Source organism: Bufo gargarizans, chromosome 4, assembly GCF_014858855.1.
Source record: "Bufo gargarizans isolate SCDJY-AF-19 chromosome 4, ASM1485885v1, whole genome shotgun sequence".
In the NCBI taxonomy this organism is placed as follows: Eukaryota; Metazoa; Chordata; class Amphibia; order Anura; family Bufonidae; genus Bufo; species Bufo gargarizans.
Genome location: NC_058083.1, coordinates 481,289,896 through 481,350,843, shown reverse-complemented (window position 1 = coordinate 481,350,843; position 60,948 = coordinate 481,289,896). Strand labels below are relative to the sequence as shown.

At 44.2% G+C, this 60,948-nt stretch overlaps 1 protein-coding gene across 1 annotated transcript; it reads left to right on the top strand.

The window, feature by feature from the left end:
- Positions 1 to 310: 310 nt before the first annotated feature.
- Positions 311 to 20,510, top strand: MDH1 (malate dehydrogenase 1). The gene is made up of 9 exons (XM_044288808.1): positions 311 to 460; positions 12,295 to 12,393; positions 12,477 to 12,573; positions 15,013 to 15,188; positions 16,006 to 16,128; positions 17,793 to 17,969; positions 19,207 to 19,320; positions 20,004 to 20,093; positions 20,191 to 20,510. Exons 1-9 carry the CDS (start codon positions 458 to 460, stop codon positions 20,314 to 20,316), a joined length of 1,005 nt encoding a protein of 334 aa, XP_044144743.1. The 5' UTR covers positions 311 to 457; the 3' UTR covers positions 20,317 to 20,510.
- The last annotated feature ends 40,438 nt before the right edge of the window (positions 20,511 to 60,948 follow it).

The window sequence follows — 60,948 nt, the reverse complement described above, 5'->3', positions numbered from 1 at the left end:
CGTTTTTAATGATCATTCAAAACTGCAAGAAATTGGATGCAAAAATGTCCATGAAATGCTAACAGCGTGTCCGTTTTTCTTGGCCATGGCCCACACCCCCTCCCTTTCGTGTGAATGTAGCCTTATACTCCGCTTTGTGACTGACATTCACGTTTTATAACGCGAGAATCCCCTATCGACCCCCTCCAACTATGGAAGCGGAATGATCTGTCGCGCCACCTTGAAGCATGCCGGGTAATGTAGTCCTACAGGCGCGCTTTGAACCTTGAAATAGTGAGAAGGCGGCGGGAGAAAAGACTACAGAGCCCCGTCACATCGGGAGGGAAAAAAGGCCAAACTAGCAGGGGGTGTGTCAGTCACGTGTGCGCGGCTGTAAGACTGCCTGGTAAAGGTGACCTGCTCTCAGTGTGACAGAAGCTGCTGAGCAAGGAACGTCTCCCTCCGCCTGTCAAGCATCATGGTGTGTATGATCCCTCCGCCCGTACATGAGTGTGACCCTGTGCCGGGTACATAAAGCTGCTGCTGCCGCCTCCATTGTATAGTACAGCAGCCGCCTTCTTGTCCCTGGTCCTGCTAGCAATGCTGCGGTACAGGCCTGGGCTGGAGAATTGTGGCATGTTGCCAGGAGACTAGTGCTGCAGTCAGTAACCTTGTGTGCTCCATAGCAGCTTAGTGCAGCCTTAGAGAGAATTCATGTTTTGCAATCGGTAACCTTTGCAATGAATTTTCTGCTGTAGACTTTTTGCCGTTTAGAACTTTTTTTTTTTTTCCCCTTGACCTTGTGCATAAAGGAGTCAGATTTGTGCAGAGAGGAGTTGTAATTACCAGTGCTGCTGGTTGCTATACTGCGCCGACTTCATGGTCTAAAATTAGGTGATGAAGTCTGACAAACCAGATCTGCTGCTGCAAGGATAGAAATGGCTGCTGTCCACAGCGATGTACAATATAGGGGATTAAAGTCCCTCCACGGCACCTACACTCCCAATAACTGCTACTGGGTGGGTGTTCTGTATGTGTCATACCCTGACGTGTCTGTTTTTAGTAGTGAATTGCATCCCCATGTAATAACAATTTTGTGTGTTTGCGTGGGTTTTCTCCGGGTACTCTGGTTTCCTGCCACACACCAAAGACATACGGATAGGGACCTTAGATTGTGAGCCCCATTGGGGACAGTGTGATGCCAATGTCTGTAAAGCGCTGCGGAATATAGTAGTGCTATATAAGTGCATAAAATAAATAATATATTCTTAGGACTCTTATGTTGTACTATTCCTCGATTTATTCCTACTGGAAGTTTATGAATAAAGTACAACTGCATATAACCGGAGGGGGGGGGGGGGAGTGTTGTCCCCCCCCCCCCCCCCCCCACCACCAGTCTGGCACTATCCAGTTAGTGCTGCCAGTGTCAGACCGTGCAGGGACACACCCCCTAACTAGTAACATCCAGTTGTACCTCTTTTATTTGTAAATGTCTAGCAGGAATAATAGAGGAATGGCACAACATAGTCATAAGAATAAATGCTCCCATGTTGTATGAACAATTGTTGGATGACACAGACACGTCAGGAGTGCTGGCCGGTCTGATATCAAGATGTTCCGCAGAAGAAAAACATGTTTACAGCTCCGGTTGCTTTAGGCCAAAGTGCATACGTAAGTCCTTCTTGACCACTCAATGGAAACATTGTGTAATCCCTTTTTAAAGTGTGGTGTTTTTTTTGGGGTGTTTAATATTGATAGTCTTCAGGACAGGTCATCAATATCAGATTGGTGGGGTATTTGGACCTCTGTTCGGAGAGACCACGACCTCCTCGCTTTTTTCCAAGAAAAGCGCCATACATAGTATAGCGGTGATTGGTATTGCAGCTCAGCTCCATTCACGTCTATGGGACTGAGCTGCTCTTAGGCCATGTGACCGATAAATGTTACATCACTGGCCTAGGTTGAGGCGGCGGGGGTCCCGGTAGTCGGACCACCACTGATCATATGAGGATAGACTATCAATATTAGACTTCTGGAAAACCCCCTTTAGTTAGAAACCGTACAGCTTGTAGCCTTCTTGTTAGTGTGCAGGTGGCTGGGAAATTGCTTGGGTAACAATTCCCTGCATTATGGTCATACCGTTCTGCTGTGATAAGAAAACTTAACAGAATGATCCTTAACGTTCCTAATCGCAGAATGACTCAAACAAATGTATCCCCAAAGCAGTGCTGGTGCCGTGGTAGCTATCAGCTTCACCCACCGCGGATTTTGTTACATCAACTTTTGCAACTGCAGTTCGGTCGGATTCACGTGAGCGGAGTTGTTTCGGCCGTAAGCCCAGTCACATGAGTGGAACAGATTTTTCAGTCAGAAATCCTAGTAACAAAATCTGCCGCGTGTGACTGCACCCTTAAAAGCACCACAAGCGTACCCTTTAAGTTACTCTTTAGAAGACATAGTGGAGGGGATCACCCACTTTGCTGCTACTGTAAAGATGCTATGGACTTTCCACCAACAAACATCCGTCTGGAGAATCCACAGCGCATCCGCCTTGTGTTAATGCTGCAGTCATGCGACCGTATGTACTTTGCATTTGGAGGCGTAAAGCACACGGAAAGTATGTCCGTTCAGCAAAAGAACGAGCATGTCCTATACTTGGCCGCAAAATACTGTTCACGGATTGAGCAAACAGATGTAACACAGACCAGAAAGCACATACGGTTGTGTGAATGCGCAGTAAAGATGGCACGTACAGCTTCAGGGCAGCGTCTTCTGTCCTTCATGGATTTGACCTGGATTTGTACTGTTAAAGGGGTTGTCCGGTTTCAGCTCTGGATCCCTCCATTTTCACCCTGGCAGCATTCCTGACAGGAGCATCGGAGCAGTTCATGCTCCGATGCTGTCCTTTGCCCTGCGCTAAATCGCGCAGGGCAAAGGTATTTATTTTTATTTTTATTTTTTTAGATCCGGTGACGTACCGGGGCTGTCAGGAAGCCTGGTGACGTCACCGGCACTGATGGGCGGGATTTAGTGTTGCCCTAGCCAGTAAAACGGCTAGGGCAGCGCTAAAGCCCGTCCGTCAGTGCCGGTGACGTCACCAAACACACTGCTCCGATGCTAGCCTCAGGGGGGCTGCCTGGGTGAAAATAAGGGTATGTCCGGGTTCAGCTCTGAACCTGGACAACCCCTTTAAGTTATCCCCTTAACTATAAGGGTACTTTCACACTTGCGGCAGAGTATTCCGGCAGACAATTCAGTCGCCGGAACTGCCTGCCGGATCGGGCAATTCAGATGCAAACAGATGGCATTTGTCAGACTGATCCGGATGCGGATAAGTCTGACAAATGCATTGAAATACCGGATCCGTCTCTCCGGTGTCATTCGTAAAAAACCGGATCCGGTATTTATTCTTTTGCAGCTTTAACGGTCTGAGCAGGATTTCGAATCAAAGAAATAAACCCTAGTGATAATTGATGAGCTCCAAATGTGTTTCCCCCGCCCCCTTCCCCTCTCTTCTGGATCTTTGGGGCTCGCTATGACATTAGAGCATACCAGAGGATCTTCTGGTGGCCAGTTTGACCCTGTCTGTTATTCAGGTGTAAGTAGGAAACGTGAGAATTAAAGGGGTTATCCCATGATAATATAACAAATGAAAATCATAATCTAGTACATGACAATCTCTAACAAAGCTAGAACCAGCCCTGTACCTCACTTGGATCCAGAGATCTCCACAATTTATTGCTCTGCTAGATTTCTTTTGAGCTGGCAGCTTACAGGGCATGTCCTTTCTGCAGCAGCTGGTGGCAGTTGAAGGAACTGAGCACGTGCTTCCATCTCAGTGAGTAGGGCAGAGAAATTAGAAATGGAGGAAACAGCAGGTGGCGCTATACAGATAATTACCCAGCTATAATACATTTTTAATTACATGCATTTACAGTAGTGTTCAGATCCAGGTGCTGGTTTTAAAACTAGAATATTTTTCGTGGGACAAACCCCTTTATTTACTAGCTGCTTTATTCCTGTTATGTTCACCTGCTGTAACCTTAGGAGCGGTCCTTCTCCAAATTGCACTACATTTTCCATTGTTTTTCCTGGTGTTTGTTTGTGAAATGTTGTTACAGCAATGTGGCCAGTGAATAGCAAAGTATTGAGTAGTCAACCCAGTTTATGTACACTATAGAGAAAGGACTTTTAAGGCTACTTTCACACCAGCATTTTTACTGGATCCGGCAGGGTTCAGCAAAAAACGCTTCCATTACTGATAATACAACCATCTGCATCCGTTATGAACGGATCCGGTTGTGTTATCTGTAACATAGCCAAGACGGATCCGTCATGAACAGTTTTTGATTGTCAGAGAAAACTGATCCGTCCCCATTGACTTAAATTGTGGGTCATGACAGATCCGTCTTGCTCTGCTTCCCAGGGCGGAAAGCAAACTGCAGCATGCTGCGGTTCTCTCTGGTATGAGAACGGAACACCATTTGGAGCATTCCATTCTGTTCAGTTATGTTTTGTCCCCGTTAATTGAATGGGGACAAAACGGAAGATATATATATTTAACGCTAGTGAGAAAGTAGCCTTAGGGGACTTGAAGATGCAATGCTCATTGCTTCTAGGTGTATATATACTGGCTACCTGTCAAGCTGTGCAGCTGGTAGGGGTTAATAGGCAGCATACAGACAGGCCTGGGTGCCCCCACTATGGCCTAGGCTGTCATAGTAACCTATTGGAGCCATGGGGCCTCCAATTAGATTTGCATGCATTTCAGGGGTGAGAAAAAAAATTGCCTGTTTTTCCCATAGACTTCCATGCAGAATTGGAAGATGGCATTTTTGACTAAAAAACTATTTTTGACCCCAACCTTGCTCCTTTATTCCATACTTGTTGCCAACCTACATTCCCTGGATGCTGGGATGGTATCCAGAGCAGCATTACTAAACTTTCCAGCACCGACGCAGACGCCTGGCTCTGGTAATAGGAGAACCCTGTTATGTGGCGGCAGAGGTGACATTCCCAATGTCTGCCGTTCTTCTAGAGACCTGTGAGTTTTGCTCTGCAGTGACGTGTTTAGCAGATGGTGACCAATGATTTGTCGGGAGGAGATTCCTGCTTTACAGGACATAGATTAAGGGCTCTTTCACATGAGCAGATCCCGTGCGTGGCATCCGCTGCCTGATAGAGAGCCAAGCCCCTTTCCGGACAGCAGAGACACGGAGCATTAACATGATAATGCTCCGTGCCTCTCTGTGATCTTTTTACTACAAAATCACAGTGAGATAAAGTTGTCACCTGTGATTTTGTAGCAAAAGGTTCACAGATGCACGGAGCGTTATCAGTCATGTTAAGCATACATTCACACTTGCGGCAGATTAATCCGGATTTAAACTGATGAGATTTGTCAGACGGATCCATCGGACAAATGCATTGAAATACCGGATCAATCTCTCCGGTGTCCTCTGGAAAGGCTGATCCGGTATAAGGCATTTTTAAAGGTCTCCGTCTGGCAAGTGATCAGTATTTTTGGCTGGAGATAAAACTGCAGCATGCTGCAGTATTTTCTCTGTCCAAAAAACGTAAGGGGGACTGAACTGATGCATCCTGAATGGTGAGCCTTCCATTCAGGGTGCATTAGGATAAAACTGATCAGTTTTTCTCCGGTATTGAGCTTCTGTGACGGAACTCGATACCGGGGAAACAAAACCGCTGGTGTGAAAGTGCCCTAATGCTCCGTGTCTCTGCTGTCCAGAGTGGGGCTTGGCTGTCTTTCACGCAGTGGGTTCCACGCACGGCATCCGCTCGTGTGAAAGAGCCCTAAAGCTAGTGCCTTTTGGGATGGAAATCGGTAGTTAGTCTTACCGGTAACGTTCTTTCCAGGAGTCCAACATGACAGCACATGGGAGGATGTCCAATCCAATCACTGTTGGGACAGGAAGTGAAACAGATTAAAAGCCCCCCCCATCCCTCCAATCTCCAGTGTCTTCTAAATTACTACACCGGATGGATGCAACACAATTTTATTACTAATATGATAAGCAATGTTAACATCACACTGAATCACATAATAGGGAGGGAATTAGTAGTGCTGTCATGTTGGACTCCTGGAAAGAACGTTACCGGTAAGACTAACTACCGATTTCCAGGACGTCCCCCATGACAGCACATGGGAGAGTTACCAACTTAGCCATCAGGGAGGGACCACAGCCTGTAGAACCTTACGCCCAAAGGAAAGCTGGCGATTGGACGGTAGGTTCAACCTGTAATGTTTACAAAAGGTGTTATAACTTGTCCAGGTGGCTGCCTGACAAATCTGATCTATAGAGGCGTTCGCCTTCTCCGCCCAGGAAGCTGCGACTGCCCTAGTAGAATGTGCTCTGATAGAGATAGGACAGGGACTATCCAGAAGACGATATGCTTCCACAATTGTTGACTTGATCCACTGTGTCAGAGTCCTTCTAGTCACTTTCTTCCCTCTTCCTGCTCTACCAAATTGTACAAAGAGGTTTGAGTCCTTCCTATCAGGATCCGTTCGGCGAAGGTATTCAAGGACTGCCCGACGGACGTCCAGGCAATGGAACTTCTCCTCTTCCGGATCTCTAGGAGAGGCGTAAAAGGAAGGTAAGAATATTTCTTGCTCCCTATGGAAAGTAGAGACGACTTTAGGGAGGAACGCTGGGTCTAACTGAAGAATTATTCGATCCGAGCAGACTCTTAAGAAAGGTTCCTTCATGGATAAGGCCTGAAGTTCACCAATTCTGCGTGCTGAAGTGATGGCTACCAAGAAGGCCGTCTTCCAGGAGAGCAATTTTAATGGAATGGTGTCCAAGGGTTCAAAGGGCATCTTACAGAGGGCATCTAGAACTATAGATAAGTCCCAAGGAGGAACAGTCTGTCTCAGAGTGGGTTTTAGTCTGGATATAGCCTTTACGAACCTCTTTATCCAACGATGTTCTGCTAGTGGGTAGTCCAGGAAGGATGATAAGGCAGATATCTGCACCTTGATCGTGCTAGGGCGTAGCCCTAGGTCAAAGCCTCTCTGTAGGAAGTCAAGAATCTGCGCGATGGAAGGAGTTGATCTGGATGGATGTATATCAGCCAACCAGGAATTAAATCTGTTCCAGATTTTCCTATATATAGCGTTTGTAACTGGTTTCCTACTTTTTTGTAGTGTGGAGATTACAGCATGTGACAAGCCCTGCCTGCTCAGCATTCTCCTTTCAGGATCCAGGCTTTCAGATTCCACTTTTCCAGATCCGGGTGGAGAAGGGACCCCTGAGTGAGAAGGTCCGGCTGCAGAGGGAGGGATATTGGTTCTTCTACCTTTAGCCTGTCTAACAGGGGATACCAGCTCCTCTTCGGCCAGGCTGGGCCTATGAAAATGAACTTCCCCGAGCTCTCGCTGATCTTCCTCAAAGTGGCCGGGATAAGCGGGATTGGCGGGAAGGCGTAAGCTAGATCCATGTCCCATGATTTTGACATGGCATCTATCCCCAGAGGATCCCCGCTGGGATCTAGGGAAAAGAACTGAGACGCCTGGGCGTTTTCCTTGGAAGCTAGGAGATCCACCTGGGGGTACCCCCATTTCCTGCAGATCTGGTGAAAGACTTGCCTGTTCAGCATCCATTCTCCCGGATGGAATCTTCTTCTGCTCAGGTAGTCTGCTGTAACATTGTCCTTCCCTCTGATATGGAGGGCTGAGATAGATAGGATATTTTCCTGCGCCCAAAGGAAGATTTTTTCTGCGACCTCCTGAAGGCCTGGGTTCTGAGTTCCCCCTTGATGCCTTATATAGCAGACTGTAGTTATATTGTCTGACAGAACTTGAACGTGGTTCCCCTTTAAGAGAAGTTCTGCTGCTTGGAGAGACCTTAGTACCGCCATTAATTCTCTTATGTTTGAGGAGCGCTGACTCTCTGCCAGGGACCATGAACCCTGAAAGAGATGATCTTCTATGTGTGAACCCCAGCCGGTCATGCTGGCATCGGTCACCACCGTCAAACAAGGTCTTCTCAACCAGTGAACCCCTCTCTGTAGGTTGTCGGGAGTTATCCACCAGTTCAAGGACTCCTTTATGGACATTGGGATCCTGATCTTCTTGTCTAGAGACCTCTGGTCTTTGTCCCACTTGGTGAGGACTAGACCCTGAAGTGGCCTTGAGTGGATCTGGGCCCACTGGACCATCTGTATACAGGATGTCATCAGGCCTAGTATCCGCATAGCCTTCCTGATGGAGCAGAGGTTTTTCCTTTGGAAGGAGGATATTTCTTCTATGAAAGCGTCGCGTTTTGAACCTGGAAGGAAGGACATCTGTCTCTGGGAGTCCAGAAGGGTGCCAAGAAAGATCTTCCTTTCGCTCATGCAAAGATCTGATTTCTCTAGGTTGATAATCCAGCCTAAGTCCTGTAGAACCCGTAACGTCGTCTGCAGATGGTTCCGCAGAAGGACCTCTGAGGATGCTGTCAGGAGGAAGTCGTCTAAGTATGGGACTATTGTTATTCCCTGTTGTCTCAGGAACGCCATTATCTCTACTATTAGTTTCGTAAAGATGCGTGGGGCACTTGAAATCCCAAATGGAAGACATTGGAACTGGAAGTGATGCACTATGCCATCTAACGTCACCGCGAACCTGAGGAACTGATGATGGCTTGGATGAATGGGGACATGATAGTAGGCATCTTTGAGATCGATGGTGCACATCAATGCCCCTGCTGGAATCAGTGGAACCGTTGAACGTATTGACTCCATCTTGAATCTGAAATATTGGATCCAATTGTTCAGGAACTTCAGGTTTATGATAGTTCTTAGTGTACCGTCTGTTTTTTTTACCCAGAACAGTTTGGAGTAGTGGCCTCTGCCCTGTTGGGGTCCTGGAACGGGAACTATTGCTTCCATTGCGCAAAGTTTCTCCAAGTCCTGAACCATCTGGTTCTTTAGAGACGGAGACTGGGGAGTGGTAACACAGAATCTTTGAGGGGGAGGACGACGGAACTCTATCTTGTACCCCTCTCGAACCGTCTGCAGTACCCAGGGGTTCTGAGTTACTAAAGGCCACTGATGACTGAAGAACCGAAGTCTCCCCCCCCCCACAGGTCTGGCGTCATTTACTCTGGTAAGAGGAAGTGTTGGGTTTGAGAAGGAACCCCCTCCCCTTCCCACCTTTGGGGTAGCTCCACCTGCCCGATTTGCCTTTCCCTCTACCAGGAAAATTCTGTGACTGACCCTGGCCTGAATCCCTCCGAAAGGACTGAGTCTTCTTAGACCTCTCTTCCGGAAAGCCCTTTTTTCTGTCCGCGGCACTCTCAAGGATTGTATCTAGGACAGGGCCAAACACATGTGAACCTGAGAAAGGGATTGAACAAAGTTTATTCTTTGATGCTACGTCCCCTGACCAACTTCTTAGCCAAAGGGCCCTTCTTGCCGAATTCGCCAGGGTGCTGTTTCTAGCTGAAATCCTGATGGATTCGGCCGAGGAGTCCGCCAGGTAGGCCGTAGCCATTTTAAGAAGGGGAATAGATTCTAGAATGTCTTCCCTTGGGGTTTTTAGTCTAAGGTGGTTCTCTAGCTGATTCAGCCATAACCCCATAGACCTGGCTACCGAGGTGGCAGTGATGTTGGCGTTAATAAGAGCAGATGAACACTCCCAGGCCTTCTTAAGTAGCCCCTCCGCCTTCCTATCCATAGGGTCTTTTAAGTTTGAGGAATCTTCAAAGGGGATGGTGGTCTTCTTTGTGAGTTTCGCCACCTGGATGTCTATCCTGGGAACTTCGTCCCATAGTTTAGTATCCTCAGGATTAAAAATCAGCCGATTTTTAAATTCCCTAGGCATAACTAGCTTCTTTTCGGCCTCCTTCCATTCCTCCAGAATTATCTCCTTCAGATGGGAGTTTACTGGGAATAGGCGAGTCTTTTTTGCCCCTAACCCCCCAAACATCTCGTCCTGAACGGATATGGGAGGGCTAGCTTCCTCTACTTGCATGGTATCTCTAACCGCATGGAGGAGGGCGTCTAAGTCCTCAGTAGAAAATAAAAATCTTTTAGGGTGGTCTGAAGAACCGGAAGCAGAGATGGTGTCGTCTTCAATCTCTCCGTCCGAGACTTCCTGATTATCAGGATCAGAGTCCTCCTGAGTCCTCCTTCTTTTTGGGGGAGGGGAGTCAGGTTGAGAAGGAGGTGGCGGAGGGTTTAGGGAAGAAACCGTAGCCTGTACTTCTTCACGAACGATATTCCTAAGTTCTGTGAGAAAGGACGGCTGCTCCTCCTTCATTAACCTGGCAATGCAATCGGCACATAGCTGCTTCTTGTAAGATATATGCATCTTTTCCCCACAAGTTGCACACTTTCTCGGCTTCCTTCTGGGGTCCTGAGAAGACGACTGCCCAGAACTCTTTTTATCCTAGAAAAAATCCGAGAAACCGCGCTCAATGACTGGGGAGAGTACACCAGGGTATAAGGACAAAGACACTTACATGAGCTGCAGCAGAGGGGTCAGACGCAATCTCAGATTTGGCTGACGCCTGGGGCTCCATGGTGGCTAAGCAAACACACAGCCGCTCACAACTTCCCCACTGGGGCTTACCTCCACCTCTGCTGCCGCGCTGCTCCGTTCTTATAAGGGGAACTCAACCCCCCCGGGGGGAGGGAGTCAACCCCTGAGCGCGAGGCCGGGTTTCCAGGCCTCCAGCGCTTGTGCTGGGCGCCGCCATCTTGTTTCCGGCTGACCCGGAAGTGACGTCATAATGCGACGACGACGCCGCTGGGAGCGCGCCGCTGAGCCGAGAGCTCCCGGAGGAGAAGCGGCATCAGCGTCCCGCCTGCCGCCGTCCCAGGCAGGTCGGGACAAGCTAGAGAACCCCCGGAGGGGGAGCTAGCGGGGCCGTACGGGACGCCGCCCGATCTGGCCTGAGAGGGGAGTACCGGAACCCTTGACCCGACCTGGCCCCCTGGTGCCTAGGTAAGCACCCGATTCTCCTAAAACGATCACCTGCTTCACCCCTATCCCAGTAGGGACAGGAAGACACTGGAGATTGGAGGGATGGGGGGGGGCTTTTAATCTGTTTCACTTCCTGTCCCAACAGTGATTGGATTGGACATCCTCCCATGTGCTGTCATGGGGGACGTCCTGGAAATACTATTTTCCACCTCTAATCAAAAGATAAGTTGGTAACACACACAATCTAGTCGGCTTCACCCAACAGATCTAGATCCAAATTCCCACATGGGGTTAAAATAAAGAAGGCTGTGCCATCATTTCATGCACCATTGGGAGCCGGTTGTGAGATTCCCACAGAGTAGGTTCTGACGTCCGATTAGTTGTGGATATAGATGTTATCTGTGCCCAGATGTTGAGGTTTATCAGTTAATCTGTTTTTTACCATGTCTTGTTGGGATAGCTCAACTGAATGTAATGATACCTTTGACTTAAAGGGGTATTTCGGTTATATAACATTATTCCCCAGGCACAGTTCACCATGGAACCCTCTGAAATGAATAGAACAGCCGCGCACACGCCAAAACGTCCACTCCGTTCATTTCAGGGTGCTTCATTCTGAGAAAAAGTACTTTAATGCCATATGTAAATGTACAGGTAAAGGGTTGTCTCGCTTCAGCAAATGGCACTTATTAGGCCTCCTTCACACGGCTGTATGGCTTTTTCAGTATTTTGCGGTCCACAAAAAATAAGGATGACATCTGTGTGCATTCTGTTTAATTACAGAACAGCTGGCCCCTGGTAGTACAGTACTATCCTTGTCCGTCATGCAGACAATAATGGGACATGTTCTATCTTTGAACCGAACAGAAATACGGAAACGGAAGGCATACAGAGTACCTTCCTTTTTTTTTATTCTCCCCCCCCCCCCAGATCCATTGAAATGAATGGTTCCGTATATGAAACAGGGGGGAGGGGGGGGGGGGGGGGAATTAGTGTGCAAGAGGCCTTAGGTTAATACAGACACAAGACACGTGTGCTGCCGGAAGTCCGCCCAACCCCATTCACTATAATGGGGACGGGCAGGAGATCCGGCTGCAGCACAGCAAACATTTTGCCAGGGCAGCGCACATATGAAAACCTTAGCACGGATCCAGCTGGACAAGCCTAACGCCAGTGTGAAAGAAGCCTAAAGTAAAATGCTATTACACCGGATTCCTGGATGCTAGACGTGTTTTTACTTCTCGGATGCTGTTTTCCTTTCACATAACCTACACAAGTCAGTATTTTCTAACTCGACGCTATGGAGGAGCCGGTATATGGGAGATGTAGCATCCTGATGACTTCAGTGCTTGATCTAATGCTGACTGACCTTCCTGTTCCTTCAGTCTGAACCCATCCATGTCCTCGTGACCGGAGCTGCTGGTCAGATTGCCTATTCCCTGCTGTATGGAATTGCCAAGGGCGATGTCTTCGGAAAGGACCAGGTAACGGAGCAGACCAGTCACCCTGTAATGTGTGTAATTTACTATGCTCCTTGTACTTAGCACTGTCCTCGGGTTTCTTGCAGTCTCTTGTGCTTAAGCTTCTGGATATCACCCCCATGATGGGCGTCTTGGATGGAGTAGTCATGGAGCTGCAGGACTGCGCTCTGCCTCTGCTGAAAGGTGAGCTTCTGTGTCACTTACTTCATGTTGACTTGTAGTGCATCCTTCAGGTATTAAAGGGAGTGCCCCCCCTATCCCAAACAAAAAACAAAACAAAAACTTTTTAGATTGCTGTGAAGGAAGACTCTCCTTGTGGATTCCCTTTCGTTCGGTCTCCTCTCTGTCCAGCAGTGTGTCGACACTGCTGCATTCTGAATAGTTGTACGATTTTATTTTTATTTGAACATAACTTTTTTGCAGTTTATGCAAAAGTATAAGGCCCCTTTCAGCTGAGCGAGTGTTGCTTTCCGGACTCGCAGTGTGACTTTCAATGGGTCCGTGGAAAAATCGGAAAATGCACTGTTTGGCATCCCCGTCCATGATCCGTGTTTCCAGTCCGTGAAAAAAATATGACCTGTCCTATTTTTTTTCACGGGCCCATTCAAGTCAATGGGTCCGTGAATAATCACGGATGCACACAAGATTGTCATCCGTGATCCGTGTCCATTTTTTCCTATCATTTCAAAGGCAAACTTGACTTAGATTTATTTATTTTTTTTCCATTTTTCATGTCCGTGCATCCTCCAAAAATCAAGGAAGACCCACGGAAGAAAAAACGGACACGGATCATGGAACAATGGAAACAGTTTTTGCGGACCGCAAAAAAAAACGTCCGTGTGCATGAGGCCTGAGTATAAGACGGCTCCTGACCTGAACTCCCAGCACTGATCGCATAGCATTATAGTGATTTGTGATGGTATGTAACCCTTACAGTTCTGTAATGGATTGTATAACACAAACCTAATGCTGTTGGAGTAATACAATCTATTCCAGACCTCTAAGGCCCCTTTCACACAAGCAAGTTTTCTGCGCGGGCGCAATGCGTGACGTGAACGCATAGCACCTGCACTGATTCCTGACCCGTTCATTTCAATAGGTCTGTGTACATGAGGTTGTGTTTTTTTTTTTTTTTTTTTTTTTTTTTTTTTTTTTTTTTTAAATGCATCAGTTCTGCGCTGCGTGAAAAACGCAGCATGTTCTATAGTCTGCATTTTTCACGCAGCCCTGGCCCCATAGAAGTGAATGGGTCTTCAGTGAAAGACGCATGGCATCCGCAAGCAAGTGTGAATGCAATGTGTTTTTCACTGATGGCTGCTAAACGCATCCGGACCTAATCCGTCACTCTCGTGTGAAAGAGGCCTAAGGGTTATATCATAAATCAATATAATGCTATGTGACCCCGGTCAGTGCTGGGATGTCAGGACGGGTGCTCTCCCTGACACGCGCTGCGAGTCTGATACTAGCCTAATTGTGACTTGTGCTCTAGTTTTTAAAGAATTCTACATCTTGGCGTACCTGTACTTTTAAAGCTTAGCCTGAGTTTGTCTCCTCGTTTTAGCAACTGGTGAGGTTCTCCCACCAATCCAATGGGTCAGCAAAAAACAAAACAGAAGTTACTGTGTGCATTGCATTTTCGTATGTCTATTTCCGTTCCACAAAAAGATAGAACATGTTCTATTGTCTGCATTATGGACAAGGATAGGACTGTTCTATAAAGGGACAGCTGTTCCGTTCTGCAAAATACGGCATGCACACGGATGTCAGCTGTAGTTTTTGCGGATCTGTTTTTTTGTGGACCGCAAAATACATACGGTAGTGTGCATGAGCCCTAACCCATTATTCAAAGTTCATAGTAAACCGTGGATGATCGTCCTTTTTTATCTGTAAAGCAAAGGTTAAATGTGCAGACTGGATTGCACAACATGTTTTGTAAAGTGGCTTTTTACAATACGTCTGTAATTCATCATTTTGGCACATACAATGTGGTAATTTATTTTATATTTTTTTTCTCCAAAAGTTTTATTGAATAAATGCAATGAAAGTGTGTGTGTGTGTGTGTGTGTGTATATAATATCACTCCTAACTTGGGCCTCGTTCACATCTCCATTTGTGAATCCGGCACAGAGAAGCCTGCTGGATCTCCACTGACTGTAATGGGGTCTGGGGGTGGTCCCACAAAAATGCCAGGTTTCGGCCGGGCCTAAACTGCTGTGTGCAACCGTTTTCTTCCAGCCAACACCGTGCAAGCCTCTGCTGCCTCTTGATAAGAGCCGTGTTTCTTCTGTCTTCATTCAGGCCGCACAGTTTTGTGGTCATTATCGGTAAAGATGGGTGAAATAATGCAGTTAGGATGCAGCTTGTACAGCTGTGCAGTATACGGCAGCACCCTCACCGTGCGGGCATTCTCCTAGGCTGGATTAACACACAGTTGTTACTGAAAGTTAACTGCATATAAATCTTTTCTTACTTACGGTCGTACGTTAGACCAAATATTGTACCATATTACAGGAAAAAAGTAATTTTTCATCTGCAGTTGATAATTATGTAATATACTTTTGTATTAACTTTATAAAGCACCATTTTTACACAACTCCACTTAGCAATTTTTATTATCTGCAGAGGTCATTGCTACAGACAAGGAAGAAGTCGCCTTTAAGGACCTGGATGTTGCCATTCTGGTGGGCTCCATGCCAAGGAGAGAGGGCATGGAAAGGAAGGACTTGTTGAAGGCCAATGTAAACATCTTTAAGTCGCAGGGTGCTGCATTGGATAAATATGCGAAGAAGACGGTTAAGGTGACTTGGTTAATGCTATAAATAGTGATTTTGATTTTCGAGCATATGTCGGGCAGGTGAATAGTTGGGGTATTTTCACATACATTTATCTGAATGTGCATGTTTCTGCAAGCCCCATTCTTTAGAAACACCATTAGGGTGCCTACATGCCAAACCAAATCTGTGTTTTTTATTTGATTGGACATGCATATTTAGGCTTACATTTTATTTTTTCTCCTCTGCATGAGGGCTTGTTCACATCTGAGTCGGAGGCTCTGTTCAGGGCCTCTGTTGCAAATTCCATCAAAAACGGCAGAGAAATCCTGCAGAACTGTATTTTTCTCTCCGCTAATTAAGTGGATTCACAAACTGACCCGATTATAGCCAGTAGGATCTGTTTGGGTCCATTATATGCCAAATCTGGCACTTCGATTATTTTCATTGTTCTGCTCCTCTAACCGAGCAAAAGAGAAGAAGGAATGGAAAGAAAGCCGCGGTGTGAGCCTGCAGTTAAAAATAATAACTATGCACTTTTAGCTCCTGAAGTGTGTGTGTGTGTGTGTGTGGTTTTTCTTTTTTTTTTTTTTTGGCAGACCCGTTGACTTCATTGGGTCAGTGATCTGCATTTTGCTGCAAAATATAGAACATTTTCTATGTTTTGCAGAATAGACAGACAAATTGGGCGGTGAGAACTATCCTTCAGTGAGCAGGGTCTACAAACCTTACCAGAAATCCTCAGTTGTTTAAAGCATGGCCAGCCTCATTATGTGAACATAGATGATGGGGTAATGTACAGTGGATGCATTGCTAACTCGGTGTGCTTTAACTTTTTTCCTAGGTGATTGTTGTGGGAAACCCTGCAAACACCAACTGCCTGACTGCACTGAAGTCTGCCCCATCCATCCCCAAAGAGAACTTCAGCTGTCTCACCCGTTTGGACCATAACAGAGCAAAAGCTCAGGTACCGTGACCTGCACCTCTCCATACTTTATATAGGTAGTAAAAAAAGAAAGCTTAGGAAACTGCTTTAATGTGTTTAGTCTGTGATTGCCGTAAATTTAGTCTGTCACAAGGGCCAATAATTCTGGTTTTGCATCCACTTACTGTGATCATGTTTAATCAGTATTTGCAACAAGGGGGCATCTAGAGGAGAGCTGGTTTCTCCACAGACCTTTCAGGCCTGAGCGCTTACAGGAGCAGAAGCTGGAAATTAAAACTTCATATTCACATTGCCCCTGATGACAAAAGTTCCACAAAAGGGATGTTTGTACTGCTCTCCCTAGCCAGTGCTGTCCGCAGTTTAACACTGACTCTCCCTTTCCCTCCTTATTGCACTTTTCACGCTTTTATTATCGCACATTATCAAATCCTCCCTAGCAGCCTTCTCTTTCATTAAGGCTTCTTTCATACGTGTGGTTTTTTGCCTTATTCGTCAGGGATCAGCAAAAACGCTTCAGTCTAGATAATACAGCCGTTATGAATGCATCCGGTTGTATTATCTTAAATGCTGATGACAGATTTAGCAATAATACCATTGTAAGTCAATGGGGGGCAGATCCGTTTTCTATTGAGTCCAAGAAAACAGATCTCGCACCATTGACTTGCATTGTGTCATGCCGGATCTGTTTTGCTCCGCATCCCATGATGGACAGGAGACCGCTGCATGCAGCAGTTTTTTGTCCAGTATGGGAACGCAACCGAATGGAATGCATTCTGGTGCGCTCCATTCCGTTCAGTTTTGTCCCCATTGACAATGAATAGGGACAAAACGGAAGCGTTTTCCTCCAGTATTGAGAATACCGGAAAAGTTAAACTCGGATGTGAAAGTAGCCTAAGACTGGCAAGATTAAAAATTCCCCCTCAAATCTTGTTTAATAGATTTAATGTTTATGCTCTGGTAATTGTACTTTTTTTTTAATTTTGTTTGAGCATTTAAAGCAAAACCAATTTTTAACAAGCTGTAGTCGGCCCAAGAAAGACTTGAATCGTGTCGTCCCTTCAGGAGGGCAAATAATGGAGAGTGAGCTTTTCACCTCTAATCTCCTTGTAACTTCATCTAGAAAAAACCTTCAATATCCATTCATTTTTATTACAGTTCCAGAGATTATGTAAGACTCGCACCTCTGCCTATGTTTAGTGCCTTTGCTCCATTTCTTAATGTTAAGAATAAATGAGGGGGACTAATCCAATCTATGAACTGGATACAACAGATTTTAAACCTCTGTCAAAATCTATTTTATCCATCCAAGATCCCTTTCCCAGATCTGACAAGCGCAGTCTACTGATCTGTTTCTTCCTACATTTAGCTCCCGCAGTGCTTTGAAATCATTGCTGCTATAATAAAAAAAATATGCATTTCATGTTCTAGATAATGATACCTATAGTGCAGGTAATTCTCTTACCGGGAACTTTGTTGCAGAATTATCAGTGCTGGTCCGCTGTTGGGGTACGGCGACACTGGTCACACGACATGTGTCACGGGCCAGGATAGCAGAGTAGTGGTGATTCCATAGAAATTAATAGGATCCCTAAGCAAGGTGCAAAAAAAATCCAGAACTGCTTTTGTGGCATAAAGATATCTTTTAACAGTCGTGTGTGTTTTTTTTATTTTTTTTTATTACCCAGATTGCTCTTCGTCTGAATGTGACGTCCGAGGCCGTTAAGAACGTGATTATTTGGGGGAATCACTCCTCCACTCAGTATCCTGATGTTAGTCACGCTTCAGTGAAGCTGCAGGGAAAGGATGTTCCTGTCTCTGAAGCTGTGAAAGATGACAGCTGGCTAAAAGGAAAATTTATTTCGGTAAGAAATAGAAGTATTCATTAAATGTGCCTGCTAAATTCTGATCCTGTAACTAAACTAACCCTGGTTTTGCAGATATAAATCAGTCTGCACATCAGGGGATGGTACAATTTGCTCTGCCTAATGTAATGTTTGACTGCATTAAATTTCTGTGAAACTCATTGGATCCCAAGGGAACCCTATAACTTGTAGTATTGCCTCCCTGAAGAGCTATTAGGAGCATTACTACTTGAGTAAGACGGCTCCTGCAGAGTTAGAATTACTAAGTCTTGGGGCTCATTCAGATTATCAAACTCGGATACCAGCCTGTGTGCATTCCGAAATTTGCGGACCGCACATGACCGGCACTATGATAGAAAATGCCTATTCTTGTCCACAATTGCAGACAAGAATTGGACATACTGTGTCTTTTTGCGGGGCCGCGGAATGGAACTACGGATGCAGACTGTGTGCTGTCTGCATCTTTTGCGGCCCCATTGAAATGAATTGGTTGTCTGAATAAGCCCTTATGTGTATAATTTGACTTTTTTTCTTGCCCTCCCATTCTCCTTCTTTGGCCACCAAACAGAACTGCAATACATTGAGAGGTCTCGCCTTGGAGTCCTCTTCATTAAGTGCATGCAGCTCAGAAGTCCTGGTAATATATTACAGTGCTGGCCTACCGGAGCCCAAAGGAGGATCGGGAGGTTGAGGAGATGGGGGCACATTTAGCAGCAGCAGTAGTACTATTCATGTAGTACCGCTCATAATGGCACTCCTGAGAGCTGACACCCTGCTTTAACTGCTGGGATCAAAGAAATCTGATCCTGTCCCTTTAACCCCTTAGATGCTATAGTCAATGACAACTGCACATACATAGTAGTACAACGGTCCGGTTCATATATATATATATATATATATATATATATATATATATATATATATATATATATAATATATATATATATATATATATATATATATATATATATATATATATATATATATATATATATAATTATATATATAATATATATTTAAAAGTCCCTATTAAATGCTTTCAATTCAGTAAATATTCCAAAAGTAGTATGTGTGCTCCAGAATGGTACCAATGAAAACTACAACTCATCCCGCAGAAATAAAGCCCTCATAACAGCTCCACGAAAGGCTATGGCTCTCAGAATACAGTGACACACACAATAGGTTTAATGTGTAAAAGTAGTGAAATTACATTACCTTCTCTGTAATGTTCTTGTAGACTGTCCAGCAACGTGGTGCAGCCGTTATTGCAGCGAGAAAGCTATCCAGCGCTATGTCTGCTGCCAAAGCCATCTGTGATCATGTGCACGACCTCTGGTTTGGAACCCTGGAGGTAAGTGATGGAAAACTTGTTTGCTTTATGGTGTAGACTGATATCTACGTGGTTCTAGATGCCTTAAGAACAATGCCATATTTAGACGCTCCGAGCAAGCAGGCAATTATCAGGAAGGAACCCTTCCTTCCCAATAACTGCCTGCTCGTCGGTGGAGGAAAGGAGCTGCATTTACATGCAGCAATCACCTCCACTGTATGGATGAGCGATGGCTACTGCGATCGCTCGTCCTCTTACAGATTTATTGTTTCTTGGAAGCAAATTGCTGTTCACACTGCATGATCTGCTGCCCAGAAATTGTTTTATGGGATGCGTGAAAGATCCTTTCACCCGATGAATGAGCATCTGGCGACTGGCAGCACATTTCCACAGGCGGGTTATAGAGAATGTATATTTGTTCCTGATAATCTGCCCAACAATTTTGTGGTGTAAATCTGCCTTAAGCATCTGACAATGACTTTAATGGAGGTTACAGACCAATATTTTTTTATTTTTTTTATTCACTTACACATGACTGGACCCAAGGAAACCTATGGGCTGGTATAAGAACACTGTAGTGTGCATGCCTCCATACAAGTACCATGCTGCCCTTTTCAGGATCTGCATCTCATATTTGAATTCCCCTTGAACCAGTTGGATTCCATGCTGAATGTATTCCTTGTTAATTTGCCTTACTATATTAGGGAGAACACGTATCCATGGGCGTGACCTCTGATGGCAATAGCTACGGAGTACCGAACGATCTCCTTTATTCATTCCCTGTTACTATCAAGGTACCATTATGTTACATAATTGGTGTTCGTAAAGTTCTGCCACTTATTTCTCTGATGCTAAGAATTTTTTTTAAATACATATTTTGATCTTGAACAGGACAAGACCTGGAAAATAGTCGAAGGCCTCAACATTGATGACTTCTCCTGTGAAAAGATGACTGTAACAGCCAAAGAACTTCAAGAAGAGAAGGATACAGCCTTTGAGTTTCTCTGCATTGCATGACTAAAAACAGAACCAAATGCGCACTCAAGTCCTGAAAAGATGAAAAGTTGTCTTTAAGTTTTAGCATTAAGCGCTTATTTATGTCTACACCAGTTAGTCATTGAGAGTAACACCTGAATTAGTTTTGTATGTGTGACTAGTTAAAGCCATTCCTGGTAATAGTGAATAAACAAAGCCATGTTGGGTTAATATGGTTTCCTGCCATTTGATTTTCTTTCACCATTAAGCATTAGTACAGTAAGGAAAAAAAATTCTCACCAGTGACGTACTGTGAATGGAGGCAGCCCACAAGACTGCTGAGGTTTTCCCCAAACTTGGCTGATTTCGCTATGAATATCTCGAAGCTGCCACTAGAGGGAGCCCATTGCATGGAGATTTAGGATGCGGATTTTGTTGCAGAAATCCCCTGCGGATTTTGTTGCAGAAATCTCCAACTTAAAATCGGTTCCTTCCGGATAAATTGTGCTTGCAGAAATCAATGTGCTTGCTGCCCTATTAAAATGAATGGAACTGATTTTATTTTATTTTTTCAATTTAAATATATTTTTTTATTTCTGCAACAAATCCATAGTGTGTGAAGGCACTCTTATACAGCTCCTACTGGGCTCCCCCTAGTGATGGCAGCAGGCAGCCAGGGTTTTATCATTTACAATGTGATATGGAGCTTGCTGGGGAGACTAATCAGTGTATTTATATAGGCTTTATGGTCAATATACATGCTGCCTTTGAGTCCTGTGTACCCCCCCTGCTTTCCACCATCACCACTCCTGGTTAAACGCTCTTTTACTTGATCAGTTAAACAGAAGCTCTTTTTCAATCACGTAACCTGACAACAAGGAATATAACCAACTTCTTAAGAGCCTTTTGGTTTCTTGTAGCCCTCTTCTCTAAACTTGTTACTTACTTTGGAAGTTTGCATATCTCCAGGAATTCCGGATTCACATATAACAGTAGGGTGCTGTGTACCATACCTGCCCACGTCTTACTGCTGTGGTTTCACAATTGGGCCTCTTTCACACTGGCATGTGCGGCCCTTGATCGTGCTGCGGGCCACAATGCACGAGAACAGTCCGTGGGTCCGCGATTTGGCCATTGCGCAAAAAGATAGGACATGTTTCATCAGTAACAAACCATATGTCCAGTAACACCATGGCTACTTGCAGTATAACATGTGCAGTCTGTACTACCTCTACATGTGATGCCAGCCTAAGTAGCCCTAAAAACATGTATGCACGTTCAAATACATGGCTCTGTTCCTAAAGTAAGTGTACTTTCTTTTATTATAGCGAGGCATCAAAGGCTTTGGTTGGTGGAGAGCTAAGTCATAAGACCCCTGCCATTTGTTAAAACAAGCAGCCTAAGGGATGGGCAATCAGTCTTAAAAGGGTGGTATGGCTTGCCTCCCTTGTTAGGTCAGGGATATAAAATCGGTTGGGGTCCGACTCCTGGAAACCTTGCTGATCAGCTATTTGAAGAAGTTGGAGCACTGCATCCTCTGCAATGTTAACCTGCACGTCCTCTGGATTGCCGTAGTGGTGCGGGGTGATTACAGCTGTTCATCCCATTCTCTTGAATAGGAATTGCCCTGCACTGGACACCATGCAGGTAATTTAGAGGACGTGTTGCTCAGACGAGTGCTGCAGCCCCTTCAAACAGTTGATCGGCAAGGTGTCTAGGAGTCGTACCCCAAACCAATCTGCTATTGACCCATCCTGAGGATAGGTCATCAATATGGTGACGCTGAAGAACCCTTTTAAGTCTGTGAGAACTTGCTTGTCTGTTTGTATTACTCCCATACATGACAACCTTGGGATCTGCTCAGGCAGACAACTGCTCCCTTCTCCTATTTCTAGCTGGCCTCTGTAGCATTTCTGGCATGTCCTATGGTTGTGCAAAAATATCTCTGTCTAAATACAGGTGCCTTCAATAAATGAGCATTAAAGGGTCGGACGTACAATATTAAGAAGTCATGGCACACCACAGTGTTGCAGGAGCTATGAGATTAAAGAATTAATCCACAAATCCGCTCGTCTCGTTACTTAATTACCCGAGCGCTGTGATGCTGTTAATAACAAGCTGCTTATGGCCTGTGCCTTGTTTATGGAGTTCAAAAAGTATCCCTGGTTAATCTTTTAGCCTAATATCATGTATTTTATAAATCTTTTAAAAAGAAAACTATGTGCTTCCCTGCTCAACCCTTGATTGTCAATGTGTGAACTCAGAGGGTCATCTATTATGGTAACTTTTACATTGTTTTTAATGAACATAGGCAAGTAACAATCAAGTGCATAATTCTTGTGAGTTAAGTCATTATATGATATGTGAGTCTCAGCAGTACAAAATACACAATTGTCTGTTTAGAGAATACAAAAATCATGATAAGATAAAATGGAGTATTAAGTTAGAGAGGCTAATACAGTGGACAAAGAATAAGTAGAACACTTTAGGGCACTTGCACACGACCGTATGCCCTCCGACAGACGTCTGAGCGAGCCATATGTCCTGGAATGGCATTGATAGTGTGCACGGGAATGCACAGCATCCTAGATTACACTGATGCTGTGCACGTCGGGCCGCCCGCACGACTATTGTCCCACACTCAGAAGATCACATGAGTGCTGGTCAATAGTCCCGTGGGTGGCCTGACGTGCACAGCATCATTGTAATCTATGGTGCTGTGCTCCCGTGCGTACGATCAATGCTTCTCCGGGACATATGGCTCAGAGGGCATACGGTTGTCTACAAGGGCCCTTTAGTCTGTGAAGAAAAGCACCATCATCCCCAGATATTAGAAAACTTGGGGGCACACCCTCTATGCTTGTAAACAATAATCTCGTATGGAATAATTGTATTTACCAGAGTTTTCCGCTGAGATAGAGAATGGCATCTGTCTCCCATCCCATGGAGCACAATAGCCTTGCGCTCCAGGAAAAGCATCTCCTGAAGAAATATTCTAACATAATGAGTAAATATTGCTTCATCTAAAATACCAAATAAACACATGGAATAGTGAATAAGAAGAGGGAGAGTCAATAGTTCTGACAGAAACTTGGTAATCTCCTCAAAAAATGTTTTAGTATAAGGACAGTCGGTCCCATATAAGATGCCAGGTACTGGCACCATCTGCTGAATAGCAATGACATCTTATATTATACAATTACGCTCATCACATGGTGATCGATCATGTGATTGATGAATGTAGTGACGTCATCAAAGGTCCTATTTCTCACAGATGAAGACAGAAGAGATGCCGGCTGCGCGAACAAGTGGATTAAGGTGAGTTAAATAATTTTTTTATTTTTTTTTAACCCCTCCAGCCCTATTTTACTTAGCATTCTGTATTCAGAATGCTATTATTTTCCCTTATAACCATGTTATAAGGGAAAATAATAATGATCGGGTCCCCATCCTGATCGTCACCTACCAACCGTGCGTGAAAATCGCACCGCATCCGCACTTGCTTGCGGATGCTTGCGATTTTCACGCAATCCCATTCATTTCTATGGGGCCTGCGTTTCGTGAAAAACGCACAAAGAGGAGCTTGCTGCGATTTTCACGCAGCGCACAAGTGATGCATGAAAATCACCGCTCATGTACAGAGCCCCATATCAATGAATGGGTCTGGATTCAGTGCGGGTGCAATGCGTTCACCTCACGCATTGCACCCGCGCGGAAAACTCGCCTGTGTGAAAGGGGCCTAACGGTCGTGTGAAAAAGGCCTTATGGTCAAGGTTCAACAAGGAAATGGGACGATAGGATCCACAGTCAGTTGGATTCTTGTCTGATTTAAGGATAACCTCTATAGTGGGAGGCAGAGTGCCGGTATGGTAAGCCTCATCATAGATTTTTCTCAGGGGATCCCAAAATACCTCTGTGTATCTGGCATACATCTCTAGTGAAATACCGTCCGTGCCAGTGGACTTCCCATTGGACCAGTTTTAGACATAGTGTGGTCCTGGGCAAAATTGAAAATGGGCCCCCAATTCCTGAATTATTGAACCAGAAGTCTGACAGGATTTTCTAGGCACAGACAGCGGTTGCAACCACAGCAGCTGATTGTAGAATGCCACCTTATCTCGTTTTATTTTACAATATTTTTATTATTTAAGTCAATTGTACAAACAAGTTTTAGGAACACAACTATACATCAAAACAGAGCACATATGTAGCTCCTGACACGTCGGAGGAAACAACCCGTTAAGCATGTTCGATATAAATAGGTTCCGTTGGTGTGTACCTTAAGAAAATAAAAAGAGGGGGAGGGAAGGAAATAAAAGGATCGGTGTGGGAGGGACATAGGGAAAATAACTAGAACTACACAATTAAATTGTGCCAGTGGTCCCAAGCATAACACTCTACCCCCTTCACTGAATCAAAGAGATATTATTCGAGATATTAACCTTATGTGTGTCAGTTAATTACAAAGTAGCATATACCCAAAAAAATTAAAAAAACAGCAACAATGGAGGGACACATTTGACATATTACAGCAGTCCTAGATCTTGTAGGCTTAATACCATTCCTAAATTGAATGTAGTGTGAATTTCCCTAGGTGTTTTGTAGTACTTAGACGATTATATCAACTTATCTCCAATATCTTATGACCATAACAATTCCCCTATGACGTTCCCATCTGTCTTGACTGACTATGATCCTGTAAGCAGTGGGAACTTAGTCCGCCAGTTCTCACTATTTTTTTAATATATAGAGAAGTAACCACTGCAAGAAGGCACGGTGCCTTCCATTTCGCAATTATAACTAACTCTCCTAATGACTTCTACCCCAATACCAAACGCTTCAGATCTCCAGTGTTTAGCTATGAGAATCTTGGAGACTGTTATAACATGGAAAATGACCGTGCAAAAGATACATGTCGGGAGTAAATGGAACTTTATAAAGGAAGGTGGAGGTTAAAAAGTCGTGTATTTCCTTCCAAAATGTCTTGATATTCGGGCACTCCCAGAACACATGCAGTATATTGCCCACATATTTCCCACATCTCCAACATTTATTTGAAACATCCGGGTAGATCAAGGACAATCTCTCTGGAGTCTTGTACCATCTATAGCCTATCTTTCTCAAGGCATCTAAGTTTAGAGAACATTTCAAATATTTTTGAGGGGCTGAAAATATTTGTTGCCAAACTACTTGATCTGTTGGAATGTTTAAATCCTTAGACAATTTATCTATGCCTGTTATAGTATCAGTATTCCATTCTTCCAATATTAGTTTATATAGTTTAGATATACCTTTAGTCCTCCCAGCTGTCCCCAAAAAAATATATAATTCGAAGGAAGATCTAGTCAGGTTTCGATTGTCATGAAGAGAGCACAATAGGGATCTTAGTCTAAGATATTTGAAAAATTCCCTATTGGATATGTTATGTTTTTTTTGTTATATCTGAAAATGGTAACAAGCCAGATCCGTCCCAAATTGTGCCCACTGTTGGATCCACGTTTTGAAAGATATGTCAGGTATCATGTATTCTATGGTACCCAATGGGATCTGGGACAGTTTCATATTAACATAGCATAGTAATAATGCAACAAATTTGGGAAGCCAAAACCTCCCTGCGCTGTAGGTTTGTATAAGGTAGAGGCCACAACTCTGTTTTCAGGAGTTCTTCCACACAAATCGCAGGAGCAGTGTTTGTAGCTTCTTAATGTATCTTTTGGATAGTTGGATTGGCACATTTCTAAACAGATATAATATTTTGGGTAGCACCATCATTTTAATTGTGGCTATTCTCCCTACCCAAGAGAGCTCTATTGAGGAGTATGTCTTGAGATCATCAGAGACTGTATTAGGCTACTTTCACACTTGTATTCGGAGCGGATCCGTCTGGTGTCTGCACAGACGGATCTGCTCCTATAATGCAAACGATGGGATCCGTTCAGAACGGATCCGTCTGCATTATATTTCAGAAAAAAATCTAAGTCTAAAAGTTAGTCAGGCAAATCCGTCCTGACTTTGCATTGAAAGTCAATGGGGGACGGATCCGTTTGAAATTGCACCATATTGTGTGGCCAGGCGGACACCCGAATGCTGCAAGCTGCGTTCGGGTGTCCGCCTGCTGAGCGGAATAGAGGCCAAACGGTGCCAGACTGATGCATTCTGAGCAGATCCGCATCCACTCAGAATGCATTGGGGCTGGACGGATGCGTTGAAAGTAGCCTTAAGTAGTGGCAAGTAGTTCTGTTTATAGAGATCTTTGGATGGAAATGTCAGTGTGACCCCTAAATATGAAATTCCATCAGATGCCCATTTAAACGGAAATTGGGAGGAGATTTGTGCAATTTTACTTGGGGAGATACCCATGTTTAAAATAACCGATTTACTAGAATAAGTTTATAGTAGGAAATGTTGCTGAACTCCTGCAATTTTGTCATAATAGCAGGAAGGGAGCGTACGGGGTCGGATATTGCAATAATCACATCGTCTGCAAACAGGCCAATTTTGTGTTCCGTCCCCCAAACGGTCACCCTTTTAGTGTCCGCTGCCGACCTTATAACTTCTGCCAACGGTTCCATAATGAGGGTAAAAATCAAGGGTGATAAGGAGCACCCTTGGCGCGTTCCATTTGTGATCGGGAAAGATTTAGACATAAACCCAGTGGACAAAACCTTAGCTGAAGGTTTAGTGTACATAGCCATAACGGCTACTTTAGCATCCCCTACTATTCCAAATGTATCTAGGACCCTGTCCAGATATCCCCAGTGGACCATGTCGGACGCCTTCTCCGCCTCCAAAGAGATGAGCAGAGAAGGCGTCCGAAACGTCTCCACTGCTCCCACTAAATCCAAAAACCTTCTGGTGCTATCAACAGATTGCCTCCCCTTTACAAACCCGACCTGATCCTTATGAACTATACTTGGAAGAATCTTAAGAATTTCCGCCAATCTCAATGCTATGATTTTTGCATAAAGCTTTAGATCAGTGTTTAGCAATGAGCTTGGACGGAAGTTCTCCGGTCTGTCCGGGGTTTTCCCTGGTTTCGGAAGGGTAATAATGGTCGCTTCCAACATTTCAGCCGGGAAAATCCTGCTAGTTCTTAATTGATTGAAAAGTTTTTTAAGGGAAGGTAACAATAACTCTCTAAATTGTTTATAATAATCGTTAGACAGCCCATCAGGACCCGGAGATTTATTAGATTTCAAAGACTTGATGGTAAAGTTAATTTCTTCATCCGTAAACTCTGACGTTAGTATGTCTAGTTGAGATTTTTGTACCCTGGGTAAGGTCACCGAATCTAGGAATTTTTCAATAGCTTCTAAGGAGGGTTGAACTGAATTGGTATCTAACCTTAAATTATATAACGACAAGTAGTAGGAAGCTATTGCATCCACAATTTGTTGAGGGTCGAAAATTTTACGCCCTTGTATATCTAGTATGTAGGGAAGTTTTGTTTTACTCTGCTTCGTTTTCAATCTGGACGCTAATAAAGAACCCACTTTATTGTCACTCCCATAGTATTGGGCTCTTAAATGTCTCAGAACCAGGTCATATTTATATAGCTCTAAATTGTGTAATCTATGACGTAGGTCTTTCAGTTCTTTTTCTCTTATAGGGCAGAATGCTCGCTTGGTTAAGTTGCTAATCTTTATAATAGAATTGATAAGTTGTGTCTTTAGCTGTTCTCTGTCCTTCTTGTCTTTAGACGCCAGTCCCAGATAATGCCCTCTAACGAATGCCTTTTGGGCACACCAGACATTCCTAACATCAACCTCATCTGTGTCATTAATAGCTAAAGAATTCCCTTTAGTATTTATAGAGCCCTGTAAATATTTAGCAGAATGGAGTATATGTTCATTTATCCGCCATGTAGTACGTGTACCAAAGTGATATTGTTTAAGTTATGGTAATGTGTACAGGGGCAGGATCTGACCAGCTAATATACCCTATATCAGAGGAAATAATCTTAGGCAAGGTATTGCTATCCGTTAAAAATAAATCAATCCTGGAGAATGATTTGTGTGCATGTTAAAAATAACTATAGTCACTGGTTGCTAGATGGCCGCTAGCACATCCGCAATACCCAGTCCCCATAGCTCTGTGTGCTTTTATTGTATAAAAAGATTTGATAAATATGCAAATTAACCTGAGATGAGTAATGTACGTGAGATTAGTCAGGGACAGGACTCATCTCAGGGTAATTTGCATATGTGTCAAATCGTTTTTTTTACACAATAAAAGCACACAGAGCTATGGGGACTGGGGACTGCGGATGTGCTAGCGGCAATCTTTCTTGCCGTTATGAGATATGAGTAGCTTTTCTGGGAATCCCCATGGAATTTTATGAGAACGAAGGATTCTTGTGGCGTCTTGGAATTATCTTCTTTTAGCCAATGTAGCAGCTGATAGGTCTGTGTATAATAAGGAAACTGATTGGACTCTTTCCGGTAAAGTTGGGTTATTGCGAGCAGCCGCCATTAGGTTTTCTTTGACATGGTAGAAGGTAATACAGGCCAGTACATCCCTTGGAACATCAGAAGGGAGCCTTTTGGGCTTCGGAACCCTGTGTGCTCTACCAATATACAGTTCGCTTTGCGAAATGTCTAGATGGAGGGCTGTAAACAGATCAACAAGGAATGTGTGTAGGTCCTCTTGTTTGACTGACCCTGGAATACCACGGAAGCGAATATTGTTCCTGCGGGAATGATCTTCAAGGTCAATTACTTTAGCCCTCAAAGCTACCAATTCCTCCTCCTTCTCATTATTGGAAGCTACCAAGTTGTTATGTGCTTTTGCATATTCCATAATTTTGTTCTCTAGGTGAGAAGTTCTGTGCCCCACCTCAGGAATATCAGTAACATTTCTTTAATGTCAGCTTGCAGGGATTTCCTTAGGTCTCCCATTAATGCCATTAACAGGGATTCTGTGATGGGCTTTTCCCTGTGTTCCTGCCTTTGTGCAGACATATGGCTTGCATTCTGCAGCGTCATGAGAGATCCTCCCTGACCCTCTGCGCCAGCTCCATGACACTGGAATTGTGCCATTAAGGTCCCCTCTGTACCTGATCTCCATGTTGGGGACCCTCCAAGTCCCTGTGGTGATTGACAGCATCGGTGTGGAGATGCCCGGCACTCCGAAGGAGTTGCAGAAATGGCCTGCGACAAGGCTCTTGCATGAGTCACGCTGTCTGAGAATGCATTTCCTCCGGTGCCATTTTGGGGACTGCTCACCGCTGGATAAAACTCGGTGAATTTTGCAGACACAGGCTTTTTCTTCATTTTGGCCATCTCCCCAGCGTGTAGGAAACTCTCGAGCAGGTTTTCTGGTACCCGGGGTGACTGATCGATCGCTGTAAGCCGCTATACAGGCTTGCAGCCACCGGAGCTTAACTACTGCACAGCTTTCTCCATGCGTTATATCTTTTTAGCCTTTCCGCTGTGAGCTGCTGCTCCTGCAGCCTCTTTGGGTATGTTCACACAGTATTTTCTGCGCTTAAAAAAAACCAATGCAGACTCCACATAAGGGTTTTTTATGTGTTTTTTTCTGATGCATTTTATAACACACTTTTTGATGCAGTTTTGGCGTGGATTTTCATTCCTGCCCATTTTTTAAAGGACATTCTGGACATGGAATCCGTAGCAAGAATGGCCAGGCCACTTCTTTTTTTCCATGGTGCAGTTTATAAAACCACGAGCTGAAAAAAAAAAGGGTTGTCCCATCCGGGCCCCTGAAGTGAAGGGAGAGCACAGTGTGCATGCATGGTAATCCTCCATTATACTATGAGTGTTCTGAAAATAGCTGACCACTGGCAATTCGATAGCAGTCAATGGAGATAATGCTGCACATACACACTGTTATGGGGGATCTGTAGATGATGCACTGTTATGGGTGAATCTGTGGATGACACACTGTTATGGGGGATCTGTGGATGACACTCTGTTATGGGGGACCTGTAGATGACACACTGTTATGTGGGATCTGTGGATGACACTGTTATTTGGGGGGGGGGGGGGGGATGTGGATGACGATGACACACTGTTTTGGGGGATCTGTGGATGAAACCCTGTTTTGAGGGATCTGTGGATGACACTGTTATGGGAGATCTGTGGATGACACTGTTATGGGGGGGATCTGTGGATGACACTGTTATGGGGGGGATCTGTGGATGATGCATTGTTATATGGGATCTGTGGATGATGCATTGTTATGGGGGATCTGTGGATGACACACTGTTATGGGAGATCTGTGGATGACACACTGTTATGGGGGATCTGTGGTTGACACTTATGGGGGACCTGTGGATGACACACTGTTATGTGGGATCTGTGGATGACACTGTTATGGGGGCTCTGTGGATGACACACTGTTTTGGGCGATCTGTGGATGACACTGTTATGGATGATCTGTGGATAACACTGTTATGGAGGGATCTGTGTATGACACTGTTATGGAGGGATCTGTGGATGACACACTGTTATGTGGTATCTGTGGATGACACACTGTTATGGGGGATCTGTGAAAGACACTGTTATGGAGGTCTGTGGATGACACACTGTTATGTGGTATCTGTGGATGACACACTGTTATGGGGGATCTGTGAAAGACACTGTTATGGAGGTCTGTGGATGACACTGTTTTGGGGGATCTGTGAATGACACTGTTATGGAGCATTTGTGGATAACATTGTTATGGGGGATCTGTGGATCACACACTGTTATGTGGGATCTGTGGATGACACACTGTTATGTGGGATCTGTGGATGACCCTGTTATGGGGGGTCTGTGGATGACACACTGTTTTGTGGGATCTGTGGATGACACTGTTATGTGGGATCTGTAGATGACACACTGTTTTGGGGGATCTGTGGATGATGCACCAATTGTGGGGGGTCAGTGGATGACACACTGTTTTGGGGGATCTGTGAATTACACTGTTATGGAGGTCTGTGGATGACACACTGTTTTGGGGGATCTGTGGATGACACTGTTATGGAGCATTTGTGGATAACACTGTTATGGGGGATCTGTGGATCACACACTGTTATGTGGGATCTGTGGATGACACACTGTTATGTGGGATCTGTGGATGACCCTGTTATGGGGGGTCTGTGGATGACACACTGTTTTGTGGGATCTGTGGATGACACTGTTATGTGGGATCTGTAGATGACACACTGTTTTGGGGGATCTGTGGATGATGCACCAATTGTGGGGGGTCAGTGGATGACACACTGTTTTGGGGGATCTGTGAATTACACTGTTATGGAGGTCTGTGGATGACACACTGTTTTGGGGGATCTGTGGATGACACTGTTATGGAGCATTTGTGGATAACACTGTTATGGGGGATCTGTGGATCACACACTGTTATGTGGGATCTGTGGATGACACACTGTTATGTGGGATCTGTGGATGACCCTGTTATGGGGGGTCTGTGGATGACACACTGTTTTGTGGGATCTGTGGATGACACTGTTATGTGGGATCTGTGGATGACACACTGTTTTGGGGGATCTGTGGATGATGCACCAATTGTGGGGGGTCAGTGGATGACACACTGTTTTGGGGATCTGTGAATTACACTGTTATGGGGGGTCTGTGGATGACACACTGTTATGGGGGATCTGTGAAAGACACTGTTATGGAGGTCTGTGGATGACACACTGTTATGTGGTATCTGTGGATGACACACTGTTATGGGGGATCTGTGAAAGACACTGTTATGGAGGTCTGTGGATGACACACTGTTTTGGGGGATCTGTGAATGACACTGTTATGGAGCATTTGTGGATAACACTGTTATGGGGGATCTGTGGATCACACACTGTTATGTGGGATCTGTGGATGACACACTGTTATGTGGGATCTGTGGATGACCCTGTTATGGGGGGTCTGTGGATGACACACTGTTTTGTGGGATCTGTGGATGACACTGTTATGTGGGATCTGTAGATGACACACTGTTTTGGGGGATCTGTGGATGATGCACCAATTGTGGGGGGTCAGTGGATGACACACTGTTTTGGGGGATCTGTGAATTACACTGTTATGGAGGTCTGTGGATGACACACTGTTTTGGGGGATCTGTGGATGACACTGTTATGGAGCATTTGTGGATAACACTGTTATGGGGGATCTGTGGATGACACACTGTTATGTGGGATCTGTGGATGACCCTGTTATGGGGGGTCTGTGGATGACACACTGTTTTGTGGGATCTGTGGATGACACTGTTATGTGGGATCTGTGGATGACACACTGTTTTGGGGGATCTGTGGATGATGCACCAATTGTGGGGGGTCAGTGGATGACACACTGTTTTGGGGATCTGTGAATTACACTGTTATGGGGGGTCTGTGGATGACACATTGTTTTGGGGGATCTGTGGATGACACTGTTATGGAGGATCTGTGTATGACGCTGTCATGGAGGGATCTGTGGTTGACACCATTATGGGAGATCTGTGGATGACACATCGTTATGGGGGATCAGTGGATGACACACCTATGGGGGATCAGTGGATGACACACCTATGGGGGATCAGTGGATGACACACTTATGGGGGATCTGTGGATGACACACTTATGGGGGATCTGTGGATGACACACTTATGGGGGATCTGTGGATGACACTGTTATGGGGGATCTGTGGATGACACACTGTTATGGGGGATCTGTGGATGACCCTGTTATGGGGGGGTCTGTGGATGACAAACTGTTTTGTGGGATCTGTGGATGACACACTGTTTTGGGGGATCTGTGGATGACACTGTTATGGAGGATCTGTGGATAACACTGTCATGGGGGGATCTGTGGTTGACACTGCTATGGGGGATCTGTGGATGACACTGTTATGGAGGATCTATGGATAAAACACCAATATGGGAGATCTGTGGATGACACACCGTTATGGGGGATCAGTGGATGACACACCGTTATGGGGGATCTGCGGATGACACACTTATGGGGGATCTGTGGATAACACACTGTTATGTGGTATCTGTGGATGACACACTGTTATGGGGGATCTGTGGATGACACACTGTTATGTGGTATCTGTGGATGACACACTGTTATGGGGGATCTGTGAAAGACACTGTTATGGAGGTCTGTGGATGACACACTCTTTTGGGGGATCTGTGGAGGACACTGTTATGGAGCATTTGTGGATTACACTGTTATGGGGGATCTGTGGATCACACACTGTTATGTGGGATCTGTGGATGACACACTGTTATGTGGGATCTGTGGATGACCCTGTTATGGGGGATCTGTGGATGACACACTGTTTTGTGGGATCTGTGGATGACACTGTTATGTGGGATCTGTGGATGACACACTGTTTTGGGGGATCTGTGAATGATGCACCAATTGTGGGGGGTCAGTGGATGACACACTGTTATGGGGGGTCTGTGGATGACACACTGTTTTGGGGGATCTGTGGATGACACTGTTATGGAGGATCTGTGGATGACACTGTCATGGGGGGATCTGTGGTTGACACCATTATGGGAGATCTGTGGATGACACATCGTTATGGGGGATTAGTGGATGACACACCTATGGGGGATCAGTGGATGACACACTTATGGGGGATCTGTGGATGACACACTTATGGGGGATCTGTGGATGACACACTTATGGGAGATCTGTGGATGACACACTGTTATGGGGGATCTGTGGATGACCCTGTTATGGGGGGTCTGTGGATGACACACTGTTTTGTGGGATCTGTGGATGACACACTGTTTTGGGGGATCTGTGGATGACACTGTTATGGAGGATCTGTGGATGACACTGTCATGGGGGATCTGTGGTTGACACTGCTATGGGGGATCTGTGGATGACACTGTTATGGGGGATCAGTGGATGACACACCGTTATGGGGGATCTGTGGATAACACACTGTTATGGGGGATCTGTGGATGACACACCGTTATGGGGGAACTGTGGATGATGCACTGTTATGGGGAACCTGTGGATGACACACTGTTGGATGACACATTATTATGGAGTATCTGTGAATGACACACTGTTATGGGGGGTCTGTAGATGACGCACTGTTATGGGGGTCTGTGGATGACACATTTTATGGGGGATCTGTGGATGATGCACTGTTATGGGGAATCTAACTGTGATACTGCGACAATGTGTGTATTTATAGATGCCTTTATTAGCAGCCCTGGTCTGCTCCCACCAGTACTGAAAAAAAGACACTGCTAAGGCTACTTTCACACTCGCGTTTTGGGGCGGATCCGTCATGGATCTGCAAAAACGGATCCGTTATAATAATACAACCGCATGCATCTGTCATGAACGAATCCATTTGTATTATCTGTAACATAGTCAAGACGGATCCGTCATGAACTCCATTTAAAGTCATGGGGGACGGATCCGTTTTCTATTGTGCCAAATTGTGTCAGAGAAAATGGATCCATCCCCATTGACTTACACTGTGTGCCAGGACAGATCCGTTTGGTTCTGCTCCGTCAGGCGGTCAGCAAAACGCTGCAGGTAGCGTTTTGGTGTCCGCCTCCAGAGCAGAATGGTGACTGATCGGAGGCAAACTGATGCATTCTGAGCGGATTCTTTTCCATTCAGAATGCATTAGGGCAAAACTGATCCGTTTTGGACCGCTTGTGAGAGCCCTGAACGGATATCACAAACAGAAAGCCAAAATGTGATTGTGAAAGTAGCCCAATTTGAACCACATTCTTAATCTAATCAGCAGGCACAGGCAGAACACAAACACAGCGAGCACAGGGAGCGCACACAGAGGGCACAGGGAGAGGGCACAGGGAATCGCACTCACCACGTGGTCAGCACAGGTCCTGCTGAATGAAGATAGAAGATTTCTATCTTCATTCAGCAGGACCTGCGCTGGCGTCACCGCGCTCACCACGTGGTGAGCGCGATTACGTCATCAAAGGTCCTTTTGCAGGTCCTGAAAGAAGAAGAAAGAAGATGATGCCGGCTCCGCGAACAACAGGATGAGATGAGTAAATTATTACTTTTTTTAACCCCTAAAGCCACATTTTAGTAAGAATTCTGTATTAAGAATGCTATTATTTTTCCTTATAATCAATTTACTTACATCATCTCCTTAGCAACCATTGCGTGAAAATCGCACTGCATCCGCACTTGCTTGCGGATGCTTGCGATTTTCATGCAGACCTATTCATTTCTATAGGGCCTGCATTGCATGAAATACGCAGAATATAGAGCATGCTGCGATTTTCACGCAATGCACAAGTTATGCATGAAAATCACCGCTCATCTGGTATTGCCACAAGTTATATAGTTATATCTATATAATAGTCAGCGGGGATGGCCAACCCGCGGCTCTCCAGCTGTTGTAAAACTACGATTTCCACCATGCCCTGCTGTAGGCTGATAGCTGTAGGCAAACTGGACATGCTGGGAGTTGTAGTTTTGCAACAGCTGGAAAGCCGAAGGTTGGCCATCCCTGTAATAGTGGCTCACCACCCTGCTTATACTGAAAAAAGGTGCTATGTCTCTATGACTCACCCTATCTATTCAATAAATCTATAGTATCATAGACATGCACTCTTCACTTGGAACCACTCAAGCACAGTGATTGCATGTATATAAAATTGTATCCAACATATACGTATTTATTAACATACAGTGGGATGCGAAAGTTTGGGCAACCTTGTTAATCATCATGATTTTCCTGCATAAGACACACACAGTGATATTTGAGAAGTGAAATGAAGTTTATTGGATTTACAGAAAGTGTGCGACAATTGTTTAAACAAAATTAGGCAGGTGCATAAATTTGGGCACTATTGTTGTCATTTTATTGATTCCAAAACCTTTAGAACTAATTTTTGGAACTCAAATTGGCTTGGTAAGCTCAGTGACCCCTGACCTACATACACAGGTGAATCCAATTATGAGAAAGAGTATTTAAGGGGGTCAATTGTAAGTTTCCCTCCTCTTTTAATTTCCTCTGAAGAGTAGCAACATGGGGGGTCTCAAAACAACTCTCAAATGACCTGAAGACAAAGATTGTTCACCATCATGGTTTAGGGGAAGGATACAGAAAGCTGTCTCAGAGATTTCAGCTGTCTGTTTCCACAGTTAGGAACATATTGAGGAAATGGAAGACCACAGGCTCAGTTCAAGTTAAGGCTCGAAGTGGCAGACCAAGAAACATCTCGGATAGACAGAAGCGGTGAGAATGGTGAGAACAGTCAGAGTCAACCCACAGACCAGCACCAAAGACCTACAACATCATCTTGCTGCAGATGGAGTCACTGTGCATCGGTCAACCATTCGGCGCACTTTACACAAGGAGATGCTGTATGCGAGAGTGATGCAGAGAAAGCCTTTTCTCCTCTTGAGGTGGGCTAAAGCACATTTGGACAAGCCAACTTCATTTTGGAATAAGGTGCTGTGGACTGATGAAACTAAAATTGAGTTATTTGGCCATAACAAGGGGCGTTATGCATGGAGGAAAAAGAACACAGCATTCCAAGAAAAACACCTGCTACCTACAGTAAAATATGGTGGTGGTTCCATCATGCTGTGGGGCTGTGTGACCAGTACAGGGACTGGGAATCTTGACAAAGTTGAGGGACGCATGGATTCCACTCAGTATCAGCAGATTCTGGAGACCAATGTCCAGGAATCAGTGACAAAGCTGAAGCTGCGCCAGGGCTGGATCTTTCAACAAGACAACAACCCTAAACACTGCTCAAAATCCACTAAGGCATTTATGCAGAGGAACAAATACAACGTTCTGGAATGGCCATCTCAGCCCCCAGACCTGAATATAATTGAAAATCTGTGGTGTGACTTAAAGAGAGCTGTTCCTGCTCGGGAGCCATCAAACCTGAATGAACTAAAGATGTTTTGTAAAGAGGAATGGTCCAAAATACCTTCAACCAGAATCCAGACTGTCATTGGAACCTACAGGAAGCGTTTAGAGGCTGTAATTTCTGCAAAAGGAGGATCTACTAAATATTGATTTCATTTTTTTTTTGTGGTGCCCAAATTTATGCACCTGCCTAATTTAGTTTAAACAATTATAGCACACTTTCTGTAAATCCAATAAACTTCATTTCACTTCTCAATTATCACTGTGTGCGTCTCCTATATGATATTTTTAACTGACATTTTTTTATCGTAACAACCAACGATTTATACAGGAAAATCATCAGTTTAAAATCAAAGTTTAACAAGGTTGCCCAAACTTTCGCATCCCACTGTATCTCCGAAGACATATATATATATATATAAAAATATTAAATAAAATGTAAAAAATAAAAAATAGTGGTAATATCACATTAGCAATGGGCTATATCAATATTACATCCAATAAAATCACAATGTCTGTCAACCATAGAGCCAATGTGGCGATAATAGTACTAAATACCAGTCTCACACCTGGTGAAAAATGGAGGATAAATCCCAATAATCTTAATATATTGATACACTATATGTGTGACAGACAAAAGGGAAATGGAGACTAATGTCTGTAGACTGGTTATCTAGTAAATGAGCAGGTAATTCACTCTGACCACATATATAAAAAAAATAATAATATATATAATTGTCTCAATGCATCGAGTTAGCGTTTGTTATTTATGTTTAATTCAGTTCACAGTTCTCCTTTGTTAGTCCTTCCTTGATAATAGGGGCTTAATAATGATCCATCTATTATACTCGCTGTTGGTGGTATAGTCTAAACCGATCCATGTGATAACAGTGAGGCAACAAGTATTTGATTGTAATTCATATAGTATACTCACTGTTATAGTATAATATAGACCAACCGTGCGTCCCACGTGGTAACAGTAAGGTAATGATGAGGCTTGTCTTACCTCCACATCTCCGTGTATGGCAAGTGCTGCTAACAGTTGCAGCCGCTCGTACCTGCGTCTCACGTGGTATCGTTACCTGCCCTCGGCGGTCCACGTGGTCCACACTGTGCAATAGCTGTGGACTCTAACAGTACTACAGTAGAGTACCAGAACCGCTGGAGACACTTGGCTTTTAGGGACAATATAAGCTAGTAGTTTCTATTAGGGCTCATGCACATGAGCTCATGCTGGGCCGGGCTCCTGTTGCAGACCGCAAATTACGGTCCGCAATGCACGGCCACCGATTGTGTGCCCACCATCTGCGGACATGGACCCATTCACTTAAATCGGGTCCGCAATCCGCATCCAGCGGTCCGCACATCTGTCACCGCCAGATCTCTGAGAAGCTCTGACAGACGTTCTTCAGTACCTCTTGCTTGAGGTTCTTTTGTTTTGGTTTCGTTTTGTCATCTCGTTTCCCTCTCTCAGCTGTCATCTAGTTGCACTGATTGCATCCCTTTATATCCCCTCCCATACTGCATCACTTTGCGGTTTATACAACTTCCTGGATTGTGCTCTCTGCTAGATGCTGCAACTGCTGGTTTCTCAGATAAGTCTGTTCCTTTATTTGTATTTTTCTGTTGGCTTGATCCTAGGTGACCCTGACTCCCTCCGTATTAAGTGTAGGGAAACCGGTGGTCGTGTCCCTTCACTATTATAGGGTTTTTAGGTGTCACACAGTCTAGGTACGAGGGCATGTAATTATCTATCATAAAGATCTTTGCATGGGCTGAGCAGTCAGGGAGAGCTCTAGGGCTTTTATAGGGCTCACCCTTATGTTCCTTAGTTTGGGATCAAGTCAGTTGGATCTTTATTTGTGTCTTCTAGTTTTCTGCAACACCATCCGTGACATTATAAACCGCCAAAACCGTCTTAAGCATGGATCCGGTTTCACTTTTGACTGAACGCATGCAGGGTCTTTCACTGGAGGTAGCAGATCTCCGTAAAACTGTATCTTAGTTTCAGGTGACCAGTTCAGCTTGTGTTCATGGAGTTTGTTCTGAGCCTAAGATCTAGCTCCCAGATATGTTCTCTGGGGGTAGTGAGAATTTTGTTCGTTTTAGAGAGGCTTGCAAACTCAATTTTCGCCTACTTCCCCATTCCTCTGGTGATGAGGAGCAGAGGGTGGGGATCATCATCTCGCTGCTCAGGGATAACGCTCAGTCTTGGGCCTTTTCGCTGCCGGTGGGGGCACAGCCCCTCCAATCGGTGGATGAGTTTTTTTGCAGCCCTGGGTCAGATATATGATGACCCGGATCGTATTGCTCTGGCTGAATCTAAACTGCGTCTTTTATGCCAGGGTAGACAGTCCGCTGAGATATACTGTTCAGAATTTTGGAGATGGGCAGTTGATACTGGTTGGAATGATGCTGCACTCCGAAGTCAATTTTGCTATGGTCTTTCGGAGGGATTGAAAGATGCATTTGCCTTTCATGAGAGACCTGCCTCCTTGCAGTCTGCCATGTCTCAGGCTGTTCGTATTGACAGGCGTCTTAGAGAGAGAGGAGAGATCACTCCTTCCTGTCATACTCAGTCCAAGGACAGTGCAGTGGTCTCATTCAGTGCGCAGGGGTCTCAGTCTCTCTCAATCCCCTCTGAGCAGGAAACCATGCAGATGGGTTTGCTTGCCTCTGATAGTAGAAGATTCAGCTCTCAGGGCAGGGTTTGTTTCTGTTGTGGAGGCATAAATCATTTGGCAAATGTTTTCCCCTCTAGAAGATTCAGGGAGAATTTTGAGGGTAATAAAGAAACTAAAAGAAAAAAATCCTCTAAAAACTTTCCATCTGTTACTATTGACAAGGTTGATGCGGAAATGGAAGCTTTTCCGTTTGCTTGTAGTTCCCGTTTTGTCCTACCTGCCAGGGTGGCGCTAGAGAGCAAGAACATTTTGTGTGAGATTTTTGTAGATAGTGGAGCAGCTGTCAATCTCATTGATAATCAATTTGCTATAACACATGGTTTCCAGGTATGCACTTTGGGAAAACATATACCTGTTTTTGCTATCGATTCCACTTCACTTTCTCAAAAATCGTTAAAGGGCATAGTTCACAATATCCGTTTGACTGTGGGTGATGCTCATGTTGAGGATGTGTCATGTTTTGTCCTAAGCGGGTTACCTACGCCTCTAGTGTTGGGGCTACCCTACTAAACCCCATCATTGATTGTCAAGCAAGGCAAATAGTGGCCGACTCTTCGTAAGACGGTTGAGGGTTTTGTGGCAGCCTGCGAGACCTGCGCTCGTGCCAAGGTCCCTCATTCACGGCGATCGGGTCCTCTCCTCCCGTTACCCATTCCTTCCCGTCCTTGGACACATCTGTCCATGGACTTCATTACGGTCCTAAGTTTATCGGGCCTTACAAGATTCTGTCCGTCAATAGTCCCGTTGCCTTTCGTCTTGATCTTCCTCAGACTTGGAAGATCCATAATGTTTTCACAAGTCCCTGTTAAAACCTTATGTCCAACCCACTGTACCCTCCTCTTTGCCTCCTCCTCAGATTGTGGTTGATGGTAATCTTGAATTTCAGGTCTCTAGGATTGTGGATTCTCGCATTATCCGCGGTTCTATTCAGTACCTCGTTCATTGGGAGGGTTATGATCCTGAGGAGAGGATGTGGGTCCCAGTGGCGGACATTAAGGCCACTCGTCTCATCAGGGTGTTCCATAGGTCCCATCCTAAAAAGGTGGGCTCTGAGTGTCCGGAGTCCACTTGTAGAAGGAGGGGTACTGTCACCGCCAGATCTCTGAGAAGCTCTGAAAGACGTTCTTCAGTACCTCTTGCTTGAGGTTCTTTTGTTTTGGTTTCGTTTTGTCATCTCGTTTCCCTCTCTCAGCTGTCATCTAGTTCAGTGTTTCCCAACCAGTGTGCCTCCAGCTGTTGCAAAACTACAACTCCCAGCATGCCCGCACAGCCAAAGGCTGTCCAGGCATGCTGGGAGCTGTAGTTTTGCAACAGCTGGAGGCACACTGGTTGGGAAACACTGATCTAGTTGCACTGATTGCATCCCTTTATATCCCCTCCCATACTGCATCACTTTGCAGTTTATACAACTTCCTGGATTGTGCTGTCTGCTAGATGCTGCAGCTGCTGGTTCCTCAGATAAGTCTGTTCCTGTATTTGTGTTTTCCTGTTGGCTTGATCCTAGGTGACCCTGACTCCCTCCATATTAAGTGTAGGGGGCCGGTGGTCGTGTCCCCTCACTATTATAGGGTTTTTAGGTGTCACACAGTCTAGGTACGAGGGCATGCAATTATCTATCATAAAGATCTTTGCATGGGCTGAGTAGTCAGGGAGAGCTCTAGGGCTTTTATAGGGCTCACCCTTATGTCCCTTAGTTTGGGATCAAGTCAGTTGGATCTTTATTTGTGTCTTCTAATTTTCTGCAACACCATCCGTGACAACATCTTTTTGGGGTGCGGAGGCACAGACAGAAAACCCACGGAAGCACTTCGTGCCTCCATTCTGCACCATTTCATCGGGATTGCGGACCCATTCAAGTGTGTGCCGGCCTCAATTCGGGCATAGCCAGGCAATGGGTAACTTTTACTTTATCCTATCACAGATGGACATTTGGTTACTTTACTGCACTAGCTATGGGTGCTTTGTTTTTATGAAGAAGGGGGAAAAATGAACATTCATGAGTTTTTGGCGCAAGGTGCTGCATCTCATTGATTCTCTGTATGAAGTTTCACTGGATGTGACCCCATTTGTCTGTATATTGGGGTATGTGGAGGACTTGCCAATCACTGAGCCCAGGAAGATAGCAGTGGCCAGAATGTTGTATATGGCTCGTAAGCTGATTGCTCAACATTGGCTGGATGAGGGTAGTCCTAGTAAAACCGAATTTATAGCCAAGATTAATTGGTTACTTAATTTGGAACAAGGGGTTTTATAGGAAGAGGGGTGCTATGGCCAAATTTGAAAAGCTCTGGACTCCTTGGATTGATGCCCCCAGGCTGGCGTTCAGGGAACTTCAGGGATACCGTCTAAGATTAGTGTGAGGGTACTATTGCTTGCTGTGCATATCTTGCTCCGCGGTTGGCGATTTCTTGCAGGATATATGGAATGTTTCTACACCATGTAATGTGGGGAAGTTCTGGCTAATAACAAATGTATATTCCTTTATAAGATCGCAGTTCTGCTATAATTGTTCTGTGGGGAATGCTGTAGGGAAAGGGCATGTGCCTTTGTAATATTTATGCGGTTGTGATAGTGTAGCCGAATGTTGGAAGTTATGGAAGATGGAGGGCATCATAATGATGGTTTGTGGGGGGAGGGTATGTGGGTGTTGGGGACTTATGTTTGTATTATTAAAATGCTAATAAAAATTACTTAATATAAAAATAAAATGAAAATTCATCAGTCTAGTAGCACTTTCTCATGACCAGCAGATGGCACTGTATAGAGAATATATAGGAGTACAGTACTTGTGAATACCAAACCTTTTATGAAGGTCATATCTTACAACAGCCTTAAATCTAAACTTTTCCTCTGGCCACATGACAGAAACAAACGGTTTATGAAGAAGATCCTCAAGCCTTTTTTTTGCATGTTTCTTTTGAATGTTAGTAGCTAATAATGTATTCATCTATTAATATACACCATGTGGACAAAAGTATCTGACATGTGCAGTATCTTTTATGACTTCCTTTTCTAAAGCCATGCAGCGATGCAGCGCAGGGCAAGGGGAACCATCAGAGCAAGAAATGCTCTGATGCACCACTCAAACATGGTAAACGAGTGAAGGGGAGCTTATGTCCAGGTTCAGAGCTTTAGACAACCCCTTTCGGAAGTCCATTTGTGAGATCAGACACTGATGTTGGACGAGAGGGCTTGGCTCACAATCTGTGTTCTAGTTCATCCCAAATGTATTGGTTGGGGTTGAGGTCAGGGCTCTTTGTGAATCTGTCAAGTTCGTCCACATCAAACTCACCCAACCTTTATGCCTTTATGGACCTTGATTTGTGTACTGGGGCACAGTCATGCTGGAACAGAAGAGGGCCTTCCCCAAAAAGTTCCCCCAAAGTTGGAAGCACACAATTGGCAAAAATGTTTTGATTTCTACTGCTCCAAAGTCCAGTGAGGACGTGCTTTACACCACTCCAACCGACACATGTCATTGTGTTTGGTGATGTAAGGCTCATGTGCAGCTGCTTGACCATGGAAACCCATTCCATGAAGCTCCTGGCACATAGCTTTTATGCTGATGTTAATATCTGAGGAGGTTCTGAGCTCCTTAGTTACTGATTAGCAAAGTGCTGATGACTTTTATGCACTATGCATGGAGTCGTACAACACACACACAGGGCTATTCGGTACCTCCATATGCTTCCAATTTCATACAAAGGACTTTGTAATCTGATAAGAAAATAAAAAGTTATAGATGTTCACGTTTAGGGCACAGTCTGGCTAAGGGCTCATGCACATAGCTAAATTGTGGCTCAGTTTTGAACAGTGTCCTATTAGGGCTTGCATAGAGGGCCACACAACTTCCACTGTACTACCTATACCTCTGATTTCATGCGGAGGCAGGAATGCTCCATCCAACTCCTAAGCACATAGGTGTTCTCCCCTAGAGGTATTTTCCCCTTCTTTCTCAGATTTGCTCTGGTGTTTTTTATTGGCACTAAAAAAGACTTCAAATCATTTTTTGCATATCAGTGGCACAGGCTTGATGATAAATGTGGTGCAGGGATAGACAGTTTTGACTCTGACTCAACCCTTTCCCTTAACCCTGACTCCTTTTTGAGCATGTCAGAAAAAAGAGTAGAAACCCTGGAGGCGCCAATTTGTAACACTTTTTGTAGACCGTTTTTTCTTTTTGTACGCAGGCACACTGGTCAATCTGGGCCTTTTTTTTTTTTTTTTTGGGGGGGGGGTTTGGGTGGAGTTTTTGTGTTAACACATGTAAATTGCTATTTTTTTTATTTATTTTTCTCTACAGAGAAAGGGAGCACCTGAAAAGTGCAATTGCTTCAACATGTGTTAAAAAACAAACATAAAAAACATGCAAATTGAAAAAATAAACACAATAAAACACGTGTGTCCTGTATTTTTATATATCCCATAGACTTTCAGTTAATGTCTGGAGTTGGCGTTTTTACCACACAAAGAAACCACACAAAATCACAAATGTAAAAACAATGCAAAAAAAAATGCATGAGGCCACCATAAGAGAGAATATCTACATTCATGAAGAGTCTGACAGAGCTTGTACAACAGCACACAAAGGCTGTATGGAGGCTCTAAGGACAGCCATCATTGTGCACAGGGCTATGCCGAGTGCAGGACTCTTGTTTTTGATCGCAGCTAATGATAATCACTACCTGCAAAGTATCTGACCATACCTCCCAACCGTCCCGGATTAATTTCAGTGGCTGTCCCGTGGTCCCGGAACGGACGAGGTATGTTCTACTCTCAGCTAACTGTCCGCCCCCCGCTTCACCATTCTCAGCTCCAGGCAATCCCCAGCAGCAGCACGATGCAGTCACACATTGCGCTGCTGGTCTGTGTAGGAGAAGAAGAGAATCGGCATCTGTGCTTCTCCTCCACAGACCAGCAGTGCAATGTGTGACTGCATCATGCTGCTGCTGGGATCTGAGCTGTGAGCATCAGAGGAACCAGGTGAGTATTTATTGTTCGTTAGTTTTTTTACTTCATGAGGGGGCACAATTCAGGGGGCACATTTGGGTAGATTCACTCTGAAGGGGCACATTTGGGAATAATTAATCTGACGGGGCACATTTGGGCCTTACTCCGAGTGGGAACATTTTGGTATAATTACTCTGAGGGGACACATTTGGGCCTAACTAATCTAAGGGGGCACATTTGAGCATAACTACTGTGAAGGGGCACATTTGGACCTAACTACTCTGAGGGGGCACATTTGGGCATAACTACTGTGAGGGGGCACATTTGGGTATAATTACTTTGAGGGGGCACATTTGGGCATAACTACTGTGAGGGGGCACGTTTGGGTATAATTACTTTGAGGGGGCACATTTCTGCATATCTACTCATGGGGAACACATATCTTGGCATAACTAATGTGAGGAGGCACATCTTGGCATATTGACTGTGAAGGGGGCACGTATCTTTGCATAACTACTCTGAAGGGGGCACATCTGGCCATAACTACTCGGGTAGGGGGGCACATAGAAACATAGAATGTGTCGGCAGATAAGAACCATTTGGCTCATCTAGACTGCCCAATATACTACATACTATTATACATATCTTTGCATAACTACTCTGAGGGGGCACATATCTTGGCATAAGTACTGTGAGGGGCACATATCTGGGCATAACTATTGTGAGGGGGCACATATCTGGGCATAACTATTGTGAGGGGCACATATCTTAGCATAAGTACTGTGAGGGGGCACATATCTGAGCATAACTATTGTGAGGGGGCACATATCTTGGCATAAGTACTGTGAGGGGCACATATCTGGGCATAACTATTGTGAGGGGGCACATATCTGGGCATAACTATTGTGAGGGGCACATATCTTAGCATAAGTACTGTGAGGGGGCACATATCTGGGCATAACTATTGTGAGGGGGCACATATCTTAGCATAAGTACTGTGAGGGGGCACATATCTGAGCATAACTATTGTGAGGGTCACATCTGTGCATAACTGCTGTGAGGGGGCACATATCTGGGCATAGCAACAGTGAAGGGGCACATATCTGGGCATAACTATTGTGAGGGGGCACATATCTTAGCATAAGTACTGTGAGGGGCACATATCTGGGCATAACTATTGTGAGGGGCACATATCTGTGCATAACTGCCGTTAGTGAGCACATATCTGGGCATAACAACAGTGAAGGGACACATATCTGGCCATAGTTACTGTGAAAGGGCACAATGTGGCCATAACTACTATGAGGGTCACAATGTGGGCATTACTACTGTGAAGGGGCACATATGTGCATTACTATAGTGAAGGGGGCACAGTGCGGGCATTACTACTTTGTGCTGGCACAAATGGAGAATAATTACTATGTGAGGGCATTAACGGGACTGGGTGTGTATAGTTATGCTTTCGGCAGAGTTAGAGGTATGGCCTAGTTTGAAATAAATTGGCGCATGTTGTCCCATTTTACAAATTTCTAAAGTTGGAAAGCATGTGCTACCATTGCCTTTGATTGATAACAGGCCCGTCGCTAACAGACAGGCAAAACAAGCAATTGCTTGGGGCCCCGAGCTGGCCCGGGGCCCCAAGCAGAGCCGGTGCTTGTTTTGCTTCCTTTAAGGCTGCAGCCGCCTGAGCGCTCTATAGAGAGCCTCAGGCGGCTGCAGCACTCCTGGTTACCTCCCGAGTTCCTCCTCTGCTGTGCTGACTGCTGCTCTGTAGCGTGGCCGAGCTCTCCTCCTCTACCTCCTGGCTGTCACTCAGTCCGGCCGGGTACCGCGCGGTACAGGAACAGGGGATTCAGTTTCCTGTTCCCGGCCGGACTGACAGGAAGTGTAGACTGAGTGAGTCTATTTTGCTTGGGGCCCCCAAATTCCTTCAAACGGCCCTGATTGATAATACCCATTGATTGCCGTTGTAGATAAAATTAAAGGGTGTTCACTGACAGTGAGGAGAGGTCTTTAAAATGGTAATGAACTGCAATCAGACTCTTCTATGCCGGTGAACATCTTTGAACATTAATAATGATGGCCTATTCCGCAAGGATAAACCATTAATATCTGATTGCTCCCTGGGGATAGGTGCAGTGGAAAGGAATAAAATTCCCTCTTTACCTAGGGTATTTTCCCACTAGCTTTTAAGTTTTCCGGTATTGAGTCCTGTCATAGGGGCTCAATACCAGAAAAAAACCCTTCAGTTTTGTCCCCATTCATTGTCAATAGGAACAAAACTGAACAGAACTGAATGCTCCAAAATGTGTTCAATTCTCATACCGGAGAGTAAACCGCAACATGTTGTATTTTGCTTTCCGTCCTGGTGATGCGGAGCGAGACGGATCCGGCGTGACCCCCAATGTAAGGCTCACCAGGAGGTATGGTGGCTGGTTGTGTGGCAATTAAATGGCACTTGTGGATATAGGTGTCCACTGTGTGATACAGGCTTGGAGTTAGTATGGCCTGGATTCTGGTAATATCCATGGAGTAATGGTCTCATGGGAGAACTGGATATGATCCTTTGGAGTAGGAGCTCTGACATGTGCTTCCTCCACACTGTCTGAACTTAAGCTCTCCCTCCTGGCAGGGCAGGTAAGTGTGCGTGGGTCACGTGTTAGGGCCATAGCGGCTGTTGCCAAACCACACCTTTAATGCATAAGCACAGGAATGAATGGTTTCTCATTATCAAACTACAATCAGTATTAAAAAGAAATGATATTCCCTAATCATATATAATTGCCTTAATAATCAGTCACATGTCAACAGAATGGTAATGTGCAAAACGTGCCTTAGGCCACTTTCACACAGTCAGTGTTTGCTCAGTGATTTCCATCAGGGATTGTGAGCCAAAATCAGTTACGGGTCAAAAACACAGAACAGGTGCATATCTTTCCATTATACCTTATGTCTATGTAGGATCTGGTTTTAGCTCACAATCAATGATGGAAATCACTGATCAAACAAGGACTGTGTGTGAAAGTGGCTTTAGTTACCTTTTCATTGATGCTGAAATAATACTCAAGCCCATTAATGGGGTTGTCTTGATAACAGACTGCTCTGTTCTAATAGTGCACTCTGAGGTTATGGGGCTTCTCTAGTCCTGGCAGAGATTTTAAAAGGGTTTTCTGAGATCTAAATACTGAGAGGATAGGTCATCAAATGAGCCGGCTCAGCTGTTTGAGAAGGTATTGGCAATCCAGTGAGCGCCGCGACCTTCTCCGTGCTCACCAGCACCATACATTGCGAGCACCGATGCCTTCTCGAAAAGCTGATCGGCGGGGGTCCCCCACCGGTGTCGGACTCCCACCGATCAAATATCAATGACCTATCCAGAAAATAGGTCATCAGTAGTAACGTTACGGAAAAACCCTTTAAGTGATGCTCACAGCTCTGAAGGAAGGATTATGGCTATACAGAATGCACACGTGGATTTTAGCAGGTGTTGCATATTGCTTTGGTTTTACAGTAAAGTGAGCAGTTCCCCTCACGGTCAGCTTGTCTCTGGGATAGCAGGGATCTGATGGAGGTTGTCCAAGGGGAAAAAAAAAACACAGAATGCAAACTTTTACATTGACAAATGTGAATTAATTAAGTATTGTGAGACTGAAAACATGATAATGTAACATAAAGGCTAATGCATAAATTGTGCAAAAGACTGAGTAGCCATAGAAAAGCAACTAAACAACAGAGACACAAGTCACAGTTTATTGTGTGTTTTCTTGGTCTGATGTAGTCTTGTCTGCTTTCCTTGGCCTGTCCATGCATTACAGTCAGTCTCTATTTAAGGGAACCTGTCATCATGAAATGTAGAACAATCTGCAGGAAGCATATTATAGAGCAGAAGGAGCTGAGAAGATTGATACAGTCCTGATGAAAAGTTTAAGACTACTTGAAAAATGGCAAAAAATCATATTTAGCATTGCTGGATCTTAACAAGGTTCCAAGTAGAGCTTCAACATGCAACAAGAAGAAATGGAAGTGAGACAAAACATTTTTCGAGCATTCAATTTAATGAAAACAACGAATAAACTGAAACAGGCTGTTTTTCCGCTGATCAAAAGTTTAGGACCACACCTCCCAAAAAAAAAACTAAACCCCCTCAAAACAGAAATCCAACTTCCAAACATGAACTCAGTAATGAGTCCGTTATTGTTTATCACTTCAAAAATTAGTTTCGGCATGCTTCATGCAAGCGTTTCCATGAGATGAGTGGGAACATTTCTCCAAGTGGTGAAGATGGCCGCACGAAGGCCATCTACTGTCTGGAACTGTTGTCCATTTTTGTAAACTTCCCATGCCATCTATCCCCAAAGGTTCTCAATTGGATTTAGATCAGGGGAACACGCAGGATGGGCCAAAAGAGTGATGTTATTCTCCTAGAAGAAGTCCCTTGTCCTGCGGGCATTGTGTACTGTAGCGTTGTCCTGTTGAAAACCCCAGTCGTTACCACACAGACGAGGGCCCTCAGTCATGAGGAATGCTCTCTGCAACATCTGGACATAGCCAGAGGCCGTTTGATGCCCCTGCACTTCCTGAAGCTCCATTGTTCCACTAAAGGAAAAAGCACCCCAGACCATTATGGCGCCTCCTCCACTGTGGCGCATAGAAAACATCTCAGGTGGGATCTGCTTGTCATGCCAGTAACGTTGGAAACCATCAGGACCATCAAGGTAAAAAAAATTCTCAGAGAATAAAACTTTCTTCCACCTTTGAATGTCCCATGTTTGGTGCTCTCTTGCAAAGTCCAAACGAGCAGTTCTGTGGCGTTCAAGGAGACGAGGTCCTTGAAGACGTTTTTTGTTTTTGAAGCCCTTCAGTCTTAGATACCGTCTGATGCTTATGGGGCTGCAGTCAGCACCAGTAAGGGCCTTAATTTGGGTCGAGGATCGTCCAGTGTCTTGACGGACAGCCAATTGGATCCTCCGGCTCAGTGCTGATGACATTTTTTTGGGTCTTCCACTTGACTTTTTTGTTCCATAACACTCTGGATCATTTAAGAAATTCCAAATGACTGTCTTACTGCGTCCCACCTCAGCAGCGATGGCGCTCTGTGAGAGACACTGCTTATGCAGTTCAACAACCCGACCATGTTCAAAAAGGGAGAGTTTTTTTGCCTTTGCCATCACAACGTGTGACTACCTGACAGAAAATGACAATGAATCCACATCTTTGCACAGATTTGGCCTTTTAAAGGCATGTGGTCCTAAAATTTGGATCAGCTGAAAAACTGCCTGTTTCAGTTTAATTGTTTATTTTCAATTAATTGCATGCTCAAAAAAATGTTTTGTCTCACTCTCATTTCTTCTTGTTGCATGTTGAAACTCTACTTGGAACCTTGTTAACCACCTCAGCCCCCCTAGCTTAAACACCCTTAATGACCAGACCACTTTTTACAATTCTGCACTATACTACTTTCACCGTCATGCAACTTACCACCCAAATGAATTTTACCTCCTTTTCTTCTCACTAATAGAGCTTTCATTTGGTGGTATTTCATTGCTGCTGACATTTTTACTTTTTGTTATTAATCGAAATTTAACGAAATTTTTGCAAACAAATTACATTTTTCACTTTCTGTTGTAATTTTTTTTTTAAAAAAACGACATCTATATATAAATTTTTCTCTACATTTTTTGTTCTACATGTCTTTGATAAAAAAAATAATGTTTGGGTAAAAAAAAAAAAAAAAAGGGTTTGGGTAAAAGTTATAGCGTTTACAAACTATTGTACAAAAATGTGAATTTCCGCTTTTTGAAGCAGTTCTGACTTTCTGAGCACCTGTCATGTTTCCTGAGGTTCTACAATGCCCAGACAGTAGAAAAACCCCACAAATGACCCCATTTCGGAAAGTAGACACCCTAAGGTATTCACTGATGGGCATAGTGAGTTCATGGAACGTTTTAATTTTTTGTCACAAGTTAGCGGAAAATGATGATTTTTTTAATTTATTTTTTCCTTACAAAGTCTCATATTCCACTAACTTGTGACAAAAAATAAAAATTTCCATGAACTCACTATGTCCATCACGAAATACCTTAAGGTGTCTTCTTTCTAAAATGGGGTCACTTGTGGGGTAGTTATACTGCCCTAGCTTTTTAGGGGCCCTAATGTGTGAGAAGTAGTTTGAAATCAAAATGTGTAAAAAAATGCCCTGTGAAATCCTAAAGGTGCTCTTTGGAATGTGGGCCCCTTTGCCCACCTTGGCTGCAAAAATGTGTCACACATCTGGTATCGCCATACTCAGGAGAAGTTGTGCAATGTGTTTTGGGGTGTCATTTTACATATACCCATGCTGGGTGAGATAAAAAACTCGGTCAAATGCCAACTTTGTTTAAAAAAATGGGAAAAGTCTCGGCAAAAGACAACTTTTCCCATTTTTTATACAAAGTGTCACGGCCATGGTCGTGACTCCTGAACCGCATGCGGTTGTCAGCGGTTTGGTCTAGTTGTCAATCACAGGTGAGGGCTGTGGTATTTGCCTCACCTGTGGTTGCCGCTGGCAACAGTATTTATGTGGCAGCATAGCAGCCTGAGCTGTATCGTGGCAGCTTGCTATGTTGTGCATGCGGTTGCACTTGGCTCGTGTGTGTATGTATGCACTTTGTATGTCTGGTGTGCACTAGGTGTTTTGTTAGGTGTGCACTGTGACACTTCCCTTCACTGTGGCTGCCCGTGGCAACGTTTGGTATGTGTACATGTGGTGGCAGTGTCTCGGCCTTCTGGCTGACTCCCAGGACATGGTTGCCACCCATGTCGTTGCCTGCGATAACAGCTACAGTATGATCTGCATTTGGACACTTCCCCTTTAAGTGGTTTCACTCCCTGGTTAGTGTTGGAAGAGTTAATTCCATTTCCTGTGTGTGTCTGTGTGGGTGTGGCCACTTTGGGCTATAAAGCCTCTTTGGAGATCAGAAGCTGAGGGGTTCTTCAGCCATGCTTTGCTGGAGACACCCTCCTGGTAATTCCATCTGCCAGTGGGGGCCACCCTTGTGGTCATAAACAAATTGTTATGTATTATTTATACCCGATGTTCTGAGGATGTGTTTGTGTGTCATGTCTATTTATTGCAGTGTATGGTTTCCTGGTGTCCTGTGTGGTGTGTGTGCTCTGTCTATTGTGTTTGTGGACAGCAGCACTTTTACTTGGGTCCCAGGCTCTGTGTCTGTGGCAGGTAGGTGTTAGTATTAGTTGCACTTACCTGCCATTGCCATACGACTGTTTCTGTTTCCCCTGTCTTTATAGTTTGGCCATCTTAGACTCCTATTGCTCCATGTCCAGGAGGAACAGGTAGTCTACCCAGCTCCTAGCTTAGGGACCTGCGGAGGGCTAGTAGGGACCCGAGGTTCCAGAGCATGAGTCCTCCTACCTTCAAGGTCGGCTCATGTCGCTAGGAGTTAGGGTCAGATTAGGGAAGCAATAGGAGGTGACCTGATCCCTAGTTCTGTGGTTCTGGCCAAGTCGTGACTACCATCTTCTGTCATCGCACGGCTGAGGGTTTTCCCCATCCTCAGCTTTGACACAAAGTTGGCATTTGACCAAGATATTTATCTCACCCAGCATGGGTATATGTAAAAAGACACCCCAAAACACATTGCCCTACTTCTCCTGAGTACGGAGATACCACATGTGTGACACTTTTTTGCAGCCTACATGCGCAAAGGGGCCCAAATTCCTTTTAGGAGGGCATTTTTAGACATTTGGATTCCAGACTTCTTCTCACGCTTTAGGGCCCCTCTAAAATACCAGGACAGTATAAATACCCCACATGTGACCCCATTTTGGAAAGAAGATACCCCAAGGTATTCAATAAGGGGCATGTCGAGTTCATAGAAGATTTTTTTTTTAGGCACAAGTTAGCGGAAATTGATTTTTTTTGTTTTTTTTCTCACAAAGTCTCCCTTTCCGCTAACTTAGGACAAAAAGTTTAATCTTTCATGGACTCAATATGCCCCTCAGCGAATACCTTGGGGTGTCTTCTTTCCGAAATGGGGTCACATGTGGGGTATTTATACTGCCCTGGCATTTTAGGGGCCCTAAAGTGTGAGAAGAAGTCTGGAATATAAATGTCAAAAATTGTTTACGCATTTGGATTCCGTGAGGGGTATGGTGTGTTCATGTGAGATTTTATTTTTTGACACAAGTTAGTTTAATATGAGACTTTGTAAGGAAAATAAAAATTCCGCTAACTTGTGCCAAAAAAAGTCTAAATGGAGCCTTACAGGGGGGTGATCAATGACAGGGGGGTGATCAGGGAGTCTATATGGGGTGATCACCCCCCTGTCATTGATCACCCCCCTGTAAGGCTCCATTCAAACATCCGTATGTGTTTTGCGGATCCGATCCATGGATCCGTAAAACACATACGGACGTCTGAATGGAGCCTTACAGGGGGGTGATCAGGGAGTGTATATGGGGTGATCACCCCCCTATCATTGATCACCCCCCTGTAAGACTCCATTCAGACGTCCATATGTGTTTTGCGGTTCCGATCCATGGATCCGTAAAACACATACGGACGTCTGAATGGAGCCTTACAGGGAGATGATCAATGACAGGGGGTGATCAGGGAGTCTATATGGGGTGATCACCCCCCTGTCATTGATCACCCCCCTGTAAGGCTCCATTCAGACGTCCGTATGTGTTTTGCGGATCCGATCCATGGATCTGTGGATCTGTAAATTACATATGGACGTCTGAATGGAGCCTAACAGGGGGGTGATCAATGACAGGGGGGTCATCAATGACAGGGGGGTGATCAGGGTGTCTATATGGGGTGACCAGGGGTTAATAAGTGACAGGGGGGGTGTAGTGTAGTGTGGTGCTTGGTGCTACTTTACACAGCTACCTGTGTCCTCTGGTGGTCGATCCAAACAAAAGGGACCACCAGAGGACCAGGTAGCAGGTATATTAGATGCTGTTATCAAAACAGCGTCTAATATACCCGTTAGGGGTTAAAAAAATAAATAATTGCATCTACAGCCTGCCAGCAAACGATCGCCGCTGGCAGGCTGTAGATACACTCTCTTACCTTCCGATCCTGTGTGCGCGCGTTCACAGGAAGTCTCGCGTCTCGCGATATGACGCGTAGATGCGTGACTCTGCCTGGGACAGCCGCCTCCGGACCGCGATCCTGCGTTAGGTGGTCTGGAGGCGGTTAAGATCCAACAATGTAAAATATGATTTTTTGCCATTTTTCAAGTGGTCTTAAACTTTTGATCAGGACTGTATCAGCAAAAATGGCCATTGCCGGACGGTGGAAGACAAATACTATCCCTACAAAAATAGAGATCATGTCCCTCGTAAATAACAATTGCACATACGAGAAAATTATGGCCTACAGAGACCATAACGTCGATAAATTTACACGGCTATGGGGAGCCTGGCTGACTGCTACATCCCCGAACGCCAATACAATGCAGAATCTAGCTATTTAAATAATACCATGACTAAAGTTTTAGTTTATTCTTCCGTTTATTTTAATTTTCCCTTAGTTATATTCATCCTTATTTCATAATGCTATATTGTGTGATCTAACATTTTAAAATGCTGACTCTCCCGAGTCATACTTATACGACCATAGAATATGTATCCTGCATATGTAACATAGTACATAAGGCCGAAAAAAGACATCTGTCCATCTAGTTCGGCCTGTCATCCTGCAAGTTGATCCAGAGGAAGGCAAAAAAAAAAACTGTAAGGTAGAAGCCAATTTTCCCCACTTTAGGGGAATAAAAAATTCCTTCCTGACTCCAATCAGGCAATCAGAATAACTCCCTGGATCATTGACCCCTCTCTAGTAGCTATAGCCTGTAATATTATTACACTCCAGAAATACATCCAGGCCCCTCTTGAATTCCTTTAATGTACTCACCATCACCACCTCCTCAGGCAGAGAGTTCCAGAGTCTCACTGCTCTTACCGTAAAGAATCCTCTTCTATGTTTGTGTACAAACCTTCTTTCCTCCAGACGTAGAGGATGTCCCCTCGTCACAGTCACAGTCCTGGGGACAAATAGATGATGGGATAGATCTCTGTACTGACCCCTGATATACAAACCGGATTCCCAAAAAGTTGGGACACTATACAAATCGTGAATAAAAACTGAATGCAATGATGTGGAGGTGCCAACTTCTAATATTTTATTCAGAATAAAACATAAATCACGGAACAAAAGTTTAAACTGAGAAAATGTACCATTTTAAGGGAAAAATATGTTGAATCAGAATTTCATGGTGTCAACAAATCCCCAAAAAATTGGAACAAGGCCATTTTCACCACTGTGTGGCATCTCCCCTTCTTACAACACTCAACAGACGTCTGGGGACCGAGGAGAGCAGTTTCTCAAGTTTAGAAATAGGAATGCTCTCCCATTCTTGTCTAATAAAGGCCTCTAACTGTTCAATTGTCTTGGGCCTTCTTTGTTGCACCTTCCTCTATATGATGCGCCAAATGTTCTCTATAGGTGAAAGATCTGGACTGCAGACTGGCCATTTCAGTACCCGGATCCTTCTCCTACGCAGCCATGATGTTGTGATTGATGCAGAATGTGGTCTGGCATTATCTTGTTGAAAAATGCAGGGTCTTCCCTGAAAGAGATGACGTCTGGATGGGAGCATATGTTGTTCTAGAACCTGAATATATTTTTCTGCATTGATGGTGCCTTTCCAGACATGCAAGCTGCCCATGCCACACGCACTCATGCAACCCTATACCATCAGAGATGCAGGCTTCTGAACTGAGCGTTGATAACAACTTGGGTTGTCCTTGTCCTCTTTGGTCCGGATGACATGGCGTCCCAGATTTCCAAAAAGAACTTTGAATCGTGACTCGTCTGACCACAGAACAGTCTTCCATTTGGCCACACTCCATTTTAAATGATCCCTGGCCCAGTGAAAACGCCTGAGCTTGTGGATCTTGCTTAGAAATGGCTTCTTCTTTGCACTGTAGAGTTTCAGCTGGCAACGGCGGATGGCACGGTGGATTGTGTTCACTGACAATGGTTTCTGGAAGTATTCCTGAGCCCATTCTGTGATTTCCTTTACAGTAGCATTCCTGTTTGTGGTGCAGTGTCGTTTAAGGGCCCGGAGATCACGGGGATCCAGTATGGTTTTACGGCCTTGACCCTTACACACAGAGATTGTTCCAGATTCTCTGAATCTTCGGATGATGTTATGCACAGTTGACGATGATAGATGCAAAGTCTTTGCAATTTTTCGCTGGGTAACACCTTTCTGATATTGCTCCACTATCTTTCTGCGCAACATTGTGGGAATTGGTGATCCTCTACCCATCTTGGCTTCTGAGAGACACTGCCACTCTGAGAAGCTCTTTTTATACCCAATCATGTTGCCAATTGACCTAATTAGTGTTAATTGGTCTTCCAGCTCTTCGTTAGGCTCAAATTTACTTTTTCCAGCCTCTTATTGCTACTTGTCCCAACTTTTTGGGGATTTGTTGACACCGTGAAAATTTGAATCAATGTATTTTTCCTTTAAAATGATGCATTTACTCGGATTAAACGTTTGATCTGTCATCTACGTTCTATTACAAATAAAATATTGACATTTGCCATCTCCACATCGTTGCATTCAGTTTTTATTCACAATTTGTTTAGTGTCCCAACTTTTTTGGAATTCGGTTTGTAGTATATAGTACAGTATATAAAGCTATATGCAGTATAGTATCATAGTATATAGTACAGTATATACAGTATATAGTATCATAGTATATAGTACAGTATCTAAAGCTATATGTTGTATATAGTATCATAGTATACAGTATAGTATATAAAGCAGTATATAGTATCATAGTATGCAGTATAGTATCTAAAGCTATATGCTGTATATAGTATCATAGTATATAGAGCTATATACAGTATATAGTATCATACTATATAGTATAGTATATAAAACTATATGCAGTATATAGTATCATAGTATATAGTATATAAAGCTATATGCAGTATATAGTATCATAGTATACAGTATAGTATATAAAGCTTTATGCAGTATATAGTATCATAGTATATAGTACAGTATATAAAGCTATATGCAGTGTATCATAGTATGTAATACAATATATAAAGCTATATGCAGTATATAGTATCATAGTATACAGTATAGTATATATAAAGCTATATGCAGTATATAGTATCATAGTATACAGTATAGTATATATAAAGCTATATGCAGTATATAGTATCATATAGTGTCAGATAAATGTGTTATACTTTAGTTGAATTGACTCAAAAGCACTGAACAGTGAGATTTGATAACCACTAATTTAAAATACTACAGGACATATTGTAAAACAATATTAAATTGTGAAATAGTATAAAATAGATATTATAATGGAAAAATTGAAAAGCAGTAACTGAAAAACGGAAATTGGAAATGGAAGAGGAGGGGAGGTCACAAGACCGTCCGTGTGTTGACAAGTACAAATCGTGGAGCCCAAACTCCCCCCCCCCCCCCCCCCCTTTAAAAATCCATACAACTCTACCTCTGCCTTGAGACCTCTGGGAAATAATGTATTAAAATTATAAATGTATGCAGATTACTCTCCTTCTCACCAGCCATTTTTTTTTTTACTGATTGCAAATCTATAAGCCTTAGATCACTAGGGCCGTGCTGATGTTACTGCTTGAAATATGCGGATAAAGAATGTTTGTCAAAATCTATCCATATATTATACATGGTTTAGATATATATATTTTTTAATTGTCTTGAATTACTACCTATGTATTGTTTTGCACATGGACATTGGAACATATGGACTACTCCCACACTCCTACATATAATTAGCTCATCTATTGCTAATTGAAACTTTCTAGAATTAGACATTACTGCACTCATTTTCTTGCTAAATTTTGTAGCTTTGCAACAACTACATGTACTACATCTATGGAAACCTTGCTTGGAGCTTTGAGCAAACTAGGTTTTGACCGTTGAAGGAATTTTTAGATCTAAATTTGGAGCCCTGGTATACACAACGGGAAGGTTATTCAGAACGGGAACTTTATCTTATGTCAGAATATGCCAATGTCTATAAATAATGGATTCAGCCTTCTCATATTGAGAATTGAATGGCAATATCAGTTTGGTCTCACGCTGCTCACCTTTTTTCTCCTTAGATGGTACATTATTAGGATCTTTTACTTTGCTCATTTAATCCTGAAAGACTGAACTTCTATCCAAAGCCTGCACACGATCCAAAGACCTAGTCAAATAACCTAGTAAGTGTTTCAACCTCCTTCTCAAACTCCTTATTTCTAGAATATTTCTCATTAAGGCCTCTTTCACACAGGCGTCGCGTGTGAGGGCCGGATAGAATGCCGGTGCGTCGTGGGAAAATTGTGCGATTTTGCCTGCGAGTGGGGTGAGTATTGTATGCGATTGCATTGCGTTATTCAGTTTTTTCCGCGCGAGTGCAATGCATTTTGCACGCGCGTGAGAAAAAACTGAATGTGGTACCCAGACCCAAACCTAATTCTTAATACAGAATGCTAAGTAAATTAGGGATGGAGGGGTTAAAAAAAAAAATATTATAATTCAACTCACCTCATCCACTTGTTCTCGCTGCCCTTCTCGTCTTCTTTCTTCTTCTTTGATGACCTGGTTGGAAAAGGACCTTTGGTGACGTCACTGGGCTCATCACATGGTTTGTCACGTGGCCCATCATATGGTCCATCACCATGGTGATGGACCATGTGATGAGCACAGTGACGTCACCAAAGATCCTTTTCCTCCTGTCACGACTATGTGTTTGGTCGTGACTCTTTGTGTCGCATGCAGTTGTCAGCGGTCTGCTTGTTGTCTACCGCAGGTGAGGGCAGTTAGTATGTTGTCTCACGTGTGGTTGCCGCTGGCAACATGATGTTTGTTGGCAGTGTAGCAGCCTGAGCTGGCTGCTAGGCGGCACACTGTCAAGGCATGCGGTTTAATCTTGCAACGTGTGTTTGTATGTGTTCACTTTCTATGTTTGATCGCACGGGATTTAGTTGTGTGTGCATTTCCCCTTTAAGTGACACTTACCTTGTCTGGTGTTGGAAGGGTTAACTCCTTTCCTAGTATGTGTAGGTGGGTGTGGCTGCTTGGGCTATTTAGCTCCTGCTGGATGCCTGTAGCTGAGGGGTACTCCAGCCATGCTTTATACTGGAGTCATCCTCCTGGTTTCATATGCCATCTATGCAATGAGGGCCACCCTTGTGGTCATAAAAAATATATGTATGATGTTAAGAAGATGTTTTTATGCTCTTTATATTTATTGCAGCTATGGGTGTCCTGGGTACCTGTGTGATTTGTGTGTGTGCTGTGTCCTTAATGTTTGTGTGGACATCAGTACTTGTGCACGGATTCCAGTCAGCGTGTCTGTGGCAGGTAGGTGTAGTACTGGTTTAACTTACCTGCCATATCCATATGCTGTATATAACTTACCTGCCATATCCATATGCTGTATATGTTACCCCTCTCCTTGCTCCTTGGCCAGTGGAGACTCCTAGTCCACGGATTTCCTAAGGGCTAGTAGGGACCCTAAGTTACGGAGTATGAGCCCTCCTACCATCTGGGTTGGCTCATACAGTTAGGAGTCAGGGTCAGAATTAGGGACGCGCTAGGAGGTGACCTGCTCCCTGATCCTGTCGTCCTGGCCTAGCAGCTACCCTTATCCCATTGACATCGCATGGTTTAGGGTTTCCCCCACTCTCATCCGTGACACCTCCCAGGTCATCAAAGAAGAAGAAAGAAGACGAGCCGGGCAACGCGAACAAGTGGATGAGGTGAGTTTAATATTTTTTTTTTAACCCCTCCATCACTAATTTAGTTAGCATTCTGTATTAAGAATGCTATTATTTGCCCTTATAACCATGTTATAAGGGAAATAATAATGATCGGGTCCCCATCCCGATCGTCACCTAGAAACCATGCGTGAAAATCGCACTGCATCCGCACTTGCTTGCGATTTTCACGCAGCCTCATTCACTTCTATGGGGCCTGCGTTGCGTGAAAAACGCACAATATAGAGCATGCTACGATTTTCATGCAACACACAAGTGATGCATGAAAATCACCGTTTATGTGCACAGCCCCATAGAAATTAATGGGTCCGGATTCACCTCACGCATTGCACCCGCGTGGAAAACTCGCCCTTGTGAAAGGGGCCTAAATCTTCTATTGTGTCCATATGGGACATTGAGTAGCCAACTAAGTAGATGGCAGTTAGAGTGGAGTATAAAACTATTTTTCGCAGTGGCTTTATGATGGACGTTTATATTCACTGATATTTTAAGGTCTAAAAATTCTAATGTCTCCAAAATTCTAATGTCTCCTGACTCATATGCAATAAATTTTTACAATTATAGTTATTATGACTGAGTGATTTAACAAATAAGATTAGCTTTTCTAAACTAGTAAAATGGGGGAGAGACGCTCTACCTGCTCTATTATTATGTACTAGGGTCTCTGACTAATGGAGTGCGGAGTCATGGACCTATCAGGTTCTGATCCAGGGACTCTGTGCTCTTTTTAAACCCCTTCCTGGCCATACACCAGTGCCAGTGATAGTCTCTGATTCACTAGCTGTGTTCCTGGTTCTTCTGCTGGTTGGATTGCACGTTCCTCTGATCCTGGGTTGTCTTCTGACCACTCTTTCTCTCGTTTGGTACTGCATAGCCTGTCTGGTTCTGACCCACTTTTGTGTTGTTTTGTCTCTAGGTGTTTGTCTGTCTCTGCACCTTAGTAATATAGGGACTGTTGACCAGTTGCGGTCTTGCTACCTAGGGCTTGTACTGACAGTAGGTAAGGAAAGCAGGCTGGGTTTTAGGTCACGGCTCACTGTCCTATGTCCCTACCTACAGGTGTAACAATTATATCTATTTTATTGTATTTCACAATTTACTATTGTTTTCCAATATGCCCTGTAGTATTTTACATTATTGGTTATCAAGCCTGACTATTTAGTTGGGACGGGTCACAGGCATTGAAGTATAACCCATTTATCCGAGTGACACTATATGATACTGTATATTGTATATAGCTGCCAACCATTACCTAGAAGCTATAGGTTAATAGTTCATAGTGTAAATTATATAATCTTTGATTATCTCCTCTTGCTCCCAGTATGAAATAATACATTTTCACAATATTTATAGACGTTTTAACCAG

What these genes read in the sequence shown, in the direction of transcription:
- MDH1 (XM_044288808.1), top strand. An exon ending in TCTGGTTTGGAACCCTGGAG is followed by an intron (nt 19,321 to 20,003) that starts GTAAGTGATGGA and finishes TTACTATATTAG; the next exon opens with GGAGAACACGTATCCATGGG. An exon ending in CATTCCCTGTTACTATCAAG is followed by an intron (nt 20,094 to 20,190) that starts GTACCATTATGT and finishes GATCTTGAACAG; the next exon opens with GACAAGACCTGGAAAATAGT.